The 72,089-nt window shown below is 40.8% G+C and overlaps 1 protein-coding gene and 1 long non-coding RNA gene across 2 annotated transcripts; both read left to right on the forward strand.

Annotated features, from left to right (window-relative positions):
• Positions 1-742: 742 nt before the first annotated feature.
• met (MET proto-oncogene, receptor tyrosine kinase) lies at positions 743-40,688 on the forward strand (the record flags this gene model as incomplete). The annotated part of the gene is made up of 20 exons (XM_080841828.1): positions 743-1,894; positions 16,614-16,805; positions 19,270-19,404; positions 19,650-19,823; positions 20,209-20,363; positions 20,678-20,780; positions 20,972-21,108; positions 22,689-22,853; positions 25,538-25,631; positions 27,570-27,788; positions 31,449-31,595; positions 31,718-31,874; positions 32,979-33,119; positions 33,370-33,606; positions 35,912-35,992; positions 38,220-38,401; positions 38,599-38,708; positions 39,092-39,257; positions 39,685-39,821; positions 40,403-40,688. The coding sequence occupies 20 exons, from the start codon at positions 743-745 to the stop codon at positions 40,611-40,613; spliced, it is 4,095 nt and encodes a 1,364-aa protein (XP_080697954.1). The 3' UTR covers positions 40,614-40,688.
• Positions 40,689-45,986: 5,298 nt separating this feature from the next.
• Positions 45,987-54,950, forward strand: LOC308368000. Its single transcript, XR_013968721.1, has 3 exons — positions 45,987-46,164; positions 46,284-46,386; positions 54,479-54,950. It is a non-coding gene; the product is annotated as an uncharacterized lncRNA (long non-coding RNA).
• Positions 54,951-72,089: the final 17,139 nt, after the last annotated feature.

Genomic DNA, 72,089 nt, shown 5'->3' on the forward strand with positions numbered 1-72,089 from the left:
GAGATGCAAATAAACTGTTTTACTTCAAAAAATCAATGGCACAATTTACCCCAATGTATTCTCTTTAATGGCACAACTTACCCCGCACCGGGGGCAAGTTGTACCACGAGACCTTTTTTTTCAGAAAGCTATATTTCTTAAATACTATATTTCAGATCCAAAGTGATTGTTCCTAAAGATGCACCACACCCTGAAATATATGTACATATTTTAATTGAAAGCATTACTGTCATGGCCTCGCTTAAAAGTCACTTTAAGTAAAAACTGGCACATCTCACCCCACTCTCCCCTACGGTAAAACATGTGGATCAGCAGTAGGCATCTCCTGTTTTGACCTCATCGGAATCACAGGGTTTCATCCACTCAGTGAGAGTTGGCGGTGTAAGACTTGTTGTGATAATGATCATGCAGGGAGTATTGAGCAATGCTCATTTGACCTCCCTCCATGTGTTTGGCAGAGTTCTACTATATTCAGGCCTACTCTGTTACCTTGATCATGCGAGGGTGAAGTTTTCATAGGATAATCCAGTACATATAGCCTCAGTGCAAAAATAAAAAATATTTAGAAAGTTATTGTCAGTTGGGTAAGTTTACTAGCTAATTAACTTGCCTACATTTTGAGGATGCCAGCTAGATAATTTTGTGCACACAAGGACAGAGATACAAAGAGATTCATATTTAAGTTCAGGATGTGACCTTCAGTTTATGTACTTTCACACTTTTTACTCTTTTTAGGGTCAAAATGGTCTTTTCGAAGATTCCCTTCCTCTGCATCCTGACCATTCTGTGGGCACAGTGCATGGATATCAAGTGCCATTGTGATGAACCAACGGAAAATGCCAAGCTCAATGTCACTGTGACCTATGATCTTCCATACTTCATGTCAGATACCATTGTGCGGGACATAGTTGTGTTCAATGGGAGTGTCTTTGTTGCCACCATTGACATGCTTTATTCTCTGTCTGGGGACCTTAAGAAAATATCAGAGTACAAAAAAGAACATAAAGCCAAAGACATGAGCTTAGCCCTTCTGATTGAGACCTTCTATGATGATGAACTCTTCAGCTGTGGTTCAACAGGGCAAGGCCTCTGCCGTCGCCATGTTCTGGTGGAGGGGAGGCTTGATGATGAAGTAAAATGGATGCATTCTCCCAACAATTACGGGGGTCGTGACGGCTGCCCAGACTGCGTGGCTGGCCCTGCAGGTACACATGTTCTCAGTGTGGAAAGTGGTGGTGTGGTCAGATTCTTTGTGGGAAATTCAGAGAGTGCTGGTCTGGCTTCAGCAACTGTGGCCGACCCTAAAGCACCTCTGACACCTTTTTATCACACAATGTCTGTGCGAGATATGAAAGAGACACAGGATGGCTTCCGCTTCTTCTCAGAGCAATCCTACATGGACTTAGTGCCCAGTCTCCGTGACAGTTACCATTTGCAGTATGTGTATGCCTTCCAAAGCGGTTCTCATGCATATTTCCTCACCATACAGAGGGAAAGCAGAGACTCAAATACCTATCATACACGGATTGCCCGCATGTGTTCATCTGACCCTGAGCTAAGGCGTTATGTCGAGATTCCTTTCAATTGTATCCACACTGAAAAGAGAAGAAAGAAGAGCTCAGACAGAACTGAATTCAATATCTTGCAGGCAGCCTATGTTTCCAAGGCTGGTCGTGACCTCCGACAGACAAAAGACATAAAGGAAGGCGAAGATGTGCTGTTTGCTGCTTTTGCCCGCAGCAAACCAAACTCACCTGAACCAACCAACAGTTCTGCCATCTGCTTCATTTCTTTGGCGCACATTAACTACTTTTTCAGGCAATATATCCAGAGCTGCCACACAAGGCAGCTTTACCATTTTACCGGCTCAGATGAAAAGCAGTGCTACAACACGGTAAGAGAGGAGCTTTTATAGGGTGGCATGCCATTCACTTAACATTTAGAGAAAGTCTTTGAGTCTTTAAATAGTCTCTAGAGTCTAGAACATCAAGTGCTATGTGTCCATGCCTTTGAAATATATCCAGGTGAAATGACAGGGCCCCAGACTAACAATTCATCGTGGTGGCGCTGCTGCCACTAATCTCTATGGTTGACTGGCACCCAAGTTGGTGGCACCATTTTGTCTTTAAAATCTTTCTTCAAAAAAGTATGTAGGCACACTGGTGCAACCTTTAAATAAAATAAAACCGTCAGTTGCAACCAATGAAAAAATGGCTGTCCTTATTGATGACCTGATTAGGCTTGCACTATGTTGTATTGTGAGAAAAAGAATGACGAAATAATTTCTGAGTCATAGGTGATTCAAATGAGCCATTGCCATGAAGTCATTTCAGGTGTGTGTGCAGGCTACCTTGTCTGGGAAGTCCCGCGCCTCTTCTTCCGGCCAATTTGATTTTGCCTCAGAAGTGGGTCTGGCAAACTTGCTATAAAAGTTAATTTCAGCATTGTAAGGATCCTTGGAGCCAATCACAAACTGGCTATTGGCTACCTGGCCCACCATTGGCGGATTTAAACTAACCACGTCTACGTACAAAAAGCTACGGCACGGAGAGTTTTTAAACATTGGACATGGTGGCCGCCGAAGCACCGCAAAACTTTCTTTTCTTTGAAAACAGAACAGAAACTTGCCCTGGAACAATTCATACAGAAAAAATATGTGTTTGCTTTATTACCGATCGTTGTATAGTATCGTTGGTCTGATTGGTTAAAGGCGTGTCCAATTACATGACTGAAGTGGACCGCTGTTGAGTAGTTCGCCAGACCAACTGAGCAAATGAAATGCAGTGAAGGGGCGGGGAATTCCCAGGCAACAGGCTACCCCTTCTGAAGAAAATTTGAAGAGTTTGGTAATGTTAGCATATTAGCCAAGCTTGAGGATGTCTGACTAATCAAATCTATTATTAGTTGGCTTGGAGTGGTCTGGTCCCTGCATTGATAACTCTCAATAGTCACACTGCAGGTGTAAGTTGTTAAGATACTGTAGTTTTCCCAAAAACAGTAGCCTTTCCAAGGCTGCCATTCAAAGATATGCTGTCCGTAATTCAGCAAGGGTGACCAATGTAGGTTGTCTGTTTCTTTCACACAAACAATAAGAGATAATGTGTTTGATTACAGTGGTAAGACACATTTTACAACAATTCACCCTTTTCTCAAAACTACACACACATTCTTAACCTTTCAGAACGTAGCGTCACACCGGTGTGACAGCAGCCAATTTTCCGCAAAGGCGTACCGACACACGGGTGTGACAGAATGTGGCGACAGGAGCGTTCCAAAAGCCGCGTAACAATAAGCCTGTGTGTGGGTTACTAACTTCGCTAACGTGAGCTAACATTGTACATTCAGCCACCTTCATCCATTATGCCTCTTAAAATCGTCTTGTCAGTATAATTTTGTTTACTATATGTAGACTTACTATATTTGTGTGGTCCACGTCCAATTGTACATGACAAAGTTACAACGTTTGCAAGTATAGGGAAGACATGATCTCCGGTACAAGACAAGCACAACAAGTGTTTTTTTTTTTCATGAAACTTGTATTAATCCCCGTAGGGAAATAATGGTAAATTAAATATACATAACTGAAAATAACATGTATGGTACATTACTCAATGTTCAGCCAAACATCAATTCCAACGACATCTCGATATGAAAACCAGCATCGCAGCGGGAATATGTATACTGTGAAATGCTTCACGAGCTGACTAGCTTAGAGGCATACGCACCTCAGGATGTAGTCTCATCATTGATGCACACAAACTGCGCAGACACCTTTTCATATTACAATCACTTGTCACTGACAAATCATATTTTCACACTATCAGCGCATCCACAACATGCAACAGTTTGAAAAAAATAACGACACACCGATACCTGCATCGCATTCATTCATTTATTACAGAAAAACAAGTAGCGTAAACGTAAACTCACAAGACTAAATAAACATGACAACAAATGTTGAAAGGAGGCAACAGCTCACTGATGATAAAATTCGGGACATCTTCACCAGCTGAAACACACAGAAATACCAGTCTGTTAGTGTAATGGCCAAAATGTAAAGACACATACATGCATAAACCAACGGTACAAACACTGTTCATCGCTAAGCATAGATAAGTTGATGTCTCAACACAGTCATCAAATGAAAACCTGTTCATGAGTGAATGTGTGTCCGTGTGTGCTTGTGTTTGTTTGTGTGTGTGTGTGTGTGTGTGTGTGTGTGTGTGTCCATGAGCACATAAAAGTAATTGGCCTCTTTTACAGTTGTACACACTTTTTGTCATTTAGCCTAACTTTTTCTCAAAATCACTGTTCGACATTTATCATGTTCCCAAAATCTACACTAAACTGCCTTCTATTTGATATTGACTAAATTAACTTCGCAAAGTAATACACTGATATGTGGTATCTATGCACAAAAATAAGGTAATTTCACCTCAACTTCTCGTTTGCCTCATCTGACTAGCTCTGGATTTGCGAAAAAAATAATTGGCTATTGTTGTTGAATCGACTGAAATAGACGTTCACTTTCTGGAGTATATTTCCACGTTATTTTCACATCTAGCTAGCTCTATTGGCCTACAGTTCGACATCGATTGTATTCACATTTGTATTGTTTTGCATTCACGCGATTGCATTGCATTTACACATCATATCCGACACATCACATCACCTCATAAAAAAAACTACGTTCTGAAAGGTTAAACATAGTTCACATCGGTACAACCATTTTATTTCCAGGTCAAAATAAAAGTTTGTTATCACAAACACAATCAGTCAAAAACACACTACGTCTCTTTCACTTTTGAGGGATTTAAAAAAATACTACTACTAAAATGTTTTTTTTTTTTAAAGTTTTTTTTTACTGGTATTTCCAGGGCAGTCTTCATTGTTTTGGCATACAGATTACCTTACAGAAAAACTTTCAAAACAACAATTGCAATGTCAGGAGTGCACACATTTTCTTTTGTCTCCAGGAAGCAAATACATGCAGTTTGACAGATCTATATGAAAAATTTAACAAATGCAGAAACTTTACAGTAGAAAAATACAGCAGATCTTGACCTTTCTGAATGAGATGCCATAGAGTAAACATTGGCGATATAAGGAAGGGAAAATGGATAATACAGCGTTTGGGTAGCAGAAAATAATGCATGTTTGTGTTGGTAATACTTCATTCTGGTAATACTTTATGCTGGTAATACTTCACACTGGTGGTAATACTTCACTTTGGTAATACTTCACGTTGGTAATACTTCATGTTGGTAATGCTTCATGCTGGTAATACTTCACGTTGGTAATACTTCATGTTGGTAATACTTCATGCCGGTAATACTTCACGTTGGTAATACTTCATACTGGTAATACTTCACGCTGATAATACTTTATACTGGTAGTACTTCACGCTGGTAATACTTTATGCTCGTAATACTTTATGCTGGTAATACTTCACGTTGGTAATACTTTATGCTGGTAATACTTCACGTTGGTTATATATTATGCTGGTAATACTTCACGTTGGTAGTACTTCACACTGGTAATACTTTATGCTGGTAATACTTCACGCTGGTAATACTTTATGCTAGTAATACGTCACGTTGGTAATACTTCACGTTGGTATTACTTCACGTTGGTAATACTTTATGCTGGTAATACTTCATGTTAGTAATACTTCAAGCTGGTAATACTTCACACTGGTAATACTTCACGCTGGTAATACTACATGTTAGTAATACTTCAAGCTGGTAATACTTCACACTGGTAATACTTCACGTTGGTAATACTTCATGCTGGTAATACTTCACTTTGGTAATTCTTCACACTGGTAATACTTCATGCTGGTAATACTTCACGCTGGTAATACTTCACACTGGTAATACTTTATGCTGGTAATACTTCACACTGGTAATACTTCATGCTAGTAATACTTCACGCTGGTAATACTTCACGTTGGTAATACTTTATGCTGGTAATACTTCATGCTGGTAATACTTCACACTGGTAATACTTCACACTGGTAATACTTCACATTGGTAATACTTTATGCTGGTAATACTTCACACTGGTAATAGTTCACGTTGGTAATACTTCACGTTGGTTATACTTTATGCTGGCAATACTTCACGTTGGTAATACTTCATGCTGGTAATACTTTATGCTGGTAATACTTCACGTTAGTAATACTTAATGCTGGTAATACTTCACACTGGTAATACTTTACACTGGTAATACTTCACGTTAGTAATACTTTACGTTGGTAATACTTTACGTTGGTAATACTTTATGCTGGTAATACTTCACGTTGGTAATATTTCATGCTGGTAATACTCTATGCTGGTAATACTTCACGTTGGTAATACTTCACGCTGGTAATACTTCATGTTGGTAATACTTCACGTTGAGGTCGTAACATCTCTTTAAAAGGGTGCAACATTTCATGAAAAGAACACCACTCCACCTGTTAAATACCGGGTTGAGTCAGTCATACTTTGGGCTTTTGTTACAGCCAGTGGAACAGGAACATTTCACTGGTAGAGGGAAGAATGGAATCAGTTAAATACCAGTAGTTTCTGAAAGCAAACATCATAAAAAAGCTGAAAATGAAAAGAGGAACGACAGGGTAATGATCCTAAACACATCTCAAAATCCAAAATGGACTACCTCAAGAGGTGCAAGCTGAAGGTCTTGCATGGTCACAAGGGTGTAATATTACAGTGGTGGTGGGTCCTCATATGTGTTTGGTCCAACTGTACAGTACAACTGAACCGACCTGAACATCATCATAAATATGTGGATAGACCTTAAAAAGATCAGTGCATGTTCAAGAGCCTGACAGAACTACAAATCCTTTAGCAAAAAATCTTCCAAACTCGAATTTAAATACTTTTAGCTGGCTGCCAAAAGCCTGAACATGTGTTTACAAGATACTTGCCAAAGGGGGTGTTACTAACTATTGATTATGTAGAGTGCCCAAACTTTTGCTTAAGGCCCTTTTAATTTTTTGTTATTTTAAAACTGTAAAAGATGGAAATATAAAAGTAAGTAAAAGTGTCAACCTTTTGGAAATCAGGTCATCTTTTACTCACTCTACGCTATTCACACAAACTGTGATTTGGACTAGGGTGACCAAACCTGCCCGCCCCACCATAGAGTAGAATTGAGATTATTCAAATGTAAATTTTTTGAATAAATAAAAATCTATTCAATGTGTGGTACCCCACAGGGCCTAACCTATAATTACTTAGACAAGCACATGTATAGGTGTACAAGGACACAGGTTCATTCTGTGTGTGTGCGCACGCAAACGTTTGTGTGTGTATGCGTGTACACGAACGCATAGTGTTTGTGTGTGTGTACAGTTATTGCCCCTCAAAAAACGTTTGTGCCTCTGAAATAACTAAAGGACTTTTAGGAGTTTGGACATCTGGTATCCAGGTGCAAATTACTTCTCTTTTCCCGCAATTCTATTATTCATTTACCCTCCTATCTATCTATCTATCTATCTATTTTACACCTTTCAGATCCTCCTTGGAAGTCCCTAAATGCAGGCCATCATGAAGATCAATCTTGCCCTACAGACAAATCTTAGAAGCAATTGTATTAAATAGGTTAATTTTAAGTGTTTAGGTATTTTTTTAGATTCATTTTTAGGAATATCGTCAGATTGTCTGGATCTTATCATATTTTATGGGGGCCATTGTCGTAAAAGAGATAAGGTGAGCAATAACTGTGTAATGTCTGTGCTTGCAATCTGTCTGATGTGGGGAGCTAAATGCGTTTTAGTAGTAGCCAAATGTTCCCTGACTACATTTGACCTCTCCTAGCATATGTGACCCTCTTAATCCATACTGCTTATTGCTCTCATGTTAGTATATCAGACATAGAAACCAGCCATGTTAGTTACTCCGAAGAGGCAGTTATTTATGCCTTTCTTTGAGTTGTATTACAGTATACTTTAAAGTTTGCTGTAGAGCAGGCCATGTCCCTCTCTCCTGGTTCTCTCTTTCCACTGTGTTGAGTGAGTCCCAGGCTGAAGTGAACTGTGCCCTGGCAGAACTCACTGTCACAACATCACAGCAGTGAACAACAACCAGACTAGAGCGTCACAAAGAATGACTGAAGTGATTGGCCTCAGTTTACCTGTTCTTGCCAAAGAAAGATCACCTGATAAAGTGGACAGGCAGTTTTGAAAGTGTTTGAGGAGGTTAGGTTGGGTAAATATTCAATTTCATTGTCACAGCTGGCTACCAGCCGTTTTCCCTTTGTTTGTGAAGTCAATCCAATGATTTGGGGGGATTTTCTGTGAGGGACTGTGTGCTAAAATGATGTAGGTGATGTGTGTCCCCCATAGACAACGGATACTTGCACATGAAATGAAAGGTTATCTTGAAAATACTCTTTACACAGGTGGAGTTTATTGATTTGTAAGTGGTTCTCTAGAGTTAGTTGCATTGAACAGACTTAGTACTAAAAAGTACTAGAATCTGTATTTGTATCCACTAAAGCATATATTAAAATGTTAACTATTTGTAAAAGAATATTAAACTGATGTAGACCGTGGTGTTCTTTGGCTCTCTTTATGATTATATGATTTAAAAATAATTTACATTTCGACTTGTGCTCTCCTCACAAATAAGATGAAACTACCACATATCAACAGAGTAAGAAGAAATTAAAGGACTCTCTCTCCCATTAAAGGTCCCTTAATACCCATTAAGGACTATTGCATGTTATTATAAGGAATTTTGAGAAGGAACTGTGCTTAGTGAATAAGTCTGATTGCAGAGCCAAGAGAAACATCTGTGTGCAATTTTTGATTTAGAGGTAAAACATGATCATCTTATCCAGAGTAATTCTTACATGTAGTATGTTTGCATTTTTATCGGACCCTCTTGGAACTCTTTTTAAAGTCAAGATCCTTTTTTCTTTGCTGTCTCAGTGTAGCTTGAAGATGGCTTATCTCAATATATTTGAGACAGAGGAACATTGTGAACCTATGGATTCAGTGACTTTGAGTTGTTTATCTAATCCAGTGGAGATGTCACTCATAAACAGCTGGCTGGGTAGTGGTGTCAGCACTTGATGGCTGCCCATCATGGATTTGCTTGTTATAGTTAAATGAAATTCGTAGTTGGACATTGATGATGCAGCATCTTGGGGCTTCATTGAAGCAAGAATTCCGTTTGTTTCTTGGATTTTGACACAAACACACAAAACCAAACAGGTGTGACTGAAGAGTCTGCTATTCTGACCATAACTCCAAAAATGGGGGTGATTGTCAAAAACAACTGGAGCCTAAAACAGATGCCAGATTCCAGTGGTGTGAAAACCCAGAACAATGGAGCACTGTTTCATTAAATCTCTCTGTTTAGATCTGGCTACATTGATTGAATCTTTGTCTTGAGATATAAACATTACAGTTAACGGTTTAAACTGAGACACCATTAAAAGTCTTTGCTGGAGAGCTGTAATAGCGTTTGTAAGTACAATCACCATAAAGGAAGTCTAAAATGGCATAGGTGATTGTTGAGTGGCCGTTCCCCCCCCCCCCCCCCCAAATCAAAACCAATGAAATGTCTATGCCAGTTAAATTGCCAGTTCTCAGCCATTGGAATACAGAGCTCAGCCCCACTCTTTTTGCTAGTGTGTTCTCTTTGTATTGTAGAGTGGGTTTAGTGTGGCACCAGTCTGGCTGCCCTACCCACATGTGTATGCGAGAGCGTGTTCTTTTGAATTGCTGTTTTCTTTGCATGTCCCTTCATGCCAGATGTGTCGCAAGATGGGTCCCTCCTCCTACTCGCCCCTCCTTGTTCATGCCACATCTCTTTCAAGGCATTTATTTGCCTCTGCTCATGCAAGCAGGAGTGTATTTGTTAAATTCTTTCATCTGAATGCTGATATGAGTATGAACAGGCAAACATAGCTATGCAAACTTGTCACACAAGGCCACGGCTTGTGTACTCAGGACTGTTGACCTTTTTCACTTTAAACCACAGATAAGCAAGCCCTCAATCTTAAAACATAATAACAGATGGGGGTGCTGGAAGACAAATGTACAACAACTCTATTGCGTCTTCTCTTTCCCTTACAATTAGGAGTCTGTAGCAGTAGGCCTATGTGTGACTTGAATGTTTGTGAGATCTTTATAGATGACTAATCTACAGTCACAGCATTAAGCCAACCAATCTCCCTGGCAGAGTCACTCTTTGCTCTTGGTTATCTTGGCGATATATCTGCTGACTTCTGAAGGTTGGTAACCTTGCAGAAAGGAAAGTTAATAACCAAGACTTTTTACCCATAATCAGTGCAAGGAAGCAGAGGCAGATCTGATGGATCTTATGATTTTGTCTCTTGTGATGAATGGAACTTTCAGCTACGACTGGGAGAAGATAAGTGCTTCATTTGTAAATTACTTGGGGGAGCTTCTAGTCATAATACTGGGTTGTCTTCTACTAGAAATTGCCCCGTTTTCTTTAATTGGATTAACTTGGAATGTATGTAATTGTTGTAATAAATTTGAGTTTATTGATTTGAGTGCCTCTGCAACGTGAAAGCAAGCATTCTCTCGACTGTTGAGCAATTGTATCTGAAGCCAGAGTATAATTCCTAGGAAAATGCTAGGAGCTAATTCAAAACTTTAAAGTGACAGACATGAGGACAGATATGTACATTTGACCATAGTTTAAATTGTACAAAAACAAAAAATGACCAACCACTGAAAATGGAAGCTCCAGTATTTTCACAGAAAGACTTAATAGGGGAATGCAGACAGTTCATCTTGCAGCAGAACATTTAGGAGGGGATAGGTGTAAAGAAAGAGGAGGATATACTAATGGATATTGCACAGGCAGATGCAAATATGTGTTTTTCAGATGATGGAAAAAATGATCTAGAACCCTGAACTGGAAGATAGTGCTTCAGTTTATACAGCCGCGGAAAAAATTAAGAACCCACTTCAAAATTATCAGTTTCTCTGGTTTTACTATTTATTGGTATGTGTTAAAGTAAAATGTACATTTTAGTTTTATTCTATAACCTACTGGCAACATTCCTACCAAATTTCAAATAAAAATATTGTCATTTAGATCATTTATTTGCAGAAAAATGACAATTGGTCAAAATAGCAAAAAAGATGCAGTGTCTTCAGATCTCGAATAATGCAAAGAAAACAAGCTCATATTCATTTTTAAACTACACAATACTAATGCTTTAACTTAGGAAGAGTTCAGAAATCAATATTTGGTGGAATAACCTTGATTTAAAATCACAACTTTCATGTGTCTTGGCATGCTCTCCACCAGTCTTTCACATTGCCTTTGGGTGACTTTATGCTACTCCTGGCGCAAGAATTCAAGCAGCTCGGCTTCTTTTCATGGCTTGTGACCATCCATCTTCCTCTTGATCACATTTCAGAGTTTTTTTTATGGGATTCAGGTCTCGAAATTGGGCTGGCCATGACAGGGTCCTGATCTGGTGATACTCCATCCACACCTTTACTGGCCTGGCTATGTGGCATGGAGCATTGCCCTGCTGGAAAAAACACTTCTCAGAGTTGGGGAAAATTGTCAGAGCAAAAGGAAGCAAGTTTTTCTTCCGGGACAACGTTGTACTTTGCCTGGCTGAGGTTTGTAAAAGACCATAAGGATTGAACCAAAGCCGACTGGAAGGTCTCCTAGTTCGTCTTCTCTGATGAGTCTTTAACAGGAAATATTGATCAATTTTGTGGCATAGCATTCACCCATCACATCATCCAACCAATTAAACATCACGCTAACTGGGTTTTTATAGGGTTTGGTATCATCTTCAGATTCATGTGATGGTATATGGACATAAGAAGGACAGCTAAACACTACCTGCCAAAACTGTGCACCATGTGGCCTTTTTTGGAAGCCTCCCTTACCTGCAAGAAAAAGCTTTCACAGCGCGTGCCGCCATCTTTATCACCACCAGAAGACACCAGTTGGCATGGCAGCAAGCTTTAATCAGTGCCAGCTGTGCTTTAATCAGTGATATAATTAAGCAATATAGTACGAGTGCGAGTGGGGTAGGTAAGGAGGCGGTGTTCTGCCGTAGCTACCGTGGCCGGAGGCCGTGTGGCGCAGGCAACAACACCCGTGGGAATATCCCTAGGCACTCTAACGTGTTGTAAGTGCAAATGGTCCAATTTCAGTTTTTATTTCGTTTTCAATGTATTGTTCATCAGGACTGTGTAACATACTTAGAATGTTGTGATGTGTGACATACTCAAATGGCAATGCATTTGTCAAATGGCAATTCAATGTGCAAAGTGACAATGCAATCCGCAATTCAAATGGCAAACCAGTTGTCAAATGGCAATTCAATGTGCAAATGACAATGCAATCCGCAATTCAGTTTGTATTATTTTGAATAAAAATTTGAATGAACGCTTATTGCATTGCATTTCATATTGACACGGTTTTTTCGACTCTTTATTCAAATGAAAATGCATTTTTCAATTGGCAATTCAATGCGCAAAGTGACAATGCAATCCGCAATTCAAATGGAAAAGCAGTTGTCAAATGGCAATTCAATGTGCAAATGACAATGCAATCCGCAATCCAGTTTGTATTATTTTGAATAACAATTTGAATGAGGGCTTATTGCATTACATTTCATATTGACATGGTCTTTTCGACTCTTTATTCAAATGGAAATTCAATGTAGTAGCTGAACAGCGCCCCCACTATATTGCATTAGCATTTACTTGTCATCACGCTCTTTTTGTTGCAAAATTCAAATGAAAATGCAATCTGTCAGTCGCCCCATCAAGGCGGGTCCCTACCCCTATTAGGCGTATTTAGTCACGTGACCAATATCCATGACAACAACCTTTGCCGGCCATGTTGGGGTCCATGTACGGCACTGTTTTGCAGTGTTTTATACCGCTATTCTCAAGAAGCTCTTATTTTCTCTTCTCTTCTCTTCAAGTCTAACTCCACGTTTCCATTGGGACGAATTATCGGCAGGCGGTATTTCGCCTAGGGGTCGTGGTCAGAAAAAAAAACATGTTTGGCTGTCATGTAGCGAGTGTCAAGTAGCAAGCTCGGCTGCAGTGCAGCGCTTATAGCATTTTAGCAGCTATCTTCTACATTGATCTCCAATTAAAGTTTAGGCAGCAAGCTAACCATAACGGTCGAGAGCTTAATTAAAGACCTACAATATTCTGTTTGCCCTGACAGTGTTCGTATAGTATATTAACAACAAACCGAGTCGATGTAGACTTATAAAAGTTGTGTAAACACCTTAATTCACATACAAATATTTCCAGTTTTAACAGACTCCCGAGAGCCAGGATTAGCAGCTATCTTCTACATTCGGTCTTCGGCAGTTCCTCTACGATACATTTTTCTAAAGAACAACTTATTGTTTTGAACTGTTGTATTATATTGTTTTGCACTGTTGTATTGTTTTGTGTTAAGCTGTATATTTTGAAGGAATATGTGTAAGCACAGTGACACTTAACTTCCCCGCAACCTTGACCACAGCAGTCACAACTACAAACGAAAACCGGAGTAGCATGAAAGAATTCATTAACTGCATGTTTTTCATGTGTGCATCCATGTTCAGTGGCAGGTGAGGTGAAGTTGAAAAGCTTTGGGTTACACATATTTCTGATAAGGGACTGTGAAGGCTGGGCAGGTTTTGAAGAACCTTCCTGTTTAGCGATCGAAGCCCCAATTCTCTCGGCTCTGTGTTTGAAAAATGAACCACACATTGCCTGGTCTCTTGTGTCCTCCTCAATTACTTCCATGTCAGTGACAGAAATTTGTATGTTCATTTTTGATTAAAAGATGATTACTTGGCCCAAAAAAGCTGATTCTGATTCTTCTGACATTTAATACATGGACCCCATGTTGAGGTTCACGCTAACATATCACGTGACTGACATCACGTGGATATTGATATGTTGCGGATTGCATTGCCACTTTGCCATTTGAATAAAGAGTCGAAAAGACCGTGTCAATATGAAATGCAATGCAATAAGCGCTCATTCAAATTGTTATTCAAAATAATACAAACTGGATTGCGGATTGCATTGTCATTTGCACATTGAATTGCCATTTGACAACTGCTTTTCCATTTGAGTTGCGGATTGCATTGTCACTTTGCGCATTGAAATGCCAATTGAAAAATGCATTTTCATTTGAATAAAGAGTCGAAAAAACCGTGTCAATATGAAATGCAATGCAATAAGCGTTCATTCAAATTTTTATTCAAAATAATACAAACTGAATTGCGGATTGCATTGTCATTTGCACATTGAATTGCCATTTGACAACTGGTTTGCCATTTGAATTGCGGATTGCATTGTCACTTTGCGCATTGAATTGCCATTTGACAAATGCATTGCCATTTGAATAAAGAGTCTAATAAACTTCCATATACTAGATGTAGCTGTCTTACTCTGCAAACTAGAGAGCAGGACTGTTAATAGGTGCTGTGACATCTGGCCATCCAGATTCCCTTCCTTAGTGTAGTGCCAAAGGCCACATAGCTATACAATACTGTGATGGATTTCAGTAATCCTATCACCTCTTCTGGCATTCACAGTTAAGTGTTGATGCATTTAAGGCATCTGACATCCTCATCAGGTTATATTACTGTGCAGCTATGGTAGCCAGAGGTGAAAATGAGAATTGGCAAAGAAGTTTTTCTTTTTTTAAATACTGTAATTTAATGGTCATGAGTATATTGAGCCCACGGGGGCAAGTGGAGTTAGAAGAGGTATCTGAGGATAGAACCCACGTGCTGAAGTTCTGTAGTTATTACTTGTATTTCCATCCAAGGTTTTTGTTGAATGCATTTAGCTGCATTAAAGGGAAAATGACTATATGGAAACACTGATTGGTTCATACAGGTCGAAATGTTGATTGATAAAATATCAATAAAACGGAAATGTGAGTAACTGTGAAGGTTAGGTGCAATAAACATGTAACTGCAAATCCAACCAATTAATTTGACCCATTCCTGTACACCACAACCTCAGATCTGCCTTGTGCAGTGGCTCACACACTCAAGGTACACAGGAAATGGTAATTTAGTGTTGCTAATTAGTGTTGCTAATTAGTGTTGTTTTTGCCACCGGTCTGTTTTCCCCATGTAGCCATGAATTGGAGAGTTAATGCAATCAAATATTGCCCAAGGTTAAACGCGAGGATAATTTGACTAGCAATTACTTGGATGTAATTGGCTGTCTATTGGCTGGCCGGCCGTTCTTTAATATCCTGTGCGTGTGCAAGCAGTTACTGTACATCACAACGGTCTGATATGTACCAGCTGGTTCTACTAGCATGCTTTCACATGTCTATTGGATGTAGATGTGTCACTTTGACTAACATATCCAACGTCAGTGAATTTGACTCACCTGTTTCTCAGTTGTTGGAAGTGTACCCCGCTAGCAACCAAGGTTCAATACACCCCCTGTCTGAGGTCCTCATAGTCTTTATTGGCGTTAAAAAGTGCTTGTGTTCCACTCCTTATTTTCACCTTCTCACTGGACTGTGAATATTATCAATGCTATGTTGGTTTCTCAGTTCCTGGCTTGCCTAACAGAATGAGAGTGTAGACCAGTTGCAGACTGACCTGATGTATTGATGTTTATGTATTGTTCCCCAACTTCAAAGCTCCCGGCGTGAGATATGCCCTGAAATGGAGCTGCTAGTCTCACACTCTGACTCTCTCTTACTTACAGAGGAATTATAGGGTTCTCTCCATGAACAGTTACTTCTTGTATTACCAAGTTCCTTTATCTTTTACTTCTAACTTTTACCCGACTTGTACACAACTTATTGGCATGATATAATCTATCTGGTTTGTCTGGACCTCTGAACATACACTGCAACATAAGACTGTCTATAAAATTTGATGCAAGTCCACTTTTAATGATTAACCTCTCTGCGCTTTAGTCTCGGTGCTTTATGGGGCTAGGGTTGAGTTTCATTAATAATTGATTACTATTAGACTTTCATGGCTGGGTCATGACCCTATTAGTCTGACCAGCCCTGGTCTTCATGGTTGCTAGGAATTAGGCGTGGTTGTTCATTTAAGGTTTTACAGGGTTGTGGTTATATGTCACAGTGGAACCCTAGCATGCCTTCCCAATAGCTGTACGTTTTCAGCAGTTCACCAGAAAATAAGCATAGATATCTCAACACAAAAGGACAAAAAAATATTTAGTTTCAATTTGGCTTAAATGGTGAAGGATGAATTATCTGTTGTGTCCCGGCCTGGTTTAGTGGCGATAGGGTTTTGTTTTTTTCAGTGTATTGCTCTGAATCCCTCTTTGTCATATTATCTCTTAAACACATACAGGATTTACTTGCCTAGTGATTTGTCCAAAAGCTGTCATTTGGACTGGATTGAGGAATTAAAACCACATTACATTCTTCAGTGCTGTGTGTCTTTCCCGCAGTGTCAGGAAATACTTTAGGTTATCTTTCAACATAGACAATATGTTACAGATACTGCATGTTCAATCAGTTTTGTTTTTCTCAATCAGTATCATTTGCAGAATGTTAAACCCTTAATATTCTCACAGAGCCTTAATAAGTATTTCTACTCTGATTTGGTAATGGGACTGGTTATATTTTCAGACTTCCTCAGATGACTCGGATGCCTGTGGCAAACATGAAGGAGGCTATCGCCTTGAGATAACAACGCCCATTGCACGTCTGGCTTCCTTTAACGGCCCGTTCAGCAATGTACTCATCACGTCCATCGCCGTCTACCCCCTGCAGAATCACACAGTGGCCAGTCTAGGAACGAGTGATGGAAGAGTCATCCAGGTGGGTCATACATGGTGTATCAGAGCAATCAAGAGCCAACATGCTTTTGTTGCCTTTTGGTATGATTTGTGAACTGGCATTTCTCTCAATAGACACATGTAAACTCTCACTTTGATGTGGTTGATATGATTTATTTCCTTTCTTATCTAGACTTTGGAAAAAAATATATAGATGTGTGAGAATAAAAACATTGAGAATGCCAGGACAGGCTGGAAAATGTAAGATATTTCCTGTTTGCCTGGCCCCTCTCACTGGACTAGTGCTATTGTCTACTGGTCACCTGCTGGACTTGTTTTGCAGAATAGCCACTGCCCCCCTACCCCCTCCCCCAACAAAATGTGCTTTCAGGAGTTGGCAAGTGTTATATTATGAATTAGAAAAACCTTTTTTTTTTTTTTTTTTTTTTTTTTTTTTTTTAAGTAATTGTGATGTATTTACACGGTCTTTTGGACATATGAAATAGGCAGCTTCTAAAATCTTATCTCAATCAAAACCTCACAATTGTAAGTTAATAAGTGTAAGTAGAAAAGAAGTGTGAAAAGGGAGGGATGCAGAAAAAGGGTAACAGCTGCACGGAAGACTGTTTTGGAGAGCTAAATGGTGTGTTAACTTTGTGAGTGGAGCTCCACTGGCATATCCTCACGCCAGATTTTCTTGGAACGGTTGCAGCTGTTGCTGTTTTTTATGCACTTTCCCTCGCCATTGTCTTTCGTGCGAATGCTTAGGAAGAATCCAGCCCTGGGTCAGCTGTCGCTGCCTAAAGGCTGCAGTGGGCCCCACTCAAGATCCACTATAAAAAGCAGGAAAAGAATGGAAAGAAGAAACTAAAAAAATTAATGAACAGAATTAGGAATGGAGTGATGATATATTCTTGTATATAATGATGATGAGAGACAAGATCACAAATCCTAGTAAGACCAATTTGAATGTAGCATTCAGTGTAATCTGCCATTTTTTTTACCACAGAAATGCTGTTTCTGTAGTTTTTCTCTTTCATAAAGTGGTTACTGGCCTTTTAAGCAGCTTACCTGAATGGTAGCTCTAATGCCCTTTTCCGTCATTTCTATATGGCATGAACATTTAATAAAAGAACATCATCATGCAAAAAATAAGACCTGCTGTATTCAGAGTTGAGAAATACAAATGTAGGGGTTATGGATGAGGAAGAACAATTGTGAGGTTTGGTGTAATTGTCTGTTCAAGAGGTGAAACAGATGTCCAGACTCTTGTCTATTGATTCTTATAAACACTTCAAAAGACACAGACAAAATGATGACCTAACACCAAATGTCATTGCACTCCACCACTGGAGTATATAACTGGCCTGTAACTCCAGTTCTCCCCAGTTCAGCTCCAGTAGTAGCTCCTTGTTGTCTCCTCACATTTCTAAACTGATTATAATGCAATAGTATTTTATTAAAGGTCTTTGGCCATTTCTAAACTGATTATAATGCAATGGTATTTTAAAGGTCTTTGGTCAGCACTAACCTGCCACAAAATATCTATAGGGATGAACAGAAGCTAGTTCCCCAAGAATGCATCCAAGCAAACAGTGATTCCTTGTGTTTATAGTGATAATACAGGTTGTATTACTGAAAACTAGCATAAACTCGTATAGCTGAATGCTATTTTGGCTTATGACTTGAGAAGAATCAAAAATACAAATGCATACTGTTGAAAGTAGATGCCATGAAAAATGTGTGAGGTGGGGCTTAAATAGGGCAGTGTACAGTTGGCTTTTAAAAAATTTTGGTGTAACTGAAGAACTCCTGGACACACAGTCACAGATGCACTCTTGTACCACATTGGCTCCTTTGGCTATAATTGCAGTGCAGTGACAGATGATGAATGTTCGTCCAGGTGTGTGAATATGTCCAAGGCCCCAACACCTCCAAACACCTCCCAACACGCCAGGTAGCCTTTGTGTCTCTTCAGGCCTGCAGTAGTGTCTTTGTCCCTGCCTTGTTACAGCAGTCACGGTTACTCTTGAAAGACTCGTTGACAGGCGAAGCTTAAATACTAGAATTACTAGTGTTGATCAGTAGTGTTTATGTTTGAGGGGGGGACCTTTCTGGGGTAATGTCCTTTTTATCTTCATATAGTAATACAAAGATAAAAGGTACAGAGCATGCCAAACTGGATTTGTGAGTTTTTCTAATATATATTTTTTTTAAATAACCTCAACTGCATATCCAGATTTGTTCTTTGGTTGAAGAAATGCAATGCAGTGTTCAGGGATTCTCCTTAGGCAATATGAGTGAAGATTTCTAAGTATTTCTAAAAATGAGTTGGATAAATCTGATGTAATCATGAGTTTAGAATGTAAGTTGTGTTGTGTTTGGATGTGTTTGTGTGTGCAGAGTGGTCTCCCATTCTAAAGATGTATTGTGTTTGAATGTGTGTGTGCACAGAGTGATCTCCCGTTCCAAAGATGTATTGTGTTTGGATGTGTGTGTGTGTGCAGAGAGTGTTCTCCCAATCCAAAGATGTCACGTCACACGTTGAGTTCCGCTTGGATGTGCACCCTGTTTCTCCAAGGGTGGCTCTTCTGTCTCCACAGCAGTTGGATGGTTCCTTATTACTAATCACAGAAAACAAGGTAAATGCACCTTTAACATTTTTTTGCATATATGATATTAAACTGTTTCCTCTTGGAGCAGGTAGTCAAATATACCTGTTTGTGCTATTTACTCAAAAACATCTGTTCAAAGCTATTTATCCAAAGAGACTTTGTTTTCTGTACTAGAAATGTAGGCTATGTTACTAAAAAGGTAACCTGTGCATGTATATGTTGACCTTAACACTATGCTGTTACTAAGTTTCTAAATAATACATTTATTTCAGATAACAAAGATTCCATTGATTGGCCCTGGCTGTGAACAGATGAGGACGTGCAGTTCATGTCTGATGGCCTACTCCTTCATGGGCTGTGGCTGGTGCCAGAACCGCTGCACTCGATCCATGCAGTGTGCAGATTCACGCTGGATCCAGGACTCCTGTCCCCCTGTCATCAGCATGGTACTTAATCCTAATCTTTTGATTCATTTCTCTTCATGTTACAGTGTCTTGTTTGTATTGAACTACAAATGAATGTTTACATGCTATCCTACAGTACATCATATACAGTATCTCCCTGGCCAGGCTTGTTTTCAGCCTGTGGCCCATATACTATATAGGGTCTCATAGCTCTCATTGAGAACATAAACCTGATTTGTGTCCAGTACTGATGTTCAACAACAACAACAACAACAACAACAACCACACAATAATAATAATAATAATAATAATAATAATAATAATAATAATAATAATAATAATAATAATAATAATAATAATAATAATTTGTGTGGGTGTGGTCACTGTGGTGTGTGGGGTTGTTTTTATTTGGGAAATTCTTTTTTAGATATCCCCGTCAACTATCCCAATCGGTGGAGATACAAAAGTGACCATCTGTGGGAGAAACTTTGGCTTCAACAAGCGTGAGCGCTTTGACCCCAAGCTGATTCGCATCACAGTGGCTGGAAGCACTTGCAAGCTACTAGAGGGAAATAGCTATCGGTAAGACTGATTCTACTTTAATTGGCAATCGCATGGCAAATTGTCATTCCGGTTTAGTTTCCCGATTTCACATGACTTTGCCAGACATCAGCATTTAGCTTAACTTCTCTGCATCAGGACTCTTTCATTCACAACCAGTCTATTGTGTGGAAGGGGGCAAATCCATTCCCCCAGGGGTAATTGAAGATGTGCACTGTGTATGGACTAGTGTGGTCATTATTGTATTTACTACAGTTAATAACTTGTTTACCCCGACGGGCCACAAGCAGTATTGTGTTTATTGTTCACTATGCTGATAATCTCTTTATGTTAAGGTTGGTTTGTGGTCTGGATCATGTGAATGCAAACCATTCTAATCACATTGTGGAAGTACATAGTGGCAAGGAGACTGGAGAAAAATTGGGACTGTCATATGTGGTAAGCTTGTTTCATTCATGAAGTGTACTGCAATTAGATCAGAGTTAGAATATTTGAAACTTGACAGAATCAGCCTGTTTACCAGCACATTCACTGATATATCCAAAGCAAACTGACATATTTGTTTCACCTATTACCTCTGATACATAAATACATAGATACACATTCAAATCTTTTTTTTTCTTCACTAGACCCCTGTTATCGACAAGATCTTTCCAAGATTTGGTCCCAAGTCAGGTGGAACATTACTCTCCATTCATGGCTCCTTCTTAGACTGTGGGACCGAGAGACAGGTCAATGTTGGGAATACCACCTGTGAAATTCAGAGGTTAGCAATCTTAAATCTTTTTAAATGCCTATAGTGGGAATTATTTGTTTGAATACTACATGTGACCAATAATGTATGTATTGAGTTAGGAATTATCGATGACAAAGTGTTTTGTCTGTAGAAAGTCAATAACTCTAACATGCTCTAATAACTCTTACTGTAATATAATGTTTTTTATTGGCAAATAATAATGTAACAATGTAACATAATATTTGTATTGTCATTTAGCAGATGCTTTTATCTTAACCGGCTTAGAGTATTGTGCAGATTGTGCATTTTGAACAGTATGTGTCCCCTTTGGTTACTGAACCCATGGCCTTGGTGCTGTGAGCACCTTTACTCTAACAGTTGAGTTCATTTATTGAGCACAATTCAAGCACATTGGTAATTCAAGTAAACTTAAATGAGCAGATAAAAGAACATAAAAACATTTAAAAGAACAAAGAATACAATATAAAAGAAGAGTGTGTAAAAGAACATGGAAATGCATTGTTATAATTCTGTGTCACTTGGCATATACTGCCCCCATGATTTGCAGATACATAGTGCTCATTTATAGGGTGTGTGCAACAAACATACCAAATGACCACGAGATACATAGGAGATCTCCCAAGCACCCTCAGGGCCCTAGTCTGTGTTGAGGGCACCCTCAGGGCCCTAGTTTGTGTTGAGTCCACCTAAGGGCCCTAGTCTGTGTTGAGTCCACCCTCAGGGCCCTAGTTTGTGTTGAGTCCACCCTCAGGGCCCTAGTCTGTGTTGAGGGCACCCTCAGGGCCCTAGTTTGCGTTGAGTCCACCTAAGGGCCCTAGTCTGTGTTGAGGGCACCCTCAGGGCCCTAGTCTGTGTTGAGGGCACCCTCAGGGCCCTAGTCTGTGTTGAGTCCACCCTCAGGGCCCTAGTCTGTGTTGAGTCCATCCTCAGGGCCCTAGTTTGTGTTGAGGGCACCCTCAGGGCCCTAGTCTGTGTTGAGGGCACCCTCAGGGCCCTAGTCTGTGTTGAGGGCACCCTCAGGGCCCTAGTCTGTGTTGAGAGCACCCTCAGGGCCCTAGTCTGTGTCGAGGGCACCCTCAGGGCCCTAGTCTGTGTTGAGGGCACCCTCAGGGCCCTAGTCTGTGTTGAGAGCACCCTCAGGGCCCTAGTCTGTGTTGAGAGCACCCTCAGGGCCCTAGTCTGTGTTGAGAGCAGTATTCTAAGCCTTACTGTTTGCATTCTGCCCATGTCTGGGGAGAGTGATGAAGGTCCAGGATGCTCCTCCTCCCAGATCAATACCTAGTGAATGATTGATTCTTAGTTTAACACTTTAGAAGTTTAGCACTGTTTTGTCTCTCTCAACTCACTCCTTCTCCTCTCCTTCACCCCATCTACATTTTTTATATTTTCATCTCACACACATTTGTTTTCTAGAGGTACTTCTATTTCCACACATGACGTGTTGTGATGTGATCTAGCCAATGTTCCTGTAACTAATGTGAAATCCCTGGTTCCTTTACACCAAAATCCAGTTGTTTGTTCAGGCTGATTCATGTCCAGACCTTAACTGTTTCATTTGTCTCCTGGCCTCTTTATTCCCCCTCTGTTAGTGCCTCTGGGGGAACACTTATCTGCAAGACTGCCCCCCAGGACCTGACCTCTTCCCAACAAGTCACACTTGAGATTGATGGAGTATCAGTTCAGGCATCTGAAAGCTTCACATACAATGAAGATCCCCTTATTACAAACTTCCAGCCCAAGAGTTCATTCTTCAGGTGGGTCAGGAGAAGTGTGGGCTGTGTAGACAATTCATGATCTACTCTAATGTATTCCAAAACAAACTGAAAAGAATATAAGGGAAGATGGTGAATTTATCTGACAAAATGAAAGGTTTGCTTATGGAAAATTGTTTTTTTTTTTTAGCAATAATCAGGTATTCTACTATTTTCCATATAGTGAATCCACAAATGCAGGTCTGGTGTGGAAACAGGCCACTGAACTGAAAGAGCAAGGTGTGGGGCACAATCGCATACACAACTTTTTAAATGCAATGGTAGAAGACATTTCAAAGTGGCCGCCAGTGGCAACCGTTTTCTTATACATTTTCTTATTAGGGATGGATGTTTAGTGATATTGAGGACCTAATTAGTTTAATTTGTGTACCATACCCTTAGAGGGGTGAAGTGGGTGTGAACGGGAGTTGTTTTGTTTTTGAAAATTAATTTGAAACATAGAAAATTAATTGATTGAGTTGGAAATTGGTATTTTAAGCAAGAAATTGGTACAGGTTGACCAAAAGTTGCTTCTTGCTATATGTTGTCTATAAGAACATTTGAGAATTGGCTCTGGCCTGGTGCTATTCAAACTAAGAATGGGGACCTATTTGAGATGTGGTCTGGTACATGGAGTTATGGTCTGATATATGAAATCCACCAAAATCTAACACGCACTTTGACACTTACAGTAGTTATTTCCTCTTGGGAACCTAGAAAATAAATCTCTTTTTTGTGATTTCCTTAAAAAAATACAATACAAAGGACACAAGTCTATGGGTTGGTTCTCAGGAGGATACTGTAGTTCAGCCTGCATTTTTTTTTTATGGTATTGAGCTTTGTTGGTAATCATGGCTGCTTCAATACCTTGGCCCTCATCCAGTCTTTCAAGTGGTCAAGTTCATTGAACTGAATCAAATGCTCTGCAAGTGAACTGTATCCACTTCCCTTGTCTGTTCGCTTGGACATGTCAATGCCTCTGCATTATCTTCTTGGCATATTATGCAGAGCTTCCACATCAAGATGCACAAGATTGCAGTTCTTTGACATTTCCTTCGACATTGTCTCCAAATCTCTAAAGCTCCAAATTCAAATTCTCCATCTTAAAAAATGTATCATCCTTATCAGACTAATCAACACATTTTTTTTACATTTCCATAACAATCATGGCTACCATCTTGACAAATTCAAGATCATTTTTATAAGACTTTATAAGAAATCTCATGTAACTAGAAAGAGATGGTGTGAAAAATGTTGTCACAGGCTTAACATAATAGAGTCAACAAACAGTCACAGTTTCCAGCAGTTGTTATTTAGCAGCGGCATTTATGAAGTAAACATGTGTCTTATTAACAACATGTGTCTTATGTGTCTTGTTCACAAAGGAAAGTGCCTTAGGCTTCACCCTTGTAGGGTACAGTTATCTATTTTATTTTAAAATGTATTTAAATGTTGTATATGATTGGACATTATGATACAACTGTAGTTTGGGTCACTGCCACTGAGAGTTAAAAAACTGCTGGGCTAGTTTTGCTGTATGATGACTCAGATGGAGTGATATGTTAGGCCCCAGAAAGAGTGTCCAGGGAAAATGAGGGCATATGATTATTGTAGTGTAGTTCTTATTTTAATCTATGTCAAATTATACAGTATATGTGCGATTGTGCCATGCTATTTGCTAGCTGTAATGATTCAGTCAGGTCGACAGGATACAAGTGCAGGTAGAATGTATTCCTCAAAGCCAGCAGAGTACAAATTCATTTTAGGAGAAGTAGGCAAAACCATGGTGCGTTTCTAGAAAGCGTGGTCTAGCCACTATCGCAATTTTGGTCATTACATAAATTTGTCAGCGATGGGTGTTTGCTCAAGACCAGTCATTAGAAGTGTCATTCCTGGATATTTGCTGTTGTCAACGATTCAATTGGTTCAGTTTGACAAGATTGGCCCTCTCCTGACCTACCTGAAGACTCACCAACTCTGATTAAGTATGAGGCCGGTCCATCAGACGCTCTAGTCTAATGTAGGACTCATTTTACCCTCTACATTCTGCATAACATCATTAGCAACGTTGTTTGGGCTATGGTTTCAACGTTACTGGCTATGTGCGACGCAGCTAAGATTTTGAGACAGAGTGGGTGGGTATTACAGCCAACGCTACAGCGTACCACCATCGTTCAGCAAGGACTTCCGTTGTTATTCTTGAAGGGCACCTCTGACAAAAGCTGTAGAATAGTGGAATCAACTTCACAGTAGCGTAACAACAGCACACAATCCAAAAAAGTTTCCCGAACACTGGCCGAAAAAGCAGGCGTTTGTAGTTCCCGTCAATACGTCAATAGGACTATGGTACTTCACAGGTACTACATCTGTAGGATTTGTTAAAGGAGGCATGACACCAGCATTGTTTATGTCAAATGTAAAGCAGTGTTAAGTAGTCAAAAGTGTCAAATTTGTAGTTTTGGAAATTCTTGTTGACAAGATTTGCATGTAGTCAATATATTACTTTGGTCATTTGGTCAAATTGTTAGCAACACGGAGAGGCATAATAATGTAGTATGGTCATGCATTGGAGGATCAGCAAGGAAACTGTGTAAACTGAAATGTGTGTATGTTTACCTATAGTGGTTGATAAAGGTGATGTATGTGAAACTTCAATCATTGTTCACCCTCTCTGTGTCCCCATACAGTGGAGGCAGCACAGTATCAGTGAACGGGTACTATCTTCAGTCCGCCCAGCAGCCCCAGATGATCCTCACTCATGAGGGGAAGGTCATTCAAGTGGTGAGTTCAGGTTGCCAAACACAAACACTTAAGGCCGAAGTATACTTGGGCGTCATACTTGATTCAGGTCTGTGCACGGTGCACAGGATGCACATTTGGTCATTAGTGTGGTCAGTGCAGCACAGCGCACACAGCGTAGCACAGCGCACACATACCTTTGAGTATTGACTGCACTTGTGCATGCAAGTTTCCAAGCACTGGTTCAGGATTAAGAGAATACAAAGCACATATACAGTATTCATTCATTAAGCAGACTCTTTTATCCAACGTGACTTACAGTAAAGATAACCAATTGTATGCTTCCTACTGCCACAGCTGCTCTCTAAAAGGCAAAAAAGGGATTGAAAGTATTAGCATGTCTGAGTAACAACAGTTATACAAAATCCCCATCTTTGTCCCTAGCATTTTTTAAATCAAAGTGACACACTTGAGATAAATGCCTTTTGACAGTTTACACTTCCTAAAATGTCACATTTGGCATTTTCAGCTGGGCCTGAAAGAAATGTGGAAAGATTTGAATGCTTTTATTTTCAATTAACTTTATTTGTGTAGAAACATCAACAATAAGCATTGTCTGAAGGTTCACAATGGAAGCAGAGGCAACTGAGACAAGAGCAAGCCTTTTGTGACCATGATGAAAGAAAAAAAACTCCTTTTAACAGGAAGAGGCCTTGAGAGAACTCAGCTGAAAAACTGGGCTTCCTGTGGGAACAAATTGTGTAGATTGTGGAGTATCAAAGTTGAGACACTCATCACCTGACACTAAAAGGCTCATTTAGGCCTAATATGAAGTTTGTATTTGACACTTCACCATCCATAACTTCATATTTAAAGAGCGATATTAAGCAAGAGGGGAAAACAATAGCAATACAACAGTAACAATTTCATATTCGGTTGTACTCATCCCAAACCAACCCAAGTGATGCATGCTGGTCAACAAAGTCTAAATTATAATGTCTTCCACAAGACTCTGATTCAAAGACACAACTTCAAATGAATATGTTAACATGTTAACTCATCCCACACAGACTTTGTGGTACACTTGAGTCCATATGAGTGAGTGCATACATGCATATGTGTCACATGCCTTGCACTTCCAGTGTGTATTGACACTGAAAGACAAAGCCCTGTGTCACAGCGGTGGAAGTATACATTGGACAGTCTGATGCCTATTATTTCTGTACTGATTCCACACTTATGCACATCAGTACTGAAACAGCAATGGCTTTCACCAGCATCTGGGATAGGGTTCTGGGATCTGGGATCCTTACATTCCGATCTTGAATAATTCTGAGCCATTAAATAGGAGGCAACATACACACCTCTCCAAACATCTATTATTTTCCTGTCCCATACAACACCACTATGAATTATTATAATAATTATTAGAAATTATACTATCATATAACACCAACAGGTCTGTTGTGGGCTCATCATTTCAGCTTCAACATGTACTTCATCCATTCGTAGTGCTCTTAAATCTCCACTGTTGGGGACTGCAACACAAACTACAGACACATGTATACTACAGTCCCATCTATACTACAGACATGTAGTATAGATGGATTTAAAGATGAAAAGGAAGTTTCGTGTTTTTACCTACTTCAAGTATCACAACACATTTTGCAAACACAAAAGGATATGAACTCACAATTTTCGGTCTTAAAAAGAAAATTATACTGGTATATTGTTAACATTCAATATCCTTTAAATACCTGCACACTATAAAAGAGTAGTTATGCTTTAAGATTGAGACAGCATTATTACATCATTACTAAGTGTGTGTTGACAGACACAGATGGTGTTGATATAAGTGGTGTAATATAATGACTGTGTCATGACAGTTATGCAGATTTATTTCCCTGGCTTTGTGTGAAATCACGGATTATAATAAAGACTGTCTCAGCAATGCCTCTCTTAACTGTTTCCATGATGCAGATGTGCATCCAGGGAAAGGATAGACCTTACATTCAGTGCACTACCCCTTCTCTGAAAGAGCTGAACATACGCACACCAGTCATCACAAAGGTGGCCTTTATCCTGGATGGATTCTCTACTGGCCAGTTCGACCTACTGTATGTGGAGGACCCCAACTTTGCAGAGTTTCAGCAGCCAACCATCACCATCAAAGGAAACAAGAGCATTTTAGAGATCAAGGTGAGTGTTGTCCCCCAGTCCAATCCTATCCAGCTGTGCAAATTTGCACGTGTCACACTACAGATTCACATTCCTCACTAAGGCCCCTGCCAGACAAACCCGAGATTCAGACTAACCGTGACGGAACCATGACAAACTGGCCTCCCGACCAGACAAATTTGCCATTTGGAGCGCTCTAACCGTCGCGGTTAGAATCCGCTCTCCAGAGTGGGTAGGTTGCAATCTACCCTGCTATCAGAGCCTGTCTGACCGCAAATCGGGTTTGAATCCGCGAATCTGATGACGTAATTATCCCACGTGAACGCTCAAAGCCCCACGCCCCGCCTTCCGAGAAAAAACATCGATTATTGGCTGCGATCCATATTGACTACCGTCAACTTTATTTTGCCCCTTAAAGTCTGCAAATTGATGCCACAACTGTCTGTTCCCGACTTATACATGTATCTTGTACACAAGCCATCCCCATACACCGGAGATAGTCTGAAGGCTTTCAAGAGTACAGATGCATATCAATATGCAGTTGCAGGATGGGTGAACGACACCAATAAATGGCATCTGGAGGCAAAACACATGTATGTGTGTAAGTAACTTAAACAGCGATAATCAACCGATTTATTTTAGTGGTGGTTAAGAGCGCCAAATGTGGGTGTAGCTACAGCCTTTAGTAAAGTTCGTTAGCAGTTCGCTAACTATTAGCGCTCTAGCTTAGTCAGGAGAGTTTAGCTCTGATAAGGCACAGCGATAGTGGCAATAAATGGCATCTGGAGATAAAACACATGTATGTCATGACAGGACATGTACGTTACTCAAACAGCGGTTATCAACCGATTTATTTTAGTGGTGGGTAAGAGTGTCAATGTGGGCTAACTAGGTGTAGCTAAAGTCTTTAGTAAAGTTCGCTAGCAGCATGCTAACTATTAGCACACTAGCTTAGTCAGGAGAGTTTAGCTCTGATAAGGCACAGCAATTGTTCACGATTGTAGTAACGTGCTGCATTTCACTTAACATGTCAGTCACTCCCAGGCTCTGAACACAAAGTCAACATCTCCATGGATAGTGATGCAGGAAAATACAAAATGTTGATTGTACAATCGGGAGTTAGCTGTTGCTACTTGTCTCTTCTAATTTGCAGCCAACCATTTATAGCTAACCATTTATTCCGCCGATCTAAATCTTTTGGTATACAATTATATTGTTTATTTGGGTTATTTTCGCGACTGGTGTCGCATCCATCAGCACAACATATGCCGGGCATGTTTAACTTTCTGTGGGTTTGGACCGACTGTGTCTATGTTGTGAACAGTGTTGCCAACTTTTCTGTGATGAAAGTAGCTGTTAGCTCTCCGAAAAGTCGCCAGAAGTCGCTAGATGACGCATTCAACTAATTTGCGCATGCGCACAATATGCCATTCTGAGCACGGTTACATTAATATTTTTCCCGCGAATACAAAGCTCTAATATTTTGCTGTTATTTAGCCAGACTGGCTGTGAAGGCGCTGTGTGAGTGGAGAGGAGACAATGACAGCCCTCGCTGTTCTCAGCTCTCGTGAGATCAGTTGTTTCGTGAACTGCAGAACAAGATATGCAAGATGCTTTCACAGTACTTTGTCAACACAATAATCCAACAAATGACTTTAAAAAAAGTCGCTAGATTTGTTGCTAGTCGCTTTTTGCTACTAAAGTCGCCAAGGGGGTCTGAAAAGTCGCCAGATATAGAGACAAAGTCGCTAAGTTGGCAACACTGGTTGTGAATGGCGCTCAGCTAGACTTTCGGTCACAAAGATGGCGGCGCTTAGACACAGTGACGTCACTTGGGATCTATGAATACGCGAACTCCGAGTCTTCTTCTCCGTTTCCGGTAGCACCCTTCACAGCGCCACCAACAGGCCTTGCATATGTACTACAGCAGATTCACCAGTTTCAGTGGGTGTGTGTGGCCGCAGCACAGCGCAGCACAGCTTTGTCTGGCCGCAATTGACTAAACCCGAATCCGTTCCGGTTAGTGTGAATCTCGGGTTTGTCTGGCCTAGGCCTAAGGAATTACTGCTCAACCTTTACCAGATAAGCTACGTGTCTCCCATTCTTACTCCCTCCACACATATTTGAGAGCTCTTTCTGCAATATGCTCATGCACATCGCTCAATTTCATTCTTTGATGGGTAATATGGTTTGTGATATACTGAAGACTCAATTTGATGCTTTTTGTGGTCTGAAATCAAATCCTTTGTCAAGCTGTAAATACAGGAGGATATGTGAGGGTTTGTTTCAGCCCTGGGTGACGGTGCACAGCAGCTGAGGGAAGGAGGTTGTGTGAGACCCATGCATGCTCTTTCCCATGTAAAACTAGTCCAGGCTGCTAATCCCCTCGTAACCCCAAGCCTCACTCCCTCCACCATCCCCCTCCCCCAACTACTCTTGACTATACAATGATGTTAGGTCATATTACTACACTGCTGTGGCATGGTGTTTATACATATGCATACCTAGCCTGCAGGTCAATTAGATACTTTAATTTCTCTGAAAAAAAATGATTGAAGTAGTAATGACTGGCCATTGTGACTGTGGTCAAATAGCAGCAGCCTCAGGTGGGCAGTATTCTCCAACAGGTGTGGGAGTGTGTCAAATCTGAAAAGCTGAAACTGTCAGGCAGGGAATGTGATTCTCTTTATTGCCCTTCAATGCGCGAGAGAGAGAGAGAGAGAGAGAGAGAGAGAGAGCGAGAGAGAGAAGGGGGGGAACAGAAAGGCAGGCTATTTTGGGATTCTGACATGCTCTAATGTTAAATTGACTTAATGTATTTCATCTTTTTTATTCAGTACAAGTTTGGCTTCAATAATATGTAACACGTACGCATGCCATGTTTGTGTTGTTATTCTTAATTATTCTACCAACTGACATAAACACTAGTTTCACCTTAAAAGGCAGTTCAAATGGACGTAGACTACGCAACACGCAAATGTACTAAATGTACCACTTATTCATCCAGTTTATCCTCAAGGTGTAGTTCCATATTACATTATTTGTGATTGTCCTGATAATGTAAACGTTTAGCACCATCCCCACTCCTAACAGGCTGAAAATGTTCTTTAATGCATATTATTCCCTGTGACCCTGGCACGAAATAGTCTCTGTTTTTCTCATCAGTCTATTCCATGGCAACCTTGTCACTGTGTTAAATAACAGGCGGTGGTTCTGAATGTAAGCAGTATATGGTACCTTAAGTCTGACTCAACCATATCTTGACCAGGAAATGTGAAAAAACAGGCAAATCTCCATTCTAATTCCTGTCAGGAACTGTTAAAACTAGGCAATTACCCACTGTGATCACTCAAACCTGATGTAATGAAGTTCAGGAAACATTAAAACCAGTGAGTCGTTGATGTTGTGTCATCTTACGCCTGTCTTCAGGCATGTTTCCGTGCATAAAGTTTAGAACAGACAGGAGTGTTAAATACCCCGGATGGGTACAAGTGGAATTACTGTTTCCAGTAACATCCTGTCCTGGACACCTTTAACCTTTAGTAAACTTTGAAGGGGAGGAATGTCAGTTGCGACTCTTGGGACACCACACTTTATTAATCTTGAGGAATCTGTAGAAATTCAGACAATTTGGATTTGCTTCTCTTTCATGCTGATGATCCTTCTCTGCCTGCTGTGTAGGTACCGCAAATGGACATAGAAGCAGTGAAGGGCCGGGTCTTGATGGTGTCCAACAGAACCTGTGAATCTGTTACTCTAGTTGGGGACACTCTGGAGTGTATCGTCCCCATGGAGCTCCAAGCTGCAAATGAGGAGATGGAGGTTAAGGTGAAGTTATGCATCTCGCTCAAACACACACACACACACAGTCTGCTATTATACACACAGTATGTGAAGCTGTTAAGTTTGATGTGGACCTGAATGGTTGTGGTATTCTCTGCTGTGTGTAGTGGAGGCAGGCCAACTCTTCAGTGAGCCTGGGCCGCGTCATGCTGGCCCATGAGCAGGACTACACCAGCCTGGTCACAGGAGTCATCTGTGTCACCCTCTTTCTGCTGATGGTGCTTGGCCTGTTTATGTGGGTCCAAAGGAGAAAGCATATTGAAGGTATGATACAGACCCACCAACTAAAAACAGTGAATGTAAAGAATCTGTGTGACAGGTATATGAAAAGCCTTAAAAGTATTTATCCCATAGGTATAAGTTGTCAGACACACAGACTGAAAAGCAGCCAGGCAGATAGATAGATAGATACCGTAGATAGAAAATAGATAGATAGATAGATAGATAGATAGATAGATAGATAGATAGAGAAGGGTTAAAGAATGGCTTTGCATTTATTTTACTTGTTCAAAATGCTCCCTATAAAGATAATTGTATAGTGTGTATCTGTTAAAGAATATTAAAAGTATTTTGTGTGAAATGCTTTGGATCTTTTGGATGGTTTGAGCTGTGACATGTGTGCTAGCTTGGATTCGATTCTGGACTGCATTTGCTAAATTTACATATTGGTTACTAACCTCCATTTTTACTGCTTATGTTTCTGTTGGGTTTATCTACAAACAGTCATTTTGAAGTATTCCAGCAAGAACATTTTTACATTTTTCACAGATTTTCTACCTACCTCAAATGCTTCAAATATTTCATCCAAGTGTATTTATGTGTTGGTGTTGACATATTGAAAATAGGTAATGGGAGCTTTCAGCTCCAGAGGCAGATTGGTTTTCAAATGACATACTTTGAGATACATACATACTGCAGGAAGTTAAGTTTGATAAAGGACATACTTTGAGATTCATACATACTGCAGCGAGTTAAGTTTGATAAACTTCACTTCTTGATTTTCAAATGACATACTTTGAGATACATTAATACTGCAGCGAGTTAAGCTTTATAAACTTCACTTTTAGATTTTCGTGTAACATAATGGCAAGCTGGTGTCATATGGGTCCATGAAATATTAGCTATGTTAAAACAAATTAACAGCCAAAAGAAGCTAAACCTGTAAAGAATATAAGTCCTGGATGATCTATTGCATTTGGGGTAAATGAAGAATCTATGAAATAAACTAGTATGGCTCAAGTTGTTTTTCATCAGTTCCATTTTCAGTGTTTCTCTGTTGTGTTGGGCTGATGGTGAAGTAGTCCAATTCTGCTGTGGTGGCCTGTCCTTCTCTTAAGCATCTGTCTGTCCCTCTCTCTCTGGTTGTAGATTTAAGCAAGGCTATGGTTTGGTACGATGGCCGGGCACACATTCCTCATTTGGACATGTTGGCCAATGCAAGGAGTGTCAGCCCCACTAATGAAATGGTGTCCCATGAATCTGTGGACTATAGAACTACTTTGCTTGAGGGTATGTTTTACATTCAGCTATTTCAACTCCTTCTTTTGTGTCTGTCTCAGGCATGTTGCTCTGCTTGCTCCTGGTGTCCCTTCATGCTACTCAGGGGGGGATCATTTCAGCCTTTCTACTGGGCTTGGTTTAGGGTTTCCCTTTTCCTTTGAAGGAGCGGTCGGCGCCGACATCAGACTTTGTTTGATGATCTTTGTCAGCGTCTTTTGTTAGTTTGCCAGTAATTGACCTCCAACTTCTTTGTTTGTAGACCAGAGTGTGTCCATGACACAGGCAGAGTCATGTCGCCCGCCCCCGTACTCCCCGATGCATGGGGACCCCTCTCCCATGTTGGTGGGGGGTGACGGAGATCTGGCCTCCCCTCTGCTGTCAGCCAGCGCGCCCATAGACCTGGCCTGCCTGAACCCAGAGTTGCTGAAAGAGGTCCAGCATGTGGTCATTGCCAGGGAGGACCTCCTGCTGCACGTCCACGAGATCATTGGGAGAGGTGTGACTATCCCCATTTACTGACTGGATTACATGTTTTGCCTCATTGTCTTTTTCACAGGTATTAGAATTCTTTTCAAAACTCACTCAAACGCACTCACATTCTAGGAGGTGTGTTAGAGTGTCATTTTGGAATCCGTGTGTGTGTGTGTGGCAACAGAATGCAAGTATGGTTTGAAAAAGTGACTGTCACAGATGAAATCACCTAGTATAGGTAAAGTGATATAACTGTGTGGTACACTGACATAACTTAATGGATATTATTAAACTGCCAGGTCAGATCAAGTCATTGCATTGTACTGCAAAAGTGGGAGTGTGAACTTATGTGTATCAAATTCATATCCAGCTGAGATACATCAAAGCTCTCTCCCACTGTTCCTACCTCACTCCAGGCCAGTCTCAAAAAGAGCACCCTGCCTCACTCAACTTGCAAGGCCCCCTGGAAAAAATCTCAGTTTTTCTGTCTCTAGGGAGTGATGGAAAGTAGGATTTGTGTGGTGTAGGATGATTTGTTCCCGTGTTGAATTCCCAGCTCATTGTTGAACTGTCTCGGAGCTCAGCTCTGGAAATCTGACTCCGTGGCCATCTGGGAGGATGTGTGTCTGAGGGCAGCTGGAAGATTACACTTGGCTTGATTATTTTGAAGTGAGAGCAAGAAAACAAACCTCATATGTATTTAAAAGGCTTCACTTTTCTTAGTGTGGGATGGACTCATAAAATATTATTGAACCTCTTCTGCAGTGCTGAGGCTGGCAAAGTGATGTTTTTTTCAATCTGTTGATCTGACCCTTAATTGGTCATTTACCATCAAATTTAAAGTAAACTCATACTTTTCCAGTTGAATAATCATGTGAATGATGTCACATAAATGTTAGCACTTTCAAAGAGGTCAAAGAAGACTTCTGGACATGTTTAAGACTTGTTTAAGATGTTTTTGGACACAGACACAGAAACAACTGTAACTAATGATAATATCTTAATTTGTATAAATGCCGTTTTTTACTTCTCCGAATCGGTCGTAGAGGGACACTTTGGCACGCCTTGGCACGCCTTGGCAACACCTTCACCCAGGTGTTAACGCCCATCCGAGCCCTCGGAGAGCTGGTCGGAGAGGAACGCTTTTTTCTAACTTTTCGTAGAGAGTCGGAGAGAGTCGGATACCCTCTTGGCTGTGATTGGTCCACTAACGACATTATTTCCCAACGACATCATCACCCGCCGAGTCAATGTCTCTCATAAAAGAAAATAATCGCCAAGTTCTCCAACAGCGTAATCGGGATGATGTTCCAGTGCTTTGTGAAAGAAACAATACTGTAAAGCGTGAAATATACTTCTGCATCCTTCTCCGCCCTCGAAAATAAATGGGCGGGTCGACGGATCGTACTTAGAGGCCTTATACACTTCTACGACGGCTGTGGGTGCTGAAAGTAATTTACCGCGGCAATAATAATTATAAGGACGGCAACAGCGCTTTAAAACGACGTTTTACATTATTCAAAGGTGAAAGATTAAAGGCAAGAGAATCGCCAGGTGTAACCACTATATATAACACTTGTTGGCCTATACATCTTACTCGCGGTGTGTGTCGAACTCACTTTCATTAATCCAGCCTACTGATTTTTGTTTAGCCTCCTATCTTGATCTATTTCTTTTTATGCAGACGTTACATAACTTTCACGACCACAAATATAAGCCTCATGGGAAATGGGACAACTCCCGCACAGTTGAAATGTTAAACAAACTCCCGCACATAGGAAGAAGGCTGTTATCCTAAATGGGATTTATTTTATTGTCAAAAACGCGAAGTGGAGTTTATTTACTGCCAACACCATTGTATTACAAACACTGACAACACATAATGAGAAGGTAGCCTACACCTGGCGATTCTCTTGCCTTTAATCTTTCACCTTTGAATAATGTAAAACGTCGTTTTAAAGCGCTGTTGCCGTCCTTATAATTATTATTGCCGCGGTAAATTACTTTCAGCACCCACAGCCGTCGTAGAAGTGTATAAGGCCTCTAAGTACGATCCGTCGACCCGCCCATTTATTTTCGAGGGCGGAGAAGGATGCAGAAGTATATTTCACGCTTTACAGTATTGTTTCTTTCACAAAGCACTGGAACATAGCTGACAGATGGACTGAAAAAAGCAAGGAAAGGAAGAAAGAGAGAAAAAAAAGTTGCATTTCAATGGTGTACAGAACCAACACATTTTGCGATAGTCTTGGGGATTCCATATTGTTTTGTGAGTCCTTAACAATGAGCACATTGGAACTCTGTTTGAATGAATCATTTCTTTACCTCAGGTCACTTTGGCTGTGTTTTCCACGGGACCCTGCTAGACCCAGAGGGACAGAAGCAGCACTGTGCAGTCAAATCCCTAAATCGTAAGTGAAGGCGCACCATTCAGTACATTTCTGTGAAAAGTCTAAATGTTAACTTTTGATAGCCTCAAAAGAACATGTCCAAAAACCAGAAGCTACATAAAACACTCTCAAAACAAAGGTAAACAGTACTTTCTCAAGGCGTGTGTCCATATAGGACTTTTCTCTGGCAACACCAGAAGCACACTTATTGGAGCACACAGAGCAGCCGAACAAAATAGGTGGAGTGCTCTGATAAAAGAGGCTGTTTGAAGCGCTTTTTCTCAAGGCGGCCACAGAAGCTCTCTCCTTATTGGGAACAGTTGAAAAAAGATGCTACCGCTCAGGAAAAAATGCTCTATGGATCCTCAGCCTTATTGTTGAATGCACAGAGTTAATCATTAGGCTTCTCTTGGAGCATCCCGTGAAACAGCGACTCAGCCGTGTTATTTCACTCCGGGTCAACCAATTAGGAAACGATCAGCACTAAATCACACAGAGAGTCACAGAAGGTCAAACAATAGCAATTTGACACTATTAGCACGTGTTTCAGTTATTCCTAATGGAATATTTGAGCATCTTTCTCCTAGTATTGTGCATGTGATGTATGTTTTTGAAATGTTTTAAATGCTTTGAAAAGTATTTCCTAAGGTATACTGTGATACAATTTCCTTTGAGTAGCTTCCATTGCATCAACATTTATTACATAAACTGTGTACACTCCCCATAGAAACCATGAACATTAAACCGAATATTCTACTAGAAAAGCTAAATGAACACTGTGATTCATGGTATCACTGTGCTAAAAGCGCAGGCTTTGACGAGTTTTTATTTTCAGTGTGTAGGTGTAGGTATTTATTTAATCATTAACTTTATAGAATGTCAGTGATTTCCAGGGTGGGTTTCTGACTTCCACAGAGGAAATGAAACATCAAAGAGATATTGTTTTTTTTTTTTTAAAGTAACGTGGCAGAGGCAGTAATATCATTCTGTAATATAGTGGTATCAGTTTAGATTCAATCTTGGAAATAGACGAACATTTCTATTCGGTTCTCTAATATAAGCCTGAAAGAAAAAATCTCTGCTTTTCACTGCCATCAGTAGGCTAGGTTGCTATGACTATTTTTAGACCTAAATGCATTGGCTACATAATAGGTAACCTATCTCATATTTGATTCAGCCTGATAGATAACCCGAACACATGTAGAATTTCACTGGCCACAGCAAACTAGGCAAGACATGTACTAAAGGATGTATTAACTGCCTGGGAAGTAAGAAGAAAATTACTGTAAATATAATGTTGACCTGTTTCTGCAAGCTTCTTCTTAATTTCATAAAGCAGCAGCAGCTCAAAGGTGATGTTAACGCCTGAAGTAGTTCAGCACACAGGGTAATGCCTTGATGAGACATGATCTCTTCCACAGTACAATGCCTCTCCCTAGTCACAGACTCAGGTAGTGAGTTAGTCCTTCTGCTCTGGGGACCCCACGCTCTAATATGAACCATCACAGCCTCTGGGGGGTGGCACACAAACTGACTCTTTATCCCTCAGAGTGACTCATGTCCAGGCACACAAACTGACTCTTTATCCCTCAGAGTGACTCATGTCCAGGCAGTTCTGACTCGGGTGGTGGCACACAAACTGACTCTTTATCCCTCAGAGTGACTCATGTCCAGGCACACAAACTGACTCTTTATCCCTCAGAGTGACTCATGTCCAGGCAGTTCTGACTCTTTATCCCTCAGAGTGACTCATGTCCAGGCAGTTCTGACTCGGGTGGTGGCACACAAACTGACTCTTTATCCCTCAGAGTGACTCATGTCCAGGCACACAAACTGACTCTTTATCCCTCAGAGTGACTCATGTCCAGGCAGTTCTGACTCGGGTGGTGGAAGTGTGGTTAAGATTTGATTGTGCTACGGTAAGACAACTCCAACTGAAAAATACATCCCATAGTGAGACACTGAATCAAATGTTTGAAAGAGAACTTAATATTACTTGTATAACCTGGTTCTCTGACAGTATGGGTGAGGTGTCTCAACAGTGTCTTTGCTGTGCTAAGTAAGGAAGAGGTGTGCTTGATTATGAATGACCTGATGACTTTATGTAGTCCACACTATGTAGGGAGGGCCGAGTTTATATTCAAGTGTCAGGGCTGCCAGCCAATAGGCGTCTTGCGTTATCGGGGGTGTATCCCATAGTGAGACTCATGTTTTACGCTGATTATCTCATTTTTTTGTTTGGTTTAAGGTATCACAGATATTGAGGAAGTAACGCAGTTTCTGAAGGAGGGGATCATCATGAAAGATTTCAGCCATCCCAATGTGCTGTCTCTGTTGGGCATCTGCCTGCCCAGCGAGGGCTCCCCTTTGGTGGTGCTGCCTTATATGAAGCATGGGGATCTCCGCAACTTCATCAGGGATGAGACTCATGTAAGTTAGACATTCTGTGAGACACCATTCAATCGGGAAAAAAATTGCTAGGTTAAACCTTAAAATAATAAATGTATAATAAATTATAGCAAGAACTCTTACTTCTAAAATCCCAAAATGTTTTCTACGTAAATTATATAAGCTAACAGAACATTTTATTATTTATTATTTTATTAACCTGTTTTAATATTTTACAGAACCCGACTGTAAAAGACCTTATGGGATTTGGGTTCCAAGTTGCGAAAGGCATGGAGTACCTCGCTAGCAAGAAGTTTGTCCACAGAGACCTAGCAGCTAGAAACTGCATGTAAGTTTTACAAAATGTCCATGAAGGTCTGACCTTTAAAGGTACAGGGATTACATATATAACATATTCTCCTCCTATCTTGGAGACTAGAAAAGGACTTTATGTGCTGAGGTCAAACTGGTGACAAATGTAAAAAAAAAAAATCAGGACACCGAAAAGCAAATTCAGGCACAGGCTTTTCAATCAGGTATATTAATCAATGTAAGATATGAGGTGGGGAATGTTTCAAAAATACTTGCTTGACCCAATATTGCTTACTGTAACTTCTAGGTATAATGCTTGTTCATGTTGGATTTGAAATTTGGGTTCATATTGCACAATTTTTTTAGCTTTGTAGTGCAATCATTTTTCACTTTCAATACCAAGGTTTTTCCCCATGCTAGGTTGGATGAGAGTTACACTGTGAAAGTTGCAGACTTTGGCTTAGCTCGAGATGTGTACGACAAAGAATACTACAGCGTGCACAATAAGAGTGGAGTCAAGCTGCCTGTAAAGTGGATGGCTTTGGAGAGTCTACAGACACACAAATTCACCTCAAAGTCAGATGTCGTGAGTAACATCTCGTAGCCTGCTTGGACATTATTTTGCTCATCTTTTAAGTGCAGTTGGTTAATGTTTGAGAGGGAAATCTTGCCATTTTGCTATCATTGACAGCCAAATCAAAACAGTAGAGAGATTTTCATTTAGAATGGAGTAGACACTTGACAACAAATACCTATTCAGATAACACTTTACTTGGACCCTGCTTCAGAACACTGACATAACCATGGCGTGGCATGGCATGGCCCAGGTCATCAAAGCAGTTACTACTTATGACAGCATATGACTTTTAGATATGACATGTAAATATAGTTATATGACATAGTTATAGTTTATAGCAGACACGTTTGTCCAAAGTGACATTATTGTGCACACAAACAGACACACCATCCACCTTAGAGAAGCTTGAGTATTTCTCCACACCTTTCTTTTGCAGTGGTCTTTTGGTGTGTTGCTATGGGAGCTGATGACCCGAGGAGCTCCACCATACTCGGATGTCAACTCCTTTGACATCACTCTGTTCCTTCTGCAAGGACGACGACTCCTTCAACCGGAGTTCTGCCCGGATGCACTGTGAGTATTTGACATTCAATTGATTTATGATGCTTTACTCATTATCTTGTTTTATAAAACAAATGGGTTCTATCGCGTTATTTAGCTGTTTCTGATTGGACGAGAGCCTCCGGCCTCGGTTGCTACGGCCGAACACCACCCGTGGGATCTAACAATCCTAAAGCAAATGAGCTTGATCCCAGTTTTTTTAAATTACTGTTTGAGGGTTCAAGTGTTCTTCAAGGGTTATTCCTGTTTGGAAACTCAACGGCATTCCCGAAGCCATTTAACAACTGTGGACAGCATAGCGGAGATTAATCACAGATGCCACAGTATGCTGAATGGAACAGAGAAAGTTCATTGCACTTAATTGAATACATTAATTGCGCCCGTTTTTTTTATTTGATATTTTCCATCAATTTAATGACGGACATGCTCTAGTCTTATTATAGGTGTAAGAGCTCTGTTTGCGACCCTGTAGTAAATTGCGACAACCGCTTTTTGGCACCAAAAATGGTTTTGCCCCAATACAAAAGGTAGCATATCAAGCCCCATTATGAAATATGTTATTCAGTGTGTGCTTATACTTTATAATTCCACAGATACCATGTGATGATTGAATGCTGGCATCCTAAACCAGAGAGGCGGCCAACCTTTTCTGAATTGGTCTCCCGGATATCAGCGATATTCTCCAGCTTCTGTGGAGAGCATTATGTCCTGCTCAACACAACCTATGTCAATATTGACAAGATGACACCGTACCCTTCCTTGATCTCCTCTCAAGGCACTCTTGACCGAGACTGCTGCACTTGAGAGGACCCTGAGACAGTGAAGGATGTGGGGGAGGGGGAGGCATGCTTCTTCAGACCTGCTGTTTGTCTATATACACACTGGACCCCAGTTTTGGAAGAATACCTTATTCTCTCTAAAGGAAGAACAATGATGAAGGGAGATTCTTGGGTGGAGCAGAGGACCATTTGGGACCCTCTACTGTACACTCTTACCTGGGTGTTGTGTTTTGGTGACATTGATGAGGACAGTACCAAGAGGTTCAGCCTTTTCTGAAACAGTGTAGTTGTACATTACCTGTACAGTACAGTTTCAAAGCATGTGATGCAGGTTTCAGAAGTATGCCACCTCACCAGACAGTGCTCTTTTTGTTGAGAAGTTCCATACTGACTCCCTTATAAAGACCCTCGCCCCTCCAGGGGACAGGAAACAGTTTGTGATCAAACAAAAGAAGAGTCTAAACGAGTCGTACTCTGGATGGTCAGCTGCATGCATGCTCAGCTAGATTAAGTTGATGTCAGGTATATTTCAAATACTACTTTTGACTACTTAGTCATGACATTGTTTGACAATGTATTCTACTGGTAGCATTTTTAGATTGGATTGTATATGCCAACATTTCACTTCAGTTGTGAGGTGAATGTGCAGAGCAAAATGTCCCCCCATTCTTAACAAATATGGTGTGCATGCCTCATATAGTACTATGTGTTTTTAAATTTAGTTTACATTATGCACATTTAAGCCTAAAATTCTGGTGAAATATTACTTGGCTTGTGCAGTACACTGGATATATTATCCTTTTAATAGACTCTGAGTTCATCTTTGATATGTCTAATGACATTTAATACTGAGTCATATTTAGGACATTGCAGATGTTTTGGTTGAAAGAAGAGGTATGAAGATGTAACTACTAACCTAATGTAACCTTTCTGAATTTGACTTCAGGATGAACATAGCCTTAGATATAGGTTACGAAAAGATGTTCTCACCATAAAACAGCATTATCCTTGTGTGGTAAGCCTACCTTCAGGGTGCGATTTGCCGGGGGGGATGGGGGGGATTTACCCCCCCTCTGGTTTTTACATCCCCACCTCAGCTGGATGAATTTCATACATGGGGGGGATAACCCTCAATTATTAAAAAAACAATGAAAAAACAGACAGGTTGTGACAGCATTTTCTTACACTTGCTTACATCGCTGGCACTAACGTTCACCTTACCCGAACTGTCGGCATTCTCAGAATTCGCTGGCTTTGCTAATTTCCGTGTATAGGCTACTGTACAATGAATATGAAAATATTTGTTCACTGAATTAGCGAGTTCTGTCCAAAACAGTTTCGTTTCAGTTTCAAAGTTTCAGTTTCGGTTTCAGTATTTCAACGTGAATGAGAGGAAGCACAAGAACTGAGCGTCTAGCAGCGATTATTATATAATGATAGACATATATGATGCATGTATATGAAGAGAATTAGGCCTATGTATTGTTTTTTTTTTTTCATGATAAAAAAAAAAAACATCCCCCCCTCTGGTTTTTGGACAAATCGCACCCTGCCTACCTTCATAATGACTGTGTTGTGCTCAGTACTCTAGGATATAATCACAGTTAAAGAAAAAGGTTACAATGCTGACATTGGCACACAAATCCAGCCAATGAAATACACTGTTTCATCAGTAATAAGCTATCATGCCAGCAGTAGTGCCTGGAGTTCAGTCAAATATTGGTTCATTCATCAGGTTCAATACTCACTGCCTAAGGCAAAGACACAGGGGTTATTAAGTGCCCTCCTCTTGTAATTGCTCTCGTAAAGTAATTGCTGTAGGTCTAGACATTTGATGACCAAACATATACATTTCATTTTGTAATGGTTTCTATAACAAACGGTTTTGCTGTGTTGATTGTCTGTACAGCTATCAGTACTTGACTAATGAATGATTAATAGCATGTTGAAAATCACTTCAAGTGACAGCACTGTAAATGAGGGCTTGCATATCTGACTGTTATATATTGCTTGTAGTTAAGGTTGTCGTTGACTACTTTTTGTGACTGATGTTTATAGTGTGCAGTTTTATTTAGGTAGGCTATAGTGCAAACCATGTTTGCAAGTTATCATTTCTTCTCTTCAGTATTGCTACTGAACTTGTAGGCATTATTCACTTTTTGTCACTTTGAACAAAACAAGCTAAGATGTTTCTGTAAAATATAAAAAAATAAAAATAACTGTAGGTATTTGTTCATGTTTTGTTTGTATTTGTTCATACTCATGTTTGATAACAGCTGCATTTTCCTATTCCTGCATAATTTCTGTTTTGGCAAATTAGTTTATGTATTTGAGACATCACATAGAGGTTGAACATTTTGAGTACTATAATGTCAGCCAATCCTCAGGCAGGGACATGTGATTCTGTTGTGGGAAGCCTGCACTGGGTGTGTCTACAAGGTGAGTAGGTGATTGTGGAATGCTCTTTGGCTGCTGGACACAGGGCCCTCCTCCTCATGAAACCAACGCCAATTCAGCAGTCAACACATTCTCATAAGTGGGTCCAAAGAGTTGGGGGATAGACTTTTACCTCTACACATTTTCATTGACTCATTTTATTCTAACATTTCATCACACTGATTTTGCAACATTAGAAATAAAACATAGTTCTTTTTATCAAGATTACATTCTGCTGTCTTTTTATGCTGTCATGAACAAGTAGGCTACATAAAAGTGCAGTGGAATGTCAAAATGTTCACTTTAGGGACAATTCTTCCTTAGCAATATTGGAGCAAGGGAGATAAGTAGGCATGCTTGTGTAAAACAAAAACGTACCCTAACCCTTCTTAGAGATGGCTAAAAGAGGAAATACAGTCTTTCTCGTTTTCCTTTGTTCATTTATAGGTATAGGTACAAGACTGCGTAATGGGCGGTTACCTTTGAAACTCGTGTGAGTAGCTGGGGGCCTCTGGTGGAGGATTGTGGTAGGCATGGTCAAACATTTGACAAAGGAAGACGAGGTATACCAGTTAAAAAATACATTCTGCGATTCTGGCGAATGTTGTTGATATTTTCGCCTAACAGACAAACATATTACACCCCTCCTTTCTTTACTCCTGAAGCAACTTGTTGACGGGCTGGAATAGTTTATCGCTCAGTCCGAGCTACTATGTTTGTGTCACATTTACACTGTCAGGACTGTATGCAAACACAGGTGTGTTTTTCAGCGCACACGTCGAATGGACAGGACCCTGAGGAGCAATTTGCTGAATTTTACAATAAGTGTATTGGATATAAATATTCCACGTTTAAGGTATACCTAGGCTACAGCATAAAATAATGCAACAATGCAATATGGCCGTTACCATTTTTGTCATTATCAGAATCAGAAAGAAATCAGAAAAGTTTTTTACTGCCAAGTAGGTTTTCACCTACCAGGAATTTTTTGTGGTTCGTTGGTGCAAACAATAAACAATACACATATTAAGTTGCAGCCAATCACCTTCTCCGCTGAACGAATGACACGCTGCAGTCTGCTTTTGTCCTTAGCAGTGGCAGCCGCGTACCATATGGTGATGGAGGAGGTGAGGATGGAATGGATGGAGGTGTAAAAGTTCAACATCATTGCCTTTGGCAGGTTGAATTTCTTCAGCTGCCGCAGGAAGTACATCCTCTGATGTGCCTTTTCGGTGAGGGAGATGATGTTTAGCTCCCACTTGAGGTCCTGGGAGATGATGGTGCCCAGGAAGCGGATGGACTCAACACTGTCAACTGGGGCGTCACTCAGGGTGATGGGGGAGGGTGAGGCTGGGTTCTTCCTGAAATCTATAATCATCTCCACTGTTTTCAGCGCATTGAGCTCTAGATTGTTCTGGCCACACCAGGTCACCAGATGGTCAATCTCCCACCTGTATGCAGACTCATCCCCACCAGAGATAAGCCCAATGAGGGTGGTGTCGTCCGCGAACTTGAGGAGCTTGACGGACTGGTGACTGGAGGTGCAGCTGTTTGTGTACAGGGAGAATAGTAGAGGGGGAAGAACGCAGCCTTGAGGGGAACCGGTGCTGATGGTCCGGGGGTCAGAGACATATTTTCCCAGCCGCACATGCTGCCTCCTGTCAGAGAGGAAGTCTGTAATCCACCTGCAGATGGAGTCAGGCACACTCAGCCGGAGAAGCTTGTCCTGCAGCAGAGCCGGGATGATGGTATTAAAGGCAGAGCTAAAGTCCACAAACAGGATCCTGGCATAGGTGCCTGAGGTGTCCAGGTGCTGGAGGATGGAGTGAAGGGCCATATTTACTGCATCGTCTACAGACCTGTTAGCTCTGTAGGCAAACTGCAGGGGATCCAGTAGAGGCCAGGGTCAGTGATGGCTTTGAGATGCCGCAACACAAGCCGCTCAAATGACTTCATCACAACAGAGGTCAGAGCTACGGGTCTGTAGTCATTAAGTCCTGTGATCTTAGTCTTTTTGGGGACGGGGATGATGGTCGAGGTTTTGAAACAGGCTGGTACGTGGCATGACTGCAGTGAGGAGTTAAAAATGTCTGTAAACACCGGTGACAGCTGTTCAGCACAGTGCTTTAGGATTGATGGAGAGACAGAGTCTGGCCCAGTTGCTTTTCGGGGTTTCTGCCTCCTAAAGATTCTGAAGACGTCCCTCTCCATAATGGATAGAGTCTTCACCGTGGTGGGGTTGAAGGGGGGGTGCTCTGAGGCGGGCAGCTGTGGAGAGGCGCAGGCCTCTGCTGTGGTGGGGAAGGTGACGCTGATGGGCTGGAGCTGGTGGGTGGTGTCACAGGGGATGGTATCAGGACTGTCCCACTGTCTTTCTTTATGGCCAAAATTTTAAACCAAATGATGTCATACAATTTATTATGTGATAATAAATCAGAATTACGACAAAGGTGTCCATTTTTTCTTTTGCGAATGCAGTGCCCTTCTTTGTTAGCCAATTTCGCAAATGTGGTGGGGGGAAAACAACTCCTGGAAGTCATTACAATGAGAAACTTTCTCAAAAGAATGACTTAGTATCTCAAAGTAATATAGTATCTCAAAAATAATGACAAACCTTCTCAAAATGAGTTAATTTAGTCATATAGTTAATTCATTAGTCATTATGTTTGAGATACTAGGCTAGGCCACCGTTTTGAGATAAGTTTATAAAAACAATGAGACATTTTCTCAAAATAATTACTTATTTTCTGAGATACGAAGTCATTATTTCAGGTTTGTGTGCCTTTATTTTGACTACTCGTGGCGGTGGCCACGCCGGAACTGAAGCAGCTGGCCTAACTCGGAATCTGTTTCAGTAAAGGGGCACAGACAGGGTTTATGTCTTTGTCTGTGCACGCACTTACATACCTTACATTTATATATGCTCACACAAAACGTGACAATACAATGAACACAATGCTATGTAAGTCAGACTGACCAACAACACACCTTCCAAAGTAACTCAGATTGGATAATACGGAAGTTAGATAAATGGCTAACAAACAGCGAGAACTCCCATCCTGGATGGAAAGGATGGGTAAGGAAGGCAACTGCTTGACCAGAGAAGTTACAACTAAAACAAAAAATAAGTTTACACCGCGGTAAGTAGGCTATTGCTGTTCACGCCAACCGGTTGTATTTTCCGTTAAGAAGTCCACAATTTTGCTTCGGGGCTATAACCTCATGACAAAAATGCTCTTAAACCCTGTCACTCTTGTAGGGTTACAGTCTATTTTATGAACGAGTGGGAGCTCGTGCAAAACGCTCTTGTCTACGGGGATTTGGAGGACAAAAAATGTCACGCTGAAGGACTTACAGAAAAGGTAGGTTTGACTGAATGATGATATTTATGGGTAAAATACATTGGCCCTCATTCTCGATCTTTTTCTGTATTTCTTTAGAAATGTTTCTTACACGACTTCGCAAAAACAACGTAAAGAGAAACGCTTCCGCTGCATTCCCGCACGCTTGAAAATGTGTTCATAAGCAGCCGAAGTCTTCTCAGCTGTGTTCCTACCGATTAGTTTCTTAAGGCGGCTGCTTGGTTCAGCGTTGGGGTTAAGTGTTGCGCAAAATGTACTCAAGGCTGATTCATGCTTCATTACGTACGCGCATCATTAGGTAAGCGCTTCTTCTTCTTCTTCTTCTGTAAAGTTTTATGGCGGTTTACATTCAATGTGCATTACCGCCACCTTCTGGACCGAGATGTAGTTCATTGGGGTCGTTAAAGAAAACTTAACGAAATCATAAAAATAAAAAATAAAACAAAACAATTAAAACTAAATAAAATAAAATAAAACAAAACAATAATTCTAAATCCTGTTAGCTAATTGTGTTTCTTTAATATATGATATTACCGAATTTGTAATATTTCCTGTTCTAGGCTCACCCAATAACGTCTCCAATGAAAAGACTTGCTTTGCTGCACTAACAGTCCTTTTCATTTTTTCCCTCTGTCTAGAGAATCTCTCACAACTTAACAAAACATGTTTAACATCCTCTTTTACTCCACAACCCTCACAATTTCCTGATGTATGTTTGTTAATGATGTATAAATTGCTGTTCAGAGCAGTGTGCCCTATTCTCAGTCTGGTAAACCATACCTCCTCCTGTCTGTTTATGTAACTGATCTTTTTCCATGCAATCTCTTTTTGAATGTTGTAAAGATGTCTCCCCTTTTCCTCCTTATCCCATTCAGCCTGCCACATTGAATTCATTTTTTGTTTGATGAGTACCTTAATCTCTGCTTTACTGAGTGGAATGCTTAATTGAACCTCCTCTTCTTTCGTTGCCTCTTTTGCCAGTTTGTCTGCTTCCTCATTTCCTTTCACACCTTTATGAGCAGGAACCCACACAAACTGGACTGTCCTTCCTTGTTGACAGATTGAAAATATGTTTAGATTGACCTCATCCAATAAATCCTGTCTACATGCTGAATCTCCATTCTGTATAGCTGTGAGAGATGACATGGAATCAGAACAGATGATTGCCTTAGGGAGCCTAGCCTCTTCTAGCCACTGTAACGCAATGATGATGGCTGCCATTTCAGCTGAAAAAATGGATAAATGATCCGTAGTCCTCTTTTTAATGTATATTTCGGTTTCTGGTATAAATACCCCAATGCCAGTCTTACCCTCACCATCTTTTGATGCATCTGTATAAATTTCTGTAGTGTCGTAGCACATATTCCCTAGATACTGCCCTACATTGTCTTTTGTTTCTATTATCACCCTAGGGGAACCAAATAGCCAAGGTGAGGTTGTTGACAGATGCAAGGTCTTACTGCATTCTATTTCCTCTATTCCCAACTGTCTAGCTAATCTGTTAGCATCCCATCCAAAACTACTGATCTGAGACCTGCCATATTCCCAACATTCTTTAAGGACCTCTTTCGTAGGATGAGATAGACTATGTCCTTTTAAATTGACCCAATAGCCCAAACTCAGTTTCAGACGCCTGAGGTGTAATGGCATTTCTCCTGTCTCTACTTGCAGTGCTGGTACGGGAGACGTTCTAAATGCACCACAACATACTCTGAGACTTTTGGCTTGCATTCTATCCAGTACTTTAAGGTGTGTCTTTGATGTGGATCTGTACACAATACATCCATAGTCAAACACTGATCTTATCAGAGCTATATAAATTCTCTTTAGAGATGTCCCTGATGCTCCCCAGTTGTACCCCGCTAAGCATTTCATTACATTCACCCCCTTCTGACACTTCTCAATTACCTTCTTAATGTGTTCCTTAAAATTCAACTTACTGTCGAACCACACTCCCAGGTACCTAATTGTGTCGACTTGCTTCATCGCTTGACCGTAGAGCTTAATTTGTACATCAGGCTTAATTCTTTTCTTTGAAAAACAGATGATTTGTGTTTTTTCAACTGATAAATAAAAACCCCACTCAAGTGACCATTTCTCAACCTTGTTTATTGCTTGTTGCATTTTGTCCGTAATGTTTCCAATGTTTCTCCCTCTTATCCACAGAGCTCCATCATCCGCATATAAAGCTTTGTTGACTCTTAGATCTTTTATTTGTTCAAAAATGTCACTGATCATTAAATTGAATAGCACTGGACTACATACACTTCCTTGCGGTGTACCATTTTCTATAGGATAGGTCTTGGAATAATCAACCCCAACTCTTACTTCTATAGTTCTTCCTTTAAGGAAATCCCTAATCCAATTGAACATCTTCCCACCAATGCCCATCCTATTCAACTTAATTAATAACCCCTCCTTCCATAGCATATCATATGCCTTTTCTATATCAAATAGTGTGGCCAATACTAACTCCTTGTTATTTTGTGCTTTCCTTATTATATTTTCCATGCATACCACAGGGTCCATTGTAGTCCGTCCACTACGGAACCCGCTCTGATGGTTGGAGAATAAACCTTTCCTTTCTCCCTCGTACATTAACCTTCTCACAATCATTCTTTCCATTAGCTTACATAAATTAGATGTTAATGCAATTGGCCTATAGCTTTTCACTTCAGCTCTGTCCTTTCCTGGCTTTCCAATTGGAATCACTACAGAGTGTTTCCAATTCAAAGGCAATTTCCCTTGTTCCCAAATCATATTATACAGTTTTAAAATTCCATACTTAGCCACGTCATCTATCTCCTTAATCATTTTATAGCATACCCCATCTTTCCCTGGTGAAGTATTCTTGGCCCCATGTAATGCTCTCCTAAGCTCATATAAGGTAAACTCCTTATCGAGTATGCTCTCACTATTTGCCTGTTTCCCTAATATTCCTTTACTTCCCTCTATTGCTTTAATTCTCCAAGCTAATTCTTCCTCTGTTAAGTTTTTTGAACTATGAACCTTAACAAACCCTTTTGCAAGTATCTCGGCTTTCTCTTGATTACTCACCGCCTCTACATCATTATCTTTTATCACCGGTATAGTGAATTCCCTTCTAATGCCACCCATCTTTTTTATCATGCTCCAAACATCACCTACTCTAACTTCTGCCCCTATCTTACCACAGAATTCACGCCAATATTTCCTTTTAGCCTCTCTTACCACACGTTTTACCATAGACTGTGCTCTTTTTAAATCCATATAATTGGCATATGAGTGGTTAGATTTCACATTTCTGAATGCTTTATTTCTGGACTTGACCGCTTCCTTGCAATCCTCTGACCACCAAGGTACCATTTTCCTTTTCCTCATGCCAGAAGATTTACCAATAACCTCCTCTGCTGCCTCACACAGTATATTGGTAATTTTTGAATTTAATTCATCTACATCACTACTCCTATCCGATACTATTTCCATCAGTTTACCACTCACCTTAAAGTTATACAACCCCCAATTCGCCTCCCTCATTTTCCATCTTGGAAACCAATTATCCTCTATGCACACATCTTGATTCCTAACACTAACCCAGATGATATACCTCACTACCAAGCGAAATTTCATTAACCTCCCACTGACTTACCCTTGCTATCTGATCAGATACTATCATAAGATCTAATGCAGACTCTGTTCCATGATATAAATCAAACCTAGTGCATCTTCCATCATTTAAACAAACTAACTTATTGTCATCCATAAATTCCTCAATAGTACTCCCATTATCATCCACTTTCATTCCTCCCCACAGAGTGTTGTGAGCATTAAAGTCTCCACATAATATTATCTTCCCATTTCCCCCCTCATACAAACTGTCTAGAGTCTCTCTCAAAATCCTTTTACAAGGATTATAATAATTCACAATTTTAGTTCTAGTTTTATCTACCCATATATCAACCATGACTACCTCTATATCTATATTCAAATTTATAACTCTATAGTTAATCCCTTGCTGAATAAATGTAACCACTCCACCTCCTGTAGTATCCCTATCTTTGCGCACTGCTGTGTACCCATGTATCTTAAAATCTAGTGATGGTTTTAACCATGTTTCCTGTATGCAGATGATATTTGGTTTGACCTGTATTTCCTCAATATATTGCTTAAATTCCTGTCCATTTGCTATTAAACTCCTTGCATTCCACTGTAGAATAGACAAGGTCATTTTGTTTGAGAATCCTCTAGCCCCACCTCTGCTAGTAATATATCATTTATACTTTCTATCGTAATTTCCCCCATTCCAATATATTTCTGTGCCGCTCTTATTATTATTTTAATTCTCTCGGTCTTACTGGTTGTTTGTGCAGAACAGTTAATCACTTCCGCTAGAAACGCTACAAACTTTACCTTATTCACTGCAATATATGTTGTATTTGCCTCACCTCCACTATGTTTGTTCCCCTGAGAGTTCCATTGCTGCCTCTGCCTAGGTATTCCTGGACCAGCTCCTGTTGGTATTGCGGTTTCTTTTTTTGCCTTAATTTGTTTAATAGCCTCGGCATACGTCACCTTTTCCTCCACTTTAACCCGTTGAATCTCTGCTGCTCTTTTATGCGCATCACACCCTTTATACGCCGCGCTATGCTCTCCACCACAATTACAGCAATTAACTTTAGTGCCTTGTTTACATTTGCCATACTCGTGATCCTCTCCACCACACTTGCCACACCTCGCCTTCCCTCTGCATATTGCTGCTACATGCCCAAATTTCTGACACTTAAAGCACCTAAGTGGTGGTGGAATGTATTCGCGCACTTGATAGCTCATGTAGCCTACCCTTATTCTTTGTGGTAATTTCTCCTCTCTCATTGACAACAGTATAGACAAACTCTCCTTCTTAACACCCTCTTTGTTGTACATCAGCCTCTTCACCCTTTCCACCTTAGCTCCCGTTACATTACGCATAATTTCTTCGTTTGTCAGCTCCGTTGAGACCCCTGTGATTACTCCTTGCACAATTTTCCTCCTCTCCCACAAAACACACCTGATCTTCTTCCCCTCTAAAGTTGTCATTTTAATCAATATATCTCTTTGTCTGTTATCAACACATGAAATGATTAAACTGCCATCTCTCAACGTATTGACTGACACCGCTCCTACCTTCTCGTGTAACGCTTTAGATATCTTCAGTAGGTTAAACGAACATGGCGTATCAAACTGAAGCTTTACCTTAATTTCTTCCTGCTGTTTTACATTTACTCTAATATTTTCCTCACTCGACTCCGGATTGTCTCCTGACCCATTATCACTGTTTGTTCTTTTTTTCTTTTTAGTTTTTCTAGATGTAACATTCTCCCAATTGTTTGTACTTCCCGCGTCCTCGTCTTCCATCTCATCGCTCACTCCATCTACGTCACTTCCTGCCATTGCACACCCAATCCGATCTAACTGCACCCCTCACCACCGTCTCAGTCCAGTCCCAGAAGCACCAGGTAAGCGCTTCATTACCCTTGCGCGACCTCTTACGCCTTGCGTGCGTCGGCCCCTTTTTCTAGACTTGCGTCATTTTTTTACGCAAGCCCTTACGCGAGCCTCGAAGCCTGCATTCTATCAACGAATGATACGAGATGAGGTTACTAAAATATTCTGCATGTCTACTCAGTTTTACAGTGCTTCCCAAGTAAAGGTTTGAAAATAACTTCAAGCTTCAGACTTTCTGTTAGGGAACCTGTTATCTATCTGCAGAGCAAATGTCAGGCTCATACAAAAACATTAACTTGAATTCAGTGGCGGCTCGTCCATAAGGGCGATTGGGCGACGCACTGCCTATGGGAAAAGGAAGAAGGAAAAAAAAAAAAAAAAATTATAATAAAAAAAAAATTCCTGATGTATAAATTCAATCGCACGACTACATGTAAATGTAAATTTCATATATTTTTTCTGTCGGATTCTACCACTAAACCGTCTTATCTGCCTCTGTATGTCATTGTCGAATCAGGTAACAGTCATTCAGTCAGCCTAGAGTCAAGATTCAAATGGCCCCGCCCCTTCAGGGCGATCTGGGACGAAATGAAAATCGCCCCAGACCTCTCCCATTGACTCCCATGTTAAATGCGTTTTTTTCACAAAACAGAGCTCTCAATGCATTCTCTATGGCTTCCGGGAGGGCTCGCCCCTCCAAGTCTAGTCATAAGTAAGCGACGCAAAAGGCTATGGTAAAAGCAAATGAGGACGTCACACAGCTTCGACAAAGGCATGTCAAGATGGCACCTGTTCAGCACAACAATTCCATCCGCTCTTTGACAGAAACTTCTTTTTAGTCAGCGTAATAATGAAGATAAATTGACCAAAAAAACAATTAGGACTTCCTAGACCAAAAGTATCCATTCAACAGTTTTCTACAAAGGGAGGGAAATTGGAACAAAAGAAAATCGCGGTCGTGAAGTGGCTAACGCGGTCTGTATTTCTATTTACCACTGTCACTTTTCATAGGTTTCACAGTGTGAACTATCTTTGAATAATTTTTTATGTGATGACTTATTTTGCTTTTGTAAGCCAATACTTTCAAGTTCAGTCAATAAATATCGTTGGTTTTGACGTATGTTGCCCCCTTCTTTATGTTGTTAGTGGACATATCATGTGTCCTGTTCAGCTATGTTACAACATACAACATTTGAGACGTGTGGATAACGAAAAAGTGGGATAATTTAATGTGGAGCCACATCATGTTTGCTTATGAAGGCTCCTGAATGTAACTTTCTTCCATAGCGTTCCACTTGTATCTTGCTACTCTAGCTATGTAGAAAGAGGGGAGATATTACTGTTGGTTGCTGCCAATAGTGGAAAAAAAGGTATTGCTGCATGAGTAAATCGGATAACTTAATGTACCTACTGAATAGGTCGCCTTAATCATAAAAAAAAAATTGCCCCCCCTGAGAATTTTTTCAGGAGCCGCCACTGCTTGAATTACTTGATGCTAATACCTAGCGCGGTGTCTATAGGTTTTTTCATATACGTTAGCATTAAGCTAACGTATTTTCTACCACAGTAAAACATGCAATACTATGTGATTGGTTTTAGAAAACGAATGTTACGTGATGAGATTACTCAAATGTAGTCTGCATGTCTGCTCAGTTTAACAGTGCTACCCAAGCAAAGGTTTGAAAAGAACTTCAAGCTTCAGACTTTCTGTTAGGGAAACAGCTTTCTATCTGCCAAGCAAATGGCAGGCTCATGACAACACGCGCAATCTTTGGGAGCATGAACTGCACTGAGTACATTTTGCGCAACACTTAACCCCAACGCTGAACCAAGCAGCCGCCTTAAGATTGATGCACGTTCTCGTGAAAGTGGATTTGCATACATACACGCCCCGCCAGCTCCTTATTAGGGCACGCAGCCATTAGCCAAGTGTGCTGTCGGATTTTCCCAAATCCACACGAAAGCAACTCGTAACAGGTGTTTATTAATAAGATGGAGATATTTTCTTACGTTGAACTTCTGAACACATTTAAGAAGTCACTTTAAAAAAAAAAATATATCGAAAAATGGCTACCATAAGGGTGAAGACTTGTCACGAGTAGGAGTATAAATTGCAGTAAGTACAGTTCTCAGAGATTGGGTTTAATGTTTGTTTATTTATTCACTTACATTTGCAGTGTTCAACAGTTAACCCTTTAAACACAGAGTTTATTTAAATGTCATTCCTCAACGCGATTCCTCAAATAACCACAAGATGGCCCGTGGAATCGCATTTGAGAAGATTCTGGCAGAGTTACGACTGCTTTCGCGTTCTGAAAGTTGTCTTAAGTTCAGAAGAAAGCACAGAAGAAAAAACTTGTGAAGTGGAGTTCCTTCTAAAATCCTTCTGAAAGTCTTCCCAACTGCTGTCGAGAATGAGGGCCATTGACATGTCTCGGGTAACCGTTCACGCCACACGCGTGTATTTAGCGAGTCTTAAAATGTATTGTGTCTCATTTCAAGGGTGCTAAAAAAAAAAGATGCGGTATCTGCCAACGGCTAATTGTGTGGATTAAGACTGCCTATTTGTCATCAATTTCAATATTGACCGTTACCTGACTGAAACCCATCTTTCCACGTGTGTTTTTAGGTACTGAAAACAGAAGGCGGCCTGGTGAAGAGGAGAAGACAAGAAGCAGGAATGGACTCTAACGAACAGGGTACCTCTGAGGCGAGGACAAGCGTATTAGAATCCGATTTGGACACAGCAGAGCTAGAGACTCTCCCTTATGGAAATACTGACCAGGGACACAACTCAACCAGCAGGTTTATAGAGCATCGGACTGACACTGTATCTGATGATGAAGCTTTGAAGCTTGTAAGGGAGATTTTTTTCACATGATGGTGAGGCCTTAATCTTTTAAGATCATCTGTCATGAGATACAGTAGGCACTGGCAGCCATCATCCTTCACTATGTAAAGAGTACTGGACATGGAATGGAACAGGAAGAACTGTCTTCCTTGTAATGTCTACACATACGGAAAGGATATGGTGCCATTTTTTCCAAGGAGAGTCAAGGGCTTCCCAATGTTTGCTGCTGCTTACTTCAAACCCAGAGTAAGAGTGCTCTCCATGGCAGTTAATGTGACTCCATACAGGGTTGCTGTACACTGAGGTAGAGTGTGGAGTGGCCAGAATACAAAATGGCAATACCACTCCTATTCTTTACATTTCTTGTTGTAGGGTTTAAAAACACACACAAACACAACCTTTATGTGTTGTGAGGAATAGAACACAGAACTATGAAGTGTCCTCATATAAACCTGGACACTATAATCCACAGAATGTTGTGCAGTATTGTCCTATCATATTCTCAAAATGACTTAATTCTTATTTTAACAAACTACACTTTGCACCTTTTGAATAATCTGAACTACTTGCCCAAAGAGACCCATGGGAACAAGGTGAAGTCAACTGTTTAAGAAACCGAAGCTGTTTATTGAAGGTCATCATTAACTGCAGGTGACACCCTACTTACAATGGATTACAGTGTACGTGTTTTGTTGTTGCTGCTTTTGTGTCCTACAGGCAGTGCATATACGAATAACTCATAATGAGGATACATCTTATATGTCCTGTGAAATAAGAATTATGATGCCAAGATAACACCATTCACCCGATAGGGCAGCAGGATATCTGGTTGGAGAAAAATAACTTCATGTGAAACATCGAAACCAATAAGCAAATGAATACACATAAATTGCTTGTTACCATATCCATAAACAGTTTTATGCACCTGCTGTAAAAGATGGAGTTAAGATACCAGATGACACGATGTCAATAAACTTTTCTTGGTTTCCTGGAAAATGGAATTTAACACATTTCACATCTGAACTAATTTGCACAAATATTGGAAATATTGCGTTTGAGAAAGATCTCTTAGTTAAAGCCTGGATGGCACTGATGAAAAGTGTCGGGGTTATTAACCTTTAACAACAATCCACATCAACCAAATGCCCCCTTGTGTCGACATCATTGTAACCTGCTCTTAATCTTGTGAAAAATGGATGCTATATTTAGCAGATATGTTTGCAATCTATAGATGACAAAACATCTTAAGCCAAGTGTCGCAAAACTGTAATATTGATGAACACTGCATCTAAGCAACTCTTGTGTAGAGTTATTGTAAAGTGTACTGGTGTGAAAAGTCTTCAATTGGGTTGCTTGTCCCTGCAAATGCTTTTCTTCTCAACAAATCAGGTGAAGGTAGATACAGCGGACTCCAACAGGCAGCCAGGCAGTGCACTATCAGCCAGCTTACTCCTGCTCATTGGTTTCTGTAAGTAATGGCGTTTGGCTGGTGTGTCCATCGAGGATACCAACCTAGGAGACGAAAAGAAAAAAGGCATGTTTTTTAATACACACATAGATTTTAAATGTTAAAACAAATAAAGAATTGGTTACAGTTTGTTTGTTTTCTAATAACATACACCTGTACTGGATAGTTACTTGTTGCCCATGTTAAAAAGGACATTAACCCCACAACTTCATTAAACAGTGAGAGCGGAACTTAGAACCATAGCCGAAACAGTCCTATCTTTCTGAGAGTTTTAGTGATGCCATTAAACAGAAACTAACATGTTGCAGTATCAGTCTGAGTAAGTGGATGGTAACATTTGGAGACTTTTATTGTCATTGCCATTACTGCCATGATTCTGTATTTTGACTTGTCAAAGTTACGGTGGATCCTACTGCCTGTTCTATACAGTATATTTCAGGAGCTGACTATTATTTTATAAAATGCCATCAACTCATTCTTCTCTATAATTTCCCCTTTTGTAATCCATACAATATATGAAAACAGACAAAGCTTCAAGCTAAAGAAATTACTCAGTGTACGTTTCTATATATTCAGGTATATGGCAAGATGTTACATTCCTTGTGCCATTGGTTGGGGACTTCCCACAGCAGCCAAACCTCTCAATGTTACATGCCTGTAATCATACCAAAACAACCTAGACTATGCTAGAATCATAGGCGTAGATTACGGGGGACATGTCCCCACCACTATTTCAAAGTTTTAGCTACAGCACTCATGCACTCGTTCTTGGGCAGTGAATGAATTAGTCAGGATTATCGGGCATACTGGGTGGGCTTTAAGATCATGTATTTTCTGTGCTCGCAGTTCGGATTTGAGAGGGTTATTTTGATCAAATTCTTTGTGCTTCATATCGTAGTGGCGTTTCACATTGCTGCTTTTGACGAGTGCCACCGTCTCAGAGCATATCAGGCACACAGGCTTACAGCTGGAGCTAAGGTCCGGGACGCGATCTGGCACTCCGCGAGTGGGCGAGACTCGCCACTTGCGCTTCACGTGATCTGGCACTCCGCGAGTGGGCGAGACTCGCCACTTTGTGAATGAAGCGCACCTCACTAGGACGCGATCTGGCACTCTGCACCGCATTGCATAGAGACGGGCGCATATGAGACATATACGTTGTTGAGACTCTTATTAAAGATCTTAGCCTACAATATACGTTGTTGAGACTCTTATTATGACCGCCGCGCGACAGCGTCATATAGGTTTAGTCGGAGGTTTTTTTTTTTTTTTTTTCTGTTTGCCGATTTTCTGTCATCGATTCCCGGGACATTGAAACACCGAGGTGCACGAAATTTGGTGGGCATGTAGCCCCACTAGATGAGCGTGGAACCATTGATTTTCGTTTTGATCCGTTGCACCCCCGTCGGACTGGACCCGTTTTAGAGAGGGTGGGGCGATTCAGTTTTCTGTGAATAACTCGAAAACCGTAGGGCTTAGGAGGACCACATTTTTTTTGTATGTTGGTCTTAAGAGGCCACATCAACCATTCCACTACCACTTATTTCATGTATAGCGCCACCTAGTTACAAATGAAAAAGCAAACATGGAGTGTTGTAAAACATTTTAATTGTAAGTTGACAAGGTCAGAACTGCACGAAATCGGAGGTGTGGGATCATTATGACACCTTCTGACTGCACGTTAAGTTTCGTGGAATTCCGTTTTCGGGGGGGCATGCAATAAATTGATTTATATGATTATACACCAACTGGCCTGTAGGTGGCGCGACACAGTTTTCTTCGAATATCCCGAGAACCGTAGGGCCTTGGAGGGCCAAATTGTTCTTGTATGTTTGTGTCAAGGGGCCATATCAACCCATACTATCACCAGTCATTACATGTATAGCGCCACCTAGTTAAAAATTAAAAAGCAAAAATTAGGTGTTTTAATCGAATATATGTCAAAGTGCTCGAAAAATTACCAAATTTGCCAGGGACATCAAGCCTGGAACCGTCCATCTTCGGTAGAGTTTTTGTCCATGGATGGAGCAAAATGGCTCTGTAGTGCCCCCTAGAACATTGCAAAAAACCCTGCGCGTTGGGGTTATTTTGGCGTAGCTTGACGGAATTCAGTACAAGTCTTGATCATGCTTGGACGCACCAAAAAGTCTCTTGACGCCATGGTGGCAGGTCCACAGGAAGTCGGCCATTTTGAGTGGAAGATGCATTTTGACGGCGTTTGCACAACTCGCATCTGATCGAACTCGTCCGACAGCTTTAATGGTAACGCCTTGAAATGTGGTCCGGCTACTCTTCAGCCATGGGCGACTAAAAGTTATATTGGATTTTCTCATTAGTCGGAAGGTGTGGGCGTGGCAGACCCTCAAACTTTGCCAACTTGTTAGTGCTTTCCACAAAACACAAAGGGCCTGATTTACTAATATGCGAGCGCTTCTTAATCTGCGTTCGCAAATTAACGCACGGTGTTTTTGCGCATTTTACTTGGTATTTATCAAGCCAGATCTGCGCTGGGCAAACTGTGCTTACTCCGCCCTTTAAAGAGCCTGATTTACTAAGATTGATTTGCGAACGCATCTTTGCCAGGCGCACATTAACGCACGGTGATTCCCCGCATTTTCCGTGATATTTATCAAGCCAGATACGCGCTGGGCAATCATTATTTAGCGCGCCGTTAAAAGACTGGAGAACTTGCCAGCAAGTTACTGCCACCATGGAGATTCGAGGAAGAAAAAACTAAGGTTCAGCGAATAGATAGCGAATAGATAGCGAGATAGATGTATTGGTTCACGTTCGCTCAATCACTGAACCTGATTCAATGGGTTATATTGTTGTTTTGCCCGCCATCATCTACAGCGAGATGTTTAAAAGAACACGATTATAAATAATATGCTATTGGTGGCATTAATGCATACACTGTCTATTATAACAATATATATGTGTACATGGCGAGATTAATACGTTCTACAAGGGACATGGGTTCACTACAATATATCCCCACTGAAACAAATACATTTACCAAGTAGACAGGCCTCTCCAAAATCACCGTTGCTCAATCATGGATAAATGACACTATTCCGAAAGATAAAACTGTCATGGACAGACCACTACCACGTAAGTAATGGTCATGTTGGCATCACATATGACCTGGACATTCATTGAATATGTGTGCTTTCTGTTTCGGTAAACGTGTTCGCGGATTGAAGGTGGGACTGTTTGCATGTGGGTGCGATCAATTTCTCCAATTACGTTCGGAAAGTTTAATTTCATATATATGAATATATGAATTATACGAGTTGAAACAAATATTTCTGTTCGCTGTCTCTGTCTATGTCTTTGCCTTGCTGCTGCCATATCAACGTTTTCAGACTCAGTGGAAATGCGCATGGTTAAGACGTGCTTTTATGAGGCGGAGAATTAGCGTGCAAATCAGAGATGTGCGCTCGCCGGGCAGTTTAGTAAATAACACGCAGTTCATCATTAGGCGCACTCCTCCCATTAAATAGCGCTACACGCCTACGTTACCACCCACGTTTCCGAACCATCCCACCTGTTTGCAGGTACACACCCTCAAAGCGTTAATATGCGCTGCGCCAGCTTAGTAAATACCGTTTTTCGTTACGACCGCTATTTTACGCCAGAAAATGGGCGCAATCCTGTTAGTAAATCAGGCCCAAAGTGTCTTATAACTCAATCGCATATATGACAAAGTGCTCGAAAAATTACCAAATTTGCCAGGGACATCAAGCCTGTAACCGTCCATCTTCGGTAGTGTTTTTGTCCATGGATGGAGCAAAATGGCTCTGTAGCGCCCCCTAGAACATTGCAAAAAACCCTGTGCATTAGGGTTATTTTGGCGTAGCTGGACGGAATTCGGTACACGTCTTCATCATGCTTGGACGCACTAAAAAGTCTCTTGACGCCATGGTGGCAGGTCCACAGGAAGTCGGCCATTTTGAGTGGAAGATGCGTTTTGACGGCGTTTGCACACCTCACATCTGATCGAACTCCTCCAACAAATGTAATGGTAACGCCTTGAAATGTGGTCAGGTTACTCTTCAGCCATGGGCGACTAAAAGTTATATAAGATTTTCTCATTAGTCGTAAGGTGTGGGCGTGGCAGACCCTCAAACTTTGCTAACTTGCCAGTGCTTGCCACAAAACACAAAGTCTCTTATAACTCTTGCGTACATTGTTTGATCCAGAGAAAATGTCTTAGGGTGGACGCTGGATCCAGCCGGAACGCGTTCATATGCCTGACTGATATCACCTATAACGACACCTGTTGGTGGTTGGAAACTTCACTTTGTTTCCAAACCTCTTTATTTGACCTGTTTTAACAAACTACATTGCAAAAGAAAAATATACCAAAACAATCCACAAAAAAGTAGTACACAAAACATTACATAACCAATTCATCAAAATCTATCACAAATAATTCCTTTAATACATAAAAATGAAACACAAACCAATTTACACACACAAAACACATAAAAACACACAAACACACTGATAACCATGACTCATTTTGTGCCAAAACCTTCTGAACAGTTCGGCGGTCATATTTTTTAACGCTTTGCGTTACGTCTAGTTAAAGATCTTACTCATTTTCACAAAGACAAAACAAATAGCTACACGTAGCCTATAAACGTTGTTGAGACTCTTATTAAAGATCTTACTCATTCTCGTGGTTGAAAGTCGACAAAGAGAGACAAATAGCTACACGGTCAAGCAATGTCATTTATTTCTTTAAAGTATTTAAGTTGTTGAAAGAAATAGAAATAGAATACACATCTTACTCGTTGAAAGAAATATAAATATAAATATAAAATACACACTCACAAAATATAAATTACACAGAAATAATAAAATACACAATCGCAAATATAAATTACACATCTTACTAATTAAAAACCACCATGAAGAACACTCGTTGAAAGAAATATAAATATAAAATACACACTCACAAAATATAAATTACACAGAAATAAAAAATAGAAATATAAAATACACACCACGAAGAAAAATCAAGAAGGCGTGTAAATAACCCTTGCCCTCTTCACTCTTCTGCTGGTCTTCTTTGGTGCAGAGACTTCTGGAGGTGATCTGGCCCACAGCCTTTCTATCGGTGAGGCAGCCTGTTCTGGTTTGCCCGAAGGCGTGTAAACCACCCTTGCCCCTTTACTGTAAACACACGGAAGACCAGAAGTACAGACAGCTGTCAGAAGGAGTCATACGGGCATCCCACTTTGACACCTGGGATATTCACCATTTTCTTTCACACGGAATCTGCTACGGGTTCGAGGCCATGCGCAGCTGTGACTCTCCACACCACCCCTTTGAGATCCTCCGGACCCGCTTCAGAACTGCCCCAAGAATCATGGTGTACGACAACAGCTGCCAACTGCACATGTATGCCATGAACAGGGATCCACATTTTTTCAAGAAGACTGCCAGGTCAATGAGCAGGCAAACTCCTGCCTCGTCAGGATACAGCCGCAGCTTGCGTACATGTCTCCGTCTAACTAATGTTCCATGCATCTTTGTTCCTGGCGGTGAAGAACATGGATCTGCAGGAGAGCCAGATCGTGGAGGATGACTCCGATGGAGAGGATCTGTGACTTTCAATTTCATAGTTTATGCACTCCATTGGTACTTTATATTCTTTGACTTTTGACTTTGTTAATTGATTTTTTTTCTTTCATATTGACCATTGTTACCATTGTAAAATGTTTTGTTCAGCCACTTAACATTTTATAGTGTATTCATATCTACTTATTTAAAATTGTTGTCCCTATTCATTGTATTTATATCATACTAGTGCAGTGCCCGTAGGAATTATGCATTCTGTAGTGTTAGCAGACGTAGTTGTAGGCTAGCTGTTGTTCAGTGCAGAACTGGGAGGATAACATGACGACGTGGCCCGACATAACTTACAGCGAGAATTGCGCGTATTTCGTGGACTCCATAGCAACAGATGGGAAAGCAATGTACAATCTGAAAGCCTCCGAGGCTTATCAATATAAGCTACCATTTGTAGCGGCCACTCTTGCGTTGTGATTTTGATTGGCACCCAGCCGTTTATTCATACACTCTGACAGGTTTAATGAACACAGAGCAAAGGCGATCACACACAGTATCTTCCGAATGACAGCCTCTCCCAGCCAGGGTAAATGCAGACTGAGGTTTATAATATTGCAATAATGAGAAAACAAAGTCTACACACGAATTACAACAGATAGATCGGGACACATCTGAAAACCTCTCATTGCGTCAGTAGATGCATAGTCGCATGGTCACTGGTCTAGGCTTACCATCAACATTGAATAGAAAGCTAACTCTTATACAAATACATCAAACTACAATATACTACTTAACATGGTAATGAGAGTTGGTTACATGCGAGGCCCATATTGTCTGGGAATTCCCTGCCCCTTCACTGCATTCCATTTGTTCAGTTGGTCTGGCCAACTCTCAACGGCGCTCCACTTCAGCCACCTGATTGGACAGTCCTTTAACCAATTAGACCAACGATACTATACAACGATACAACGATCGGTAATAAAGCAAACACATATTTTTTCTGTATGAATTGTTCCAGGGCAAGTTTCTGTTCTGTTTTCAAAGAAAACTTGCCTTATCGAAGTTTTGCGGTGCTTCGGCGGCCACCATGTCCAATGTTTAAAAACTCTCCGTGCAGTAGATTTTGTAACGTAGCCGTGGTAAGTTTAAATCCGCCAATGGCGCGCCAGGTAGCCAAAAGCCAGTTTGTGATTGGCTCCAAGGATTCTGGAACTCTTGAAATGAACGGGTATGCAAACTTGGCCAGACCCAGTTCTGAGGCAAAATCAATTTGGCCGGAAGAAGTGGGGCGGGACTTCCCAGACTAAGGCCCATACGCATCAACTTTGAAACTTAATATAAAGAAGCTTAAAAATAAACTAAACAAAATCAATCACTGTCTTTAGATTATAAAGAAGCTTAAAAATAAACGAATAGATAAAATCAATCACTGTCTTAAGATTACCTGAGCAAAAGTCTGTATCTGTTCACCAAGAAGAATTTGAATGCGGACCTCACCTCCTCTATCGAACGGTATTCTGAACTTTGAGTGAAGGCAGGATAGTTTAATAACGCTACGCGTTTGATTGTGACGTCACTACCCATAGTGCCGATGGGACGGGAGACGATAACCCATTGTTTCCTATGGGAAACGGTAAAATACAAATATCTCGAAAACTATGAATTCAAAAATCTTCAAAATCAAGGATGCACAGGTTCATGACATGCGTAAGCTACATGCGAAATCTCATAACTAACCTTACTACCGTCAGGGAGATACGCCCTAGACAGACTGACACCCTGACAGACACACAGAGATTCCTGGATTTATAGATAGATCATGCCTCCTACCTCATATTCATTGTATATATATCATGCCTTTTGCCTCATATTCATTTTACTTATATCATATCATGACTCTTACCTCATATTCATTGTACTTATATCTTATCATGTCTCTTACCTCATTCATAACTTCTATTGCTTCCTTCACCTGTACCTGTATCATATTTGCACTAATGACCAACTATTGCTGATAATGTTACTACTGCTCATACCCCATATATCTTGTACTGTCATATCATACTGTATATGTCCCATCTATTTATTTTTATATTACCACTATACAAATGCAGAATACTCTGCACTCTTCGGCTATGGTTCTTCTGGTTAGATTCCGTTGTTTCAGTACTTGTACTCTGTGCAATGACAATAAAGTTGAATCTAATGAAATGTAATTTTTTGACCTCTTGATTTCTCAGTGTTGTCAATCACATGTGGGCGCCAATGTTGGAAGTTGTATTGTTAAACGGCGAGTACTTTGGTAGATTAAAGTGTAAACTTTGAATACAAATGCTAGTACAACTTCTATACATTATCTGTAAGGTTGTGAGTGTGCAGTGGTAATGTAAGTTGGATTCGTAAAACGTAATAAATGACATTGCTTGACCGTGTAGCTATTTGTCTTTTTTACCGACCACGAGAATGAGTAAGATCTACGTGTAGCTATTTGTTTTGTCTTTGTGAGAATGAGTAAGATCTTTAATAAGAGTCTCAACAACATATATAGTAGGCTAATATGCGCCCGTCTCTATGCAATGCGGCGCGGAGTGCCAGATCGCGTCCTAGGTGAGGCGCGCTTCATTCACAAAGTGGCGAGTCTCGCCCACTCGCGGAGTGCCAGATCGCGTGAAGCGCAAGTGGCGAGTCTCACCCACTCGCAGAGTGCCAGATCGCGTCCTAGGCCTTGCCTGTACAGCTGCGTGCAGGCAGAATGAACATGTACTGTACACGTCTGTCCACTCCTCTTTGAAAGCTCGGTTCCCGCTGTCTACCTTTCTCTTCTTAGAGCATGCCATCTTTCTCTTCAACCGCGAACTGCAATGAATCTTGCTTTGCTTTCCCTCTCAACTTACACGCACTCTTTTCTTCAGTCAATTTGTCTGCAGCTTGTGCATGCACCAGTCCCACAGCTCGCAGCTTTAACAGCGAGCCTGTGCTGCGTAGAGTAGGCTATCATCTGATTGGCTACTGGCATTATAAAGTTTAAACAAAAACATAGCCTACCATAAAGTTATGTCTAATTTAATGTATTTAACGGGTTTATAAAAGTCACCCAAACATCAGTTGTTTAAAAAAATATATTTTAATTATTATTTTTTTTTTTTGCAATTGTGTCTCGACCTGGACCGCGGTCCGCCTATTGCCGACCCCTGCTAGAGCATATTGTAATGCAACGTTGAATGGATGAATAGCTTCCATAAGGGTACCCAGCACTTTTCAAACCACACTCAAGCTTTTGGTTATTGTCCCCACCACTTCTAAAAACAAACTGACGCCCTAGCCTAGAATACATCAAGGTACTCCACAACCAGGATACTGAAACTAAACAATGCCTCACAGCAACAACAGGATGCCTTTGTGAGCTATTCACTGGGGTTTTCAAGAGGACACTTTCATCAGTGTTTCATTGAATTAGGCCAATAATACCCCCAGAGGTCTCAGAAGTGGTGTCTCGCATCCCAGACCCACCCCTTCCACACTCATGATGGGTCTCTAGACACATGTCAACACCAGAGAGAGTGCCACATACATCTGAAAATACACTAAAGCATTAGGTCATGGTTGTTTTGGCAAATGTTCTTAGTCTTGAGTGTAATTCAGCAAGGCTTTGTTGTTTGTTGCATGTACATGTATAGAGGGTCAAAAAAATCTCACTGCAAGGGATGCCAAGTTATATTCTTCAAGCATAATAGAACATTCTCAGAGATGAGTTTTAAAATCAAACAACAAGCAAAAAATGCAAATCACAAACGTAACAGGTACCGCAGCAACGGCACCTAACTGACAGATAATATTCTGAAAAATCAGCAAATTAGTTGAAGAGGCAGGGCAACAGTTTCTCAACTTTTGCGTTCTCCGCAGTTTCTTTATCGAACTTCAGTTCACCGATTATCACACGTTCTGGAGATCAAGTTCTCACTTCCGCCCTGCTGGCATGGAACACTTTATTTCCCTTCAAAATAAAATACCTTCATTAAATTCCGATGAAAGCAGTATTATCAAAAATAAAACACAATTTTGAAAAACACAAAGATAACACTTTTGTGGATGTCACACAAAGGCAGTTTATGTCTCTCATTGGAATTTCTACCTTTGGATAGATTAGGTGATGTATGTTTCTGTGTATGGAAGCCTTTCCTGTCGTAAACGGACCAATTAACCTACATGCAATAGCAGATAAGGCCAAAGACGTAATCAGGAACATTGCGAGTGGGCGAGAGTCGCCACTTGCGCTTCACGCGATCTGGCACTCCGCGAGTGGGCGAGACTCGCCGCTTTGTGAATGAAGCGCGCTTCACTTAGGACGCAATCTGGCAAACCGCGCCGCATTGCATAGAGATGGGCGCATATGAGACATATACGTTTTTGAGACTCTTATTAAAGATCTTAGCCTACTATATACGTTGTTGAGACTCTTATTAAAGATCTTACTCATTCTCACAAAGACAAAACAAATAGCTACACATAGCCTTTAAACGTTGTTGAGACTCTTATTAAAGATCTTACTCATTCTCGTGGTTGAAAGTCGACAAAGAGAGACAAATAGCTCCACGGTCAAGCAATGTCATTTATTTCTTTTTTTGTGCAATTTTCTTTTTATTCATCAATAAGAACACAAATACAAGTCATCAACAACATCGACGACCAGAATTAAAAATTAAACAATAAATTAAATAAATAATAGAAAACAAAAAAAGGAAAAAGAAAAGAAAAACCTGCTGTCATGTTAATTCTGTGTCAACTGCCATAGGGTCCTCTTCCTCCATTTACTGTCCATCTCTGGGCCTGTCAGCCGTAGCCTGTGTGTCAGTCTTTCCATCATATATACAGCCGCGGCAAAAATTAAGAGACCACTTCAAAATGATCAGTTTCTCTGGTTTTACTATTTATTGGTATGTGTTAAAGTAAAATGTACATTTTTGTTTTATTCTATAACCTACTGGCAACATTCCTACCAAATTTCAAATACAAATATTGTCATTTAGATAATTTATTTGCAGAAAAATGACAATTGGTCAAAATAGCAAAAAAGATGCAGTGTCTTCAGATCTCGAATAATGCAAAGAAAACAAGCTCGTATTCCTTTTTAAACTACACAATACTAATGCTTTAACTTAGGAAGAGTTCAGAAATCAATATTTGGTGGAATAACCTTGATTTAAAATCACAACTTTCATGTGTCTTGGCATGCTCTCCACCAGTCTTTCACATTGCCGTTGGGTGACTTTATGCTACTCCTGCCGGAAGAAGTCAAGCAGCTCGGCTTCTTTTCATGGCTTGTGACCATCCATCTTCCTCTTGATCACATTTCAGAGGTTTTTTATGGGATTTAGGTCTCGAAATTGGGCTGGCCATGACAGGGTCCTGATCTGGTGGTACTCCATCCACACCTTTACTGGCCTGGCTGTGTGGCATGGAGCATTGCCCTGCTGGAAAAAACACTTCTCAGAGTTGGGGAACATTGTCAGAGCAAAAGGAAGCAGGTTTTTCTTCTGGGACAACGTTGTACTTTGCCTGGCTGAGGTTTGTAAAAGACCATAAGGATTGAACCAAAGCGGACTGGAGGTTCTTCTAAGTTCGTCTTCTCTGATGAGTCCAATTTCACAGTAGGTGCAAGACTCTGTGGCTTGTAGGCCTCTCCAGGTCTCCGTCTTACCATCAGACGACCATGTGTTGGGCAAAGCTGAAAATTGGACTCATCAGAGAAGACGAACTTAGAAGGACCTCCAGTCCGCTTTGGTTCAATCCTTATGGTCTTTTACAAACCTCAGCCAGGCAAAGTACAACGTTGTCCCGTTTCTTTTTTCAGTGTAGTTATTAGATATTTTAGGAGTAGGTTGTTGTCTTATGTTTCTCCCACATATTATCCCATTCATCGTCAGGTATTTCCATGTCAAATTCTCTTTCCCATTTTTCTTTAATATATCCTGTTGCGCTTTTGTCATCCATTAATGCCTTATATAATGTAGTTATAGTCCTGACCCGGTTCCCATTATATGTATCCACCAATACTTGTACTACCTGGTTCATTTCTAGAGAGAGCTCCTGTCCAATCCGTTTCCCATAATAATCCCGTATCTGTAGATATTTGTAAAAATCCTGCCAATCCAGGCCATATGTCGTTTTCAAGTCTTGAAAACTCATTATCTTCCCCTTTTCACCAGTGTGCACCATGCCGTAATGCCCTTGTCCGCCCACTGTCCCCCACGCTGCCCATCTGATTTAAAATTGCTATCAAAAGCCACACATTTTAATACATTTGCATCCTTCTCCGCCTTATTATGTCTAAGTAATTTGAACCATAATTCCAAGGTAAATTTTGTGATCGAATCCATTTCATTGACGGTGTCCCACAAGGCTCTGTCCTTGGACCACTGCTCTTTTCCCTCTATATGCTACCCTTAGGTGCTGTCATAAGGAAACATGGCATTAACTTCCATTGCTATGCTGACGACACCCAACTCTATCAATGAAACCTGATGAAATTGTACATCTACCCAAGATAGAAGCTTGCCTCCATGATGTAAAATCTTGGATGACTAACAACTTCCTGCTCCTCAACTCTGATAAAACTGAGGTTATGCTTGTAGGCCCCGATCAACTGAGAACTACACTATCTACCCATTTACCCACACTCAATGGCTTCCCAACACCCACCCAACTATCAACAAAGACCTCCTACTTGACTCACACATAAAACAGATCTCAATGACATCATTTTTTCTTTTACGCAATATTGCCAAAATTAGAAAGGTCCTATCCCTCCAAGATGCAGAAAAACTAATCCACGCATTTATTACTTCCCGCCTCGATTATTGTAATGCTCTCCTGTCCGGATGCAGCATCAACACAATAAAGAGCCTCCAACTTATACAGAACGCTGCTGCTCGTACACTCACCAGAACTAAAAAAATATGAACACATCTCACCGGTACTCGCTTCTTTGCACTGGCTCCCCGTCAAAAGTAGAATCGACTTCAAAGTACTCCTGCTAACATATAAAGCCCTAAACGATCTGGCTCCAAACTACCTCAAGGAATAAGTCGTCCCCTATTGCCCTCCAAGGCTGCTCCGTTCCCAGAGTGCAGGCCTCCTGGTAATTCCAAGAATATCAAAGACCACAACCCAGCTAGCAAAAAGTCCGCGGCCCGAAAGCGGCGCTATTCCGCCAGTGACACTCGGCCGAGACTCGGGGTGAATCGCGGCCCGATTAAGGGCCGAGCCTCTGGCGCGAATGCGGCCCGAGTATGGACAACCGGATGCTAGGGAATCGGGCCGCTTCTGGCCCGCTTCTGGCCCAGCAGCATAAACAGCCGCGGCCCGATTACGGCAAATACGTCATGTTGTTGAATCGGCTCGATGCCGGATCCCCGAATCCACTTTTCCCCGCTTATATATGCGGCATAGGCTAGGTGCACAAAATACTCAGTGTGGGCAGTTTGTTTACTGTTTAGCCAGGGGTGTTTGAACCTGCCACTATTCTGAATGTAATTAGTGTCTACACGTCCTTCTTTATCGTAACGCCGATTCATTCACTAGGTGCAACACCCAACCAGGTCCGTAGACACTTATTACATTCAGAATAGCGGCAGGTTCAAATACACCTAGCTAAACAGGGAACAAACAGCACACTGAGCATTTTCGTGCACCAAGCCTATTGGGAGGACAATATGAAATACGTACAACCAAGCATTTTCATACAAAACTTTTACTGAAACAGCAACAGTAGCCTACATGTCAGTCATTACAGATGAATTTAACTAAATACTGTACATTATAAAATTAACAACTTCATATTTCATTTGTTTTAATATGGGCTTCAAGGGTTTCAAATCTGAACTCTTCAAATACAATGGTCAGTATAATCTGTTTGTTAAAAAAAAAAGTCAGTATCATCATTGCTATTTCTGAAATGGCATACTGCTAGGAAGTGTCGTTTTGAATCAAGAGAATGTGTGCTGGTTATGTTGCATCTATACAGTATGTGCCAGTGTGCCATTTCAGAAATAGCAATTGTGGTGGTGCATGAGAGATGTACAACGGTGCATGACAATCATGAATCTCTGCATCAAACATTTCAATATTCAATATTTTTATATTTGTCAAGAGGCAGTAACTACAGAGTTCAGATGCAAAACCCTCTCAGTCCATTTGCAGCGACTTTAACGAAATACTATACATTTATATAATTAACAACTTCATTTTTGATTTTTTTGGTGGGGAATATGGACTTCAAGGGTTTCACATCTGAACTCTTCAAATACAATGGTCAGTATAATCTGTTTGCTAAAGAAAACAAAACATAAAGGTCAGTGACGATTTCCCCTCCGACCTCCATCCCGATCAGAGGCCAGTTAGAGCCAGCGGGTGATCAATCGCTCAATGTCCTTGTCCGTAGCGTCTTCAGTTGGTGTGTGTGTGTTTTATTGTTGAAGGGCTTGTGGTAGTGACTGAAGCGGTGAACTCTGACGATTTCCCCTCCGACTCCGACCTCCATCCCGATCAGAGGCCAGTTGGAGCCAGCGGGTGATCAATCGCTCAATTTCCTTGTCCGTAGCGTCTTCAGTCATAACATTTCTTCTTACAGCATCTGAGCTCAAACAAACAAGAAGCAAAAGAGAGTGCTACATGACAATTCATGCTGATGAATTATGCACTCCAATGTCTGCAATAATTAAAGTAACTTAGTAGCTATAGCTTACCTATTACCACACACTTCAATGTCGTGCTTTTGAAGGCTGTTTTTTCATTTGCACCGCTCCAGTTCACTGCCTTTGCAAATGTTGTTGTCATCGTTCGCGTCATAATACGCCACACAGTCTCCTTCACAGTAAGGCCTCCTACAATTCCAAGGTGTGTGGTCTAAAAGAAAAGCATGTATCTCACTACTCATTACTGACTGAATGATTAGTTTGTGATAATTAATAATAATAATAATAATAATAATACATTTTATTTATATGGCGCCTTTCAAGAGACCCAAGGTCGCCTTACAACATTGAAAAAATTTAAAATACATTAAATTATAAAAATACATTGAAAAAAATACATTGAATTATAAAGAAAATACATTGAATTATACATTATATGGCAACAACTTTACAGGTTATAGGCCTGCTTAAACAGGTGTGTTTTGAGTAGTTTTTTAAAAAGAGCGATTGAGTAAGGGTCAATGTTCCTGATGTCAGGGGGAAGGGAGTTCCAGAGGTGAGGGGCAGAGCGGCTGAAGGCTCTGGATCCCATGGTGGACAGATGGGCTTGGGGGACGGTCAGGGTGATGGAGGAAGCAGACCTGAGAGACCGGGTAGGGACATTGATGTGGAGGAGGTCAGAGAGGTATGGAGGGGCGAGGTTATGGATTGCCTTAAATGTGTGGAGGAGGATTTTGAAATGTATGCGGTGTTCAATGGGAAGCCAGTGGAGTTGATGCAGAACGGGGGTGATGTGATTGATGGATGGCGTCCTAGTGACGATACGGGCAGCAGCATTTTGTACCAGTTGGAGTTTATGGAGAAGTTTGTGTGGGAGACCAAAGAGAAGGGAATTGCAGTAGTCCAGGCGGGAAGTGACAAGGGAGTGAACCAGGATTGCGGCGGTGTTGGGAGTGAGTGAGGGGCGGAGGCGGTTGATATTGCGGATGTGAAAGTAGGCAGATCGAATGGTGTTGTTGATGTGGGTATGGAATGATAGGGTGCTGTCGAGGACAACACCCAGGCTTTTAACCTGAGGAGAGGGGGTAACCAAGGAGTTATCTATGGTGAGGGTGAAACTGGGGTGTTTGGTGACGGTGTGTTTGGAGCCAATGAGGACTGCCTCAGTTTTCCACTGTTAAGCTTCAGGAAATTTGAAGAAAACCAGGATTTGATTTCCTGTAAACAGGCACAGAGGGAGGAGGGTGGGAAGGTGGAAGTGGGTTTGGTGGAAACGTAGAGCTGGGTGTCATCCGCATAACAGTGGAAATGAATATTGTATTTACGGAAAATCAGTCCAAGTGGGAGGAGGTATATGATGAATAGGATAGGGCCAAGGACAGAGCCCTGGGGAACACCAGTGGAGAGGGGGGATGGGTGGGATGAGAAGGATTTTAACTGGATGAATTGAGTACGTCCAGAGAGATATGAGCGGAACCAGTCCAGGGGTGTGTGAGTTATGCCAATGGAGGCTAGCCTGTCAAGGAGGGTGGAGTGGGATATGGTGTCAAAAGCTGCGCTCAGGTCGAGGAGGATGAGGATGGATAATAGTCCAGAGTCAGCTGCCATCAGGAGGTCATTAGTAATTTTGATGAGGGCCGTTTCTGTG

This window comes from Sprattus sprattus (assembly GCF_963457725.1).
Source record: "Sprattus sprattus genome assembly, chromosome: 7".
NCBI lineage: Eukaryota > Metazoa > Chordata > Actinopteri > Clupeiformes > Clupeidae > Sprattus > Sprattus sprattus.